The sequence below is a fragment of the Neopelma chrysocephalum genome, unplaced genomic scaffold (assembly GCF_003984885.1).
Source record: "Neopelma chrysocephalum unplaced genomic scaffold, ASM398488v2 Primary Assembly neopelma1_24, whole genome shotgun sequence".
Lineage (NCBI taxonomy): Eukaryota > Metazoa > Chordata > Aves > Passeriformes > Pipridae > Neopelma > Neopelma chrysocephalum.
The window spans coordinates 27,010,180-27,069,583 of NW_020897693.1; the positions used below are offsets into that span (position 1 = coordinate 27,010,180).

The 59,404-nt window shown below is 37.6% G+C and overlaps 1 protein-coding gene across 1 annotated transcript; it reads left to right on the forward strand.

Annotated features, from left to right (window-relative positions):
* The first annotated feature begins 4,155 nt into the window (after nucleotides 1–4,155).
* On the forward strand, nucleotides 4,156–58,647 carry AQR (aquarius intron-binding spliceosomal factor). Its single transcript, XM_027709151.1, has 35 exons — nucleotides 4,156–4,341; nucleotides 5,238–5,294; nucleotides 6,108–6,148; nucleotides 7,149–7,184; nucleotides 8,583–8,703; nucleotides 10,019–10,159; nucleotides 11,725–11,793; nucleotides 12,271–12,371; nucleotides 13,050–13,126; nucleotides 14,439–14,503; nucleotides 16,441–16,557; nucleotides 17,942–18,055; nucleotides 18,502–18,605; nucleotides 19,292–19,394; nucleotides 20,170–20,290; nucleotides 23,175–23,316; nucleotides 24,058–24,236; nucleotides 25,111–25,278; nucleotides 25,687–25,856; nucleotides 30,009–30,250; nucleotides 32,337–32,480; nucleotides 32,965–33,034; nucleotides 33,543–33,653; nucleotides 35,681–35,790; nucleotides 38,874–39,009; nucleotides 39,869–40,078; nucleotides 40,855–40,992; nucleotides 41,814–41,885; nucleotides 43,486–43,673; nucleotides 48,547–48,718; nucleotides 50,979–51,149; nucleotides 51,863–51,948; nucleotides 52,763–52,937; nucleotides 54,181–54,294; nucleotides 58,127–58,647. The coding sequence occupies exons 1-35, from the start codon at nucleotides 4,255–4,257 to the stop codon at nucleotides 58,370–58,372; spliced, it is 4,398 nt and encodes a 1,465-aa protein (XP_027564952.1). The 5' UTR covers nucleotides 4,156–4,254; the 3' UTR covers nucleotides 58,373–58,647.
* Nucleotides 58,648–59,404: the final 757 nt, after the last annotated feature.

The window sequence follows — 59,404 nt, forward strand, 5'->3', positions numbered from 1 at the left end:
CCCTGGCCACCAGGACAGGTGGCAGTAGAGTTGTGATAGCCACCCCATTGCTCCAGATCAAAGAGCCAGGAATAGCTGCTGTGCTGCAGTGACCAGGCTGAGGCACATGGGGAATCATCTGTCCCTAACACAATGCTTGCTTGGAGGAGAACAAGTCAGTTGTCCGTCAGACAAGATGGTGGTTCATAATTTTCAAGGAATCTGGTGACTGGAATGGGTAAGGTAATTCCATTTCGCACCCTGACTGCAGTGCTGGTATTTGTCACCTGCTTTGGAATAAAACTTTTACAGCAGAGTTTGCATAGGTGCAAGATGGTATCTGTACTGAGTCTGCATCTCAGTGCAGGGTTTCTTTATGTCTGAGAAGCTGAAGGGTAAACCTCTGTGTGAAAGAGAAAAGTAAAAAGTAAAATGGCATTTATATTAGAAGTATGGCCCTGCTGAATCTAGTTTCACTGGTTATGTCTCACTGACAACCCTAAAACAATAACAAAAAAAAAATCAATTATTATTGGAAATCTTTATTGATTAATTGTTTGGAGTTTTCATTGCTAGAAATTAATAATTTCTGTGACTCTAGGTAGAACCTAAAATAATCTAAAAGGTAGACAAGACAGAACATAGAATCAACTTCTGCTGATTATCACTAGGTACTTCCTGGCCTACTGAAACTGTGTTCAGGAGAGTATCATTGAGATAAAAGCAGTGGGCAGCTTACTGATGACCTTGGCTTACACAGTTTGCAAAGAGAGAGAGAAAAGCGTATTTTTCTTAGCTACAATAATATAGAAGGGCAAGCATCCAAAACAAGAAGAGCTAATTAAGCAAGAAAGCAGCATAGAATATAAATTGACCAGGACTAGGTATGCAGCCTACAAATGAATAATAGTCTTGAAAACTGTATCTACTCAAATGTGTGACTTTTAAATAATACATGTCTTCATGAATGAATTAACAGATTTTTTAAAGGAATATTTTATTTTCTTTACATGTTAAGTCACTGAGTACAGAAAGATGGAGAACTTCAGAGAAGACTGTGGGGATGACAGGGTACAGGGTATTATTTTTCCTCAAGTACAAAGGAGTTTGGGATGGAAAGTGTCAGATGTGCCTCCACTCTGGGGGAAACTGAACATAGGCATTCAAGAGACCAGTCTTAATGGACAGTTGTGAGCTGGGGTCAGAGTCACAGATGGGGACATAGGTGCAACACTGGGTGTCATTATACCTGGTCTAACCACAACTCTTTAAAGGTTGCCCTGCTCTTGAGGCTTGAAAGTGATGTATTTTTCCAAACCACTAATTTGGACTTTTGCTATTCATTTGTAGTCCTACTGTCCCAGCAGTCTCTAACTAAACAATACGCCTTACAGAGAAAAATTTAATGCATTATTTATAGGGAGGGGATCTTTATCACTTTATTTGACATTGTCACTTAGGGATGTAATCATATTATCTAACATTAGGCATCTGATATTAGTTTCTGAGATCAGAAGCTCCTTCAGCAAATGAGAGCACTTAAATTAGTTCTGATCTGTGCTCAGGAACGACCTCTGTTGCCACATTGACTGGATTGACTGTAGTGAAGTTTAAGAAAACTGATCTCATCACAGGGACACCCAAGTGCCAAAAGATAGGTAAACGTGGATTCGTTCTTGAGCTTTCATAGCTTTGATAAAATATGGAAATTTGCAGGTTTTGACACATGCCTGATTATCTATCATAAGCAAAGGCCAGAAGGTTTAGATTAGCCTTGCAAGGCTGTTATAGAAAATTTACCAAGTCCAAAATGCATTTGCCTCTCCTGATGGTCCATCTTAAACACAAGGCTCCTACCTGAAAGCCAGTTTCAGCAGCTTTCCTATTTTCAGCCCATATTTATAGGTAATGTTTATAGGACATTTCTTTGTCCTTCAATAGTTCCTTCCTTTCCTGTCATTTATCCCTCTAGTTTACTCATGGATAGCAAAGAGTAGTTTCTTTTCTTTTGTTTGCCAAACTGACAAATTTTTCTGATACATGCAAATATAAGCTATATACGTTGATTTCTGAGACAGGCAAATATACAGCAACCAAAGTGTGGAAGGCAACTTGGGAAGGACACTGTAGGCAGTATTATCAGCTAAGATGCAGCAACATGCTAATACAGCTCAACCAGCCAGCTCAGGTGAATTTTACTTGTATTTTCTACACCTCTCCATGGATGCAAGTGCTAGCAGTTGTACTAGGTGATAGAGAAAGGGCAGACACCAAAAGGTGTAGTTGTATTTGCATAGATTTTGATTAGCCTACGTCAATCACAAGCTACAATCTCTAAGCTGTTTAATTTAAGCTGAAGCATCTTAATGCACTGGTTTTTTAATATCAAAATTTAAGTATAAGGTGGGGTACATTGGTTCAATTGTATTTTCAGTGCTTTGCATTTACGTATTTTTCATCAAATACAGATCTCTGAAGGTTTCAGTGACTAGACAAGACCATGTTCAATCCTTGTTATTTACAGAATTTTTTACTGATACTTCTGTAACTTTTTCGTTTTACTAGTTTTCATGCAGAAAACGTAAATTTTCAGGGTCTTCTAAAGTAAAGGCAAGTGGTAGGCCTATTTATTTGAATGCAGCAATTGTCTGATCCTATTCAATGTACTGTCCTTACTTTTCCCATTCCCATTGTACATTCTAATTCAGCTTCAAAAAGAATATTTAGTTCAACTTCTGCTTGAAGAAATGAAATGGAGATCACTTTGATAGCAAAACAAAGGAGGTCATATTCAAACAGACTTCAATAGGATCTGCCTGGAAGTTTAAAGTACTCAAGTGGCAGGTGCTGGATAATGAGCCCAGAAACAAAGCACCATCACCTCCCTAGGGAGTCTGTTAATTTCCTCCTAATTAATCTGTTTACCAAATAGAATGAGTTACTGCAAGCCATTCTAAAGCATTACCAAACTTCTGACTTCCTTGACCGTGCAATTTTTCCCTTGTACCTTTGCCTTTCCTCCACAGAATTATGGGCACATGGATCGGACAGGGTGCACAGCCATGCTCAGGTCTTGGAGGCAATTGTTTGATGTTAGAGAGTGTGTTTTTCCCACGTTAGGATGGACAGAAACCAGTGCTTTAAGTCATACAAAGAACAGAAGGAGCCCCCCTAAGCGAATTTACTGAGCGTTGGAACGATGAGTGTGGCAGCAATCTGGCGTGTTGACTGCCTCCTTCTTAACAGTATAGGTTCAACAAGACCAGGTGGTGGGTCCTGCACTTTGGCCACAACAACCCCCTGCAGTGCTACAGTCTGGGGACAGAGTGGCTGGAGAGCAGCCAGGCAGAAAGGGACCTGGGAGTTTGGATTGACAGGAAGCTGCACATGAGCCAGCATTGTGCCCAGGTGGCCAAGAAGGCCAATGGCACCCTGGCCTGTATCAGGAACAGTGTGGCCAGCAGGACCAGGGAAGTGATTCTTCCCCTGTATTCAGCACTGGTGAGGCCACATCTGGAGTACTGTGTCCAGTTCTGGGACCCTTAGTTTAGGAAGGACACTGAGGTGCTGGAGAGTGTCCAAAGAAGGGCAACGAGGCTGGTGAAGAGACTGGATCACATGGCCTATGAGGAGCAGCTGAGGGAGCTGGGGCTGTTTAGCCTGGAGAGAAGGAGGCTCAGGGGAGACCTTATTGCTCTTTACAACTACCAGAGAGGAGGTTGTAGCCAGGTGGAGGTCGGTCTCTTCTCCCAGGCAACCAGCAAGAGGGCACAGCCTTTGCTGCACCAGGGGAGGTTTGGGTTAGACATTAGGAAGCAGTTCTTTACAGAGAGTGTGATTGGGCATTGGAATGGGCTGCCCAGGGAAGTGGTGGAGTCACTTTCCTTGGAGGTATTTAAGAAGAGACTGGATGTGGCACTTAGTGCCATGATCTGATTGACGAGGTGGGGTTAGGTCATAGTTTGGACTCGACGATCTCAGAGGTCTTTTCCAACCTGGTTGATTCTGTGATTCCGTCTTTTCCCACAGTCTTTCTGCATTTACAAGCTCCTGAACTCTCTCAGGCGCCACTGTTAGGGAAGGGGTAGCAGTGCCAGCGAAGGAGCAGCAGATGGCGCCGCCGCCGCCCGCCCGCCCCACGGCCGCTCCAGCGCTCGTGGCCCCGGAAGCGCTCCCGACTCCGCTGCTCCCGGCCGGAGATCCCTCCCTCGGCCGGGCCCGGGCTGGGAGTGCCGGGGACGGCAGCCTGTGTCGGGAGGCTCCAGCGGCGTCCCCATGGCGGCGACGGCGGCGTCCTCGGCCCCGCCGAAGAAGATCGTGGCACCCACGGTGTCGCAGATCAACGCGGAGTACGTGACACAGGTAGGGCCGCCGGGCCGCCCCTGCCACGGCGGGGGCCGGGCGCTGGAAGGGCCGTTCCCGCCGCGACGGCGCCGCGGTGTTTAAATAGCCTTCCTGGGCCGTGGGTGTTGGGAAAGGGTTTTGTTCTGTCTGATGAAACTGTGTTACGTACGAGAGGTTATTTCCCCCCAGCGCTTCCAGACTAGGGAGATTTACAAAGCAGCACTACAAAATGCGTCATGCACTACTAAAAGGCATGTTTTAACACGTGAAAAGTTGCTGAAAATTTCTTATTGCTGAACGTTTTAAGTAGTTTTCTACAAGTCTTTTATTATTATTATTATTATTATTATTATTATTATTATTATTATTATTATTATTTTCTTTCCCTCTGGAAATTTGCTTTCCTTCCTCTTCCAGAACATAAAGGAGGTTGAATAAAGTTGGATAGGAAGCTCTTGTTACCATAGCTCAGGAGTCTTGTTGAAGTGATGGCTACAGCAAACAGCATTAAAGTATTAGACTTTTATATATAGTCTCTAGTTACTTGTTAGGTTCCTCAATGGAAGCATAATCATTTGAAACCTGGGATTCACAGTCTCTGAAAGATCATGTTGTATTTTTGAGGGTTTTGTTAGAAGTAGCTTATGAGTAAAAGTTGTTTATTACATAGCAGTCTGTGCATCTGAAATTTTTCCAGAGAATTGCACCTCTCTTGGAAAAGGTTTAGGCATAAAATCTTAAATTGTTGAAAAACACTGCTGTTAGAAAATATAATTTTGTTACCTATGGTTACTGTAAGCTGAAATTAAGCAAGATATTAGTGAAATAAAGTTTTGGGATGGAATGTGTTGTAGAGATATTGTATCATTACAACTCAAAATGTATATATTTAACTTTTATTTTTTCTCATGCAGTTAGCAAATAAATACTGGGCTCCACATGTGAAGAAAACATTGTCTTTTGATTTAAAGGTAATTGGAACTTTGTTGAGGTGTAAAAGAATGAGGATCCACCCTTTTCTGATGTGCCAATGTCCAATGGTCTTTATTTTATATAAAAGTATAGGAGACTGTTTGGAAGGTCAACAGTTGCTTAAGACTCTCGTTTTTTATGTGTTTGCAGTTTATAAATGTAGACATTGTTAGAAAGGTGTGCTATAGCAGTGCAGTTCTTTTACATGCTATTTGTTCAGTTTATTTTGGCCAAGAACTTAGGGAGGCGACAGATTTTTGAGCATCTCCTTTGAAGTTAAAAGATACTTGAGAGGGTACTACTTGTAAAAATGAAAGAAGGATGAAAGATGCAGGTATTGCCAAGCTGCGTACTTTATAAAAGCTCTCTTTGGAAAGCTTTGATCAGACAACTTTAGTGCTGTTCTGGTGGATGTGTGCGCTTTGAATGTTTAAAATTTGGCACAATGTGTTTGGTTTTGTGTAGTGCAGAGTACCTAAATTGTTAGGTTTCTTTTCCTTGTGGATATTTGCCTAAATCTCCCTTTTCAGCCTCAGTTTACCAGTCTCTTTGTAGTATTTGTGATAAAATTTGTCTGTGATTGTTAGAACTAGGATGTACATAAGCAGCTGAACTGCTTCTCTGTGTCATGTGACATGGAAGTGTGCCTATTGCAACTGATAGTGCAGATTCTTTCATTCTTTTTGGAAAGCTTGTTTAAAGAATTTTAGTAGCTGTAAGCAGAGAGTAACTAATTCAGAGTAAGATGTCTTAATGCATTTTTAGTCACTTTATTCAGTATATAAAATTCTCTTAAATATTCTTTCCCGTAGGTCATTGAAGATGTATATACAAAAGAAATTGTCAGGTCAAAGTAAGTACACCAGTTGCTTTCTCTTATTGGCAACCATTCCAACATTATCTGTATTGAAGTGGTTTCTAATGTTTCATAGAATATTTTAAAACTCATCTACATGTTGAAAGGAGATGAAAATTACTCAAGGGCGTTTAAGTAACTTAATCATTATGGTATTTCAGAGTCTGAATGTGGTAAAAAGAAATTTCCTAAACTCATAATTCTTAAATGTGATGGTTGGACATCCTGTTATTCAGTTCCTTTACTGGTAGTCTGTTGTGTTTTATGTTGGTTTTGTTGTGATGGTTATAGAAGGTTGATCCATTCTTTTATCACTAAGGAATGTAAAGAAAAAAAAACAACATTGAGAAGTGTGCTGCCTCTAGCTTTCTACTCTTTTCCTGGTTGCTGTTACCAGGTTTATAAAGGGCAAGTCTAATTTCTAGTTGTACTGTTAGATGGGGGACACAAAGAATCCACAATAAACTACATTCTACAGCTGTGTGTACAGGAAAGAGTTGTAACTGTAGCTGGAGCTTTCAGGGGAAGTTTGAGCTCTGGAAATAGTTCTCTGTATTATTCCTTTCTGAAAGTAATCTAAGAATTGTCATATGCGATCAGACCAAGCTTCAATTTCTAGTCACTAAGAAGAAATACCATTATGAACTGATTAAATATATAAGTGTAGTTTTCCAGAAGACACTTTCAGCTTCTAGCAATTTGTATTTTCAATGCTATTGGAAGTGATGTCTTCATATTTAAAAGACCTGCATGAATTTTTTTAAATGTGAATTTAATTGCTTAATGAATCTGCATGAGCTTTAGCTTCCACAGCAGTTGCTTCTGCATTCAAGTGGTTGTTATTGCTTGGAAACAGCAGGGCAGAAGTAATTCCTGGATGTTTCTACAAGCTTCCTTATATAATGAAATAAGGAAAAATGTAGCCATTTTCCATGCAGCTAAGATGTGTGTGGGAGGCTTTATTTCCTGTGTTAATTGACTACTTTTTCCTTTTTAGGTTTGCGATTAGAAAAATAATGCTTCTTGAATTCAGGTAAGCTAATGGCAGTGAAACTTTTTTCATAGGAACCTGTAAAGATGAGAAGCAAATGCAGGGCAGTAAGTCAGTTTGAAGGTAGTATACTCACTTGTTCCTACTTCATAAGGCCTTGAATTGTATACTGAGGAAAATTAAGTGAGGACAGCTTAATTTAAAGGGGAAATAATTCATAAATTTAAGTAACATATCAGAGTATCTTGATTCATGATTCTCAATTTCTAGTGTAAGTGAAGCATTGAGGGAGAGAGTATGAGTGAAATAAGTAAAAAACTTGAGTCTGTAATTTGGAATGTGTCATTTAGCCTTAAATCAGAACTCACTGAAGTCAGAGGAAGTTTTTGGATTAAGTCTCGTACTATGAGGGTAAAAGTGAATTGTGCTGCAGCAGCATCACTAACATTTTCTTCACTTGAAAAGAAATGGAAATCTGTTTAAACAGTAGTTTACAACTACTTCAGACTTGCCTGGAAGAATTTATAGAGTATGTCTAAAATGATGTAAAATAAATGTTTACAATATGTACGTATTTAAAAACACAATTTTTAGTGTTCTGTTAGGCTCTTTTATCAAATGAGATGTTTTTTGGTTGAGGTAGATTCTTTATTTCAAAAGGCTGAAATATATAAGTAGAGTCACTAACTACCAAAGTAGGATAAACTTCCCTCTGTTTCCTGCTTCTTAATTAGAAAAGTCGCAGAAGAGAAAATGTAAATTGGGGCTTGACATAACAAATGGCCTGCAATGGCATGCTGGTAGCATGACTTCTGGAATTTGTATGTCAGCAGTAGCATGGAGTTAGAGGTTCTTATCCTTTCTGTGAATGTTCTTAATGTTATCAGCCCCTAACACAACTTTAGTACTTTCTGGTCTATAGCCCCATCTACTGCCATTTGTCCTGTCATGTTCTCTCTTTGCCCTCCCTGCCCCCTGTTTGTCTGTTAAGCTGTTCTGTCTTTACCCACGAGATTCTTTTTTTTATTTAGTAATACAAATACTGTTATACTGTAGTTGTTCTTTGCATCTTATGCTCAGAAATGCTGTATGTGACATTGTTTAGACAAGTGAAGTTTTTCGTTTTTATTCTTCTTTGGGAAAATAAACCCGAATTCATGTTATGACTTTGTATGGAGCTGTGGCTACTTATTACACTTGAAAACCATCTAATGAATGTGTCTTCCTGATAAAAAACTCATCTGTCTCTTGTGGCTTTTACTGAGTCTTAACAAGTTTTGCTTCAGTGACCTAGATGAGAGGTAACTTGAGGAACTACTCAACAAACTATGAAGATGTCTTTAAGGAGGAAAAAAACTGCTGTGGATAACTGCTCTTTTAAATGAGTGACAGATTATGTGGGTGACAGTAACTAATGAAATACTCTTTGTCTCTTCACAGTCAGTACCTTGAAAATTACCTGTGGATGAATTATTCTCCAGAGGTGTCCAGTAAGGCATATTTAATGTCCATCTGCTGTATGGTGAATGAGAAGTTCAGAGAGAATGTCCCTGCATGGGAGGTAACTGATTTCAATTACAGTTGGAATTGACTTTGATCTGCAAGTTGTGGCTTTTGCAATGTACTCACTTGTAATGACAGAAGGTGGCAGAGCTTGTAGTGTTAAAAGGAAATGGTGCCTCAGCTGGAGTATCTCATATGCTGTTTTAAACTGTAAGTTCTTTTTGGAGAAAGGACTGGACAGATGAAAAATTACTTGATCCCTCCCAGTGCACAAGTCCTTAATGTATGGCATTTCATAGCAGAATAATCACCAGCATTTGCTTTTTTGGCAGTTAATAAAAGTTGGGTATTTACAGAGAAATTCTTGCCCTGATATTGAAAGAAAAAAAAAAGGATTTTTTTAATCTGTGGATATAAGCAGGCACCACTGGAACATATTCTCCAATCATGTTGTGCTTAAAACCTGTGAATACGGTTTTCTAGCTTTTTTGCATTACACTAAAGTGATCTCTTATTCTGCTCTTGTGTAGACTCCTTGGTTGTTTTTTTGTTGGGTTTTGGTGTTTGTTTGTTTTTTCTTTGATTTTTTTTTAATAATAGGTTTAGAAATGTTTGTGTTTCTACAAACAGTCCATTTCTCACAAACCATCTCAACAACGTGAGCCTAGTTAGACATTCTATGCAAGCGTTATTTCAGAAGCACATTTACTTCAGTACTAGTGCCATTACTTCAGTGCTGGCAAAGCATGAAGGATTACTAACTGGCTCATATGATGTCTGTCTTTTTTTGTTCTGGCATATGTCCTAAATGCAAAGTGACAGGTGTGTGTTACCTTTCAAGCAGATTAGTTAAATTTTTATTTGGTACATGGCTGCCCTTGTAAAGAAATCATTTTGTCTTGATGATTATTTAGTTTACCTTTTTCTTCTGAGGTAGCTGAATGGAAGTTCCATTAAATAAATCTCTGGTGGTTTTTACCTGCTCACTTTTTGCAGATCACTTAGAACTGCCATAGTTTTAGCCAAAATCTACTGATTTTCTTCTAACCTGGGACATTTTACAATATTTCCATGCAGTCACCAATTGAACATTGCCACAACACAATCCACTCCACTTGTGCTTCTTGTTCAGTTTGTCCTGTGCATCACCTGTGTGAGACTATGCAGAAGGTGTAGTGTGAGGATCCCGTGTCAGGAGGATATCATTGGTCTGTTTTGCTTGTGCTGCCTGGTCAGAATAAATGAAAAGAGGAAAACGAATCCTTTCTTTTATAGATTTAAACGGATTTAGGGAACTTAAGCTATATTATGTGAAAAAATTGAAATGATTTGTATCAATCTGACTCAAAATCAACTTCCTCTTCTATTCCCAGACATTCAAAAAAAGGCCAGAACACTTTCCTTTCTTTTTCAAACGCATACTGGAAGCATCGCTGGTTGAAAATGAGAGTGAGTACTCTCTGCATGAACAGACAGTCCTGCTGCTTTTCCTTGATCACTGCTTCAATAGTTTGGTATGTTAAAAGTAACTGTAATACTTCCAGTGTGTTTATGCTGTTCTGTGTTAATAGCAGTTTGAGCAATTTCTTCTTACGAGGCAGATGAAACAAAATTCCCATTTAATGAAAAGACAGTACTGGGGGGCTTTTACCTGTTGTTTTGACTCTTACTTTATCTCTCTGATCATGTTTGCTTTTCTCTGACACAAGGTCATAGAAGAAACTTGAAATTGAAGCATTGGCACTTATACAATTTAGAGGCACAGTTGAATATAAATTTTTGTATTAAAAATGGTGCTTAAAAACATGATGTATTTATATTTGTAAAGTTACTTTACACTTAAAAGCAGGTGACTTACTATTTGCTCTTTCTTTTTTGCCTGGGAGATTGCACAAAATTTATTTCCATTAGCTATTGAGAAAGACTGCGTTTTTCACTTTTGAAACCAGACTTAGATAATATTTCTGTCTGCACTTCTCCCAAGTTAGTTTTAAGAAAGCATTGGACCAATTTGTGTTCTCAATCTGTAGTTAAAAAAGCGTTGAAGATCCTAAATAGCAAGCAGGGACAATAATTTACAATTATCTGTTATATGAAGCAGTGCTCTGTAACCTCTCTTGCTACTGGACTTTTTCTTTACTTACATTGCACATGGGATGTATTATTCAAAATACGCATCTGCACAAATAAGAACAAAATTCTTGCAGACAAAACAATTTAGAAAGTGAATTATTTGATTTTGGAATTAGGAATAGCTATGGGAGCCAGTAAGCATCTTGAACTTTATGTGTATAGTTCATTGAGGTAGTATTTTTCTGTAGTGTCCATGGTACAATGGATCTCCATTTTAAATGGTTTGATAGTGGCTATGGGATCCTTCTTGTAGAGCACGTTTCTCATATAACATGAAAGTGAAAAAGTGCTTGTAAAAGCACTCTGCTATTACAAGCTGCCCTCATTTGTGAAAGGCGGAACGGAATAATCACAGTAGTGTTTTAAGTGAAGAGCGGTGAAGTTTAAAGTTTCAGAATGCTGAGAATGGAGTATTTGTCCATGAAGATGTTAATGGAAGTTTTTCAGTAGTTTAGGAAAGAAGGAAAACTTTGTGGATGCAGATCACAGGCAGAGTTGAGGAGACCACATTTGAACTGACAGAGAAAATTATTTATTTCAGATAATGGGAAAAGTGTAGATGAAGTGAGAGAAACTTGTTAAATTAAGGGCTCTAGGGGAGAAAGTATAGAATAAAAACAAGTAGAGAAAGCACAGTAGGAAAACTGAGTTCAAGAATAAAAATTGACTGAAGAAGGAACATCAGTTCTCAGCAGCTTCTGTGCTAAAAATACATGCACAGATGGGGCCTCTGCTGAAGTATTGAGAACTGACAGACTCCATGGAAAGAGCCTAAAATATGAAGGTGTTACTGGGTAGTGCAGTTTCCTGTTAGGAAATTGTGAAGTCTAAGAGAACAACATACTTTTGTTAGATGGTAATGTACATTGATTTATTTTGTAAGACAGGCACATCAGAAAACATAAGAGTTTAAAAAAGCATTTTTTTGTCTGTAACTTTCTAACAGGAAGTGGACTTGATCAGAGGTCAGGTGCAGCAGCTCATTTCCTTACCAATGTGGATGGCTCTACAACCTGTAAGCATAACCTGTAAACTGACAGAGCAATCTTCTAGGCATTATCCAAGTCTTATAAAGTGAATTCTTATGGAATACTGTTAAGGAATTCTAATATTTACAGCATTGCTATGGAATTACATTTTTGTGTGCTTTGTAAAATTCTTTCTTGTTTGTTGCTAATTTCCACATAATAATAATTATTATGTAATTTTTATTAAAACTAAGCCTTTTTGCTTATAGCTTCTTTATAGTTTGTAGACAAGGCCATGAGGTCACAAGGACTAGACAATGGAGCTGACATCTAGCCATAACTAGACTCACTGTAGCAGTATTACATTCGTTTTACAATGATACTTATTGAGAATAGTCTGAGACAGCTGTTTATTTCAGTTTGGTATGTATTTTTTTCTTTTTTAAATGAAAAGACTGGATTGTATTTTTATCTCTCATGAAAATAAGGATTCTTGGTGACTGAATAACATTTTAACATTTCAGAAGCGACTGGAACATGAGCTGAAAAAGACACCAAAACTAAGAAAATTCTGGAATCTAATTAAGAAAAATGATGCAAAAATGGATGAGGAAGCAAGAATGCAGTATGTTACAGAAACATTTTTTCGTGTTAAATCCAAAGCCCTTATTGCTTTCATTGTGTTTTAGCTAAAATAAATTGTTTCAATAAAAAAAAGTTTTTTAAAAAACGTGTGAAGATGGCAAAGAAGGATTGATCATATCTGGTCTCTTGGAAGCTCTTTTGTTTTTTAGTAGTCTTTATGCAAAATATTGTTACAGAACTTTATATTTTATTTGATTAGTGAATTTATGATATCAAATCTTAGAGCTATTGGATGAAAGTATAAAAGAATATTCATGTAGTTACTAGTTTTTTTCCATGACCTTTAGCAAATGTTTCTCTTTTAAGCATATAACTTATGCAAATATTTGAATAAATCTGTGTGTATCTCACCAAAATTAAATGTTCCAATGGTTTTGTCTTGCAATGTGGTAAGGTGTAGATGGTGACAAACTTCTCTTTGACTCAGTAGGAAGCATGGGTTGTTAATCAGTTCTGTGCCTAAAAATGTAGACTGCTATTCTGTGTGCCTGAGTGCAGAGAGAAAAGTTACCATCTAAACAGTTTAGGTGTGTTTCAGAGCAACCCGCTACCGTTGTATAAATTTTGAAGCAGCTAATTTTGTATTAGTTAAAGCTACAATGTACTTTTAGTCTACATATAAGGAGTATTAATTCTTTCGTCATATGTCTGATTTTAGAGCATATCGGGAGAGAAGATTTCTTTCACAGCTCATTCAGAAATTCATTTCTGTGCTAAAGACGATACCTGTCTCAGGTAACTGTGGTTCTTATGTTACTTTGTTGTCTGGTAATCTGTGTAAAGTTCTTTTCTGTTGCTGAAGTCCTTAGGATATCAACCTGAGGTTGGAGACCTTATTCAGATGGAGTTTTAGTGAAATATATGCCTGCCTGCATGGATTTCATATAAAAATTAATATTCAAATTTGTGTATATTTTAAAAATGAAACAGCAGAAAGCTTCTTTCAACCTCCACCTGGTCAGTATGGTCCTAGTAAAAACAGTGTTTCTGGGGACTGATATTCCTTATTGTATGCTCAGAGCATTAAAGCATTTCATACATACTTAGATGCCTTTTTAAATAGGTGATATAAATGCATATTATAAGTCTCTGTCACATGCTGTGTCTCACCTAAAAAATCCATTGCGCAGGCTTGAAAGGTAAAAGACCTTTCCCAAAATCTTCGTTCGCGAAGACTGGCCATACTATAAGTCTCTGTTCTGTTAGTACTGTTGATTTACAGTAAGAACAAAAGCCTAAGTGAAATTCTGTAAGATTTGACTGCAGTTGATTTATAAGTAATTGTGACAAGCAAAATTATATGCTTACTTGATTTAGAAAGGAAAAGGTTTGTACAGGAAGATGTTAGCCTTTTAACAAAACAGGATTATTATGCTCTAAGCACAGCACAGTTTGGGTGAAATCACTTCCCAGAGTTCTGCTTTTGCTGTTAAACTCTTGGCAAACTTCAACTCTTACCTGAGCTGTAAGGGGAAATTTTGTGTATTGTGGCTTCCTCAGAAAGGATACTTATCTCCTCTGTTTTTCTAATTATGCAAGATCTGTTTTAGGAAGATTTACTTTAACAGTTCTTTGGAGGCTTTAGGAATTAGGTAGTCATTAGAGCAGACTAATGTATTTTGATATGATTCTGAAGGCCCCTTAGTAGTCACCACTGAGTACCTTTGAAGATGGTCAAGGCCTTTTGCACACACCTTGATTGCAGATTTTAAATGTGTATTTTTGAGTACTGGGCCGTAAAAGTTAATGGGCCATTGATATCCTGTGGAAAAATGCATTTTTGCATGTCACATATAAGGTTTTCTCAAAGTTGATAAAATCATTCCTGAAACTCTGGTTCTATTCCTCTCTTTCATTGCTAACCAGAAGAATTTTGGATATAAGAAAGGATTGTTTCAGAAAGAGAAGAATGTATTAGTTAGCTTTTAACAAGACTGAAAAGTTAATACAGTTGTATTTATAGCACTTATTACATTTTTGAGGAATAGTTCAAGTGTAAATATATTGTGGTGTGGATCAATTTTAAATTTTTTTTTCTTCTATCTAGGTCCTATTTCTATGGACAAAGTTCATTATTGTGAAAGGTTTATTGAACTCATGCTAGACCTTGAGGTGAGTTATTAAATTGTTTCAGCCTGTTTCCAGGTGTACTTTTCTAGGCCTTTAATGCATAAAGTCATTATTACAGCCTTATTCCCAATAGCAAGTGGTTATGTCACAGCTGTGCATGTGGTTCCTTAATAGTGGTTTTCCATCTGTAAATAGGAGGTTATAGTAGTGCATCTACATTGGGAACTGACCTGTAATGTTTATAAGCCAGATGAATTATTAGACAAAAGTAGGATGCTAAAGTGCTCAGTGAAGAGGACTTTGTTAATTGGAGTAGTGGTAATAATTCTGGCAGTTGATTAAAGTTTATGATTCTTTAATCTGCTAGGAATAACTCAGAATTGTTCTTCCCAATGCATAACAGGTCAGTTAAAGTATCTTTGTCTTATAGGATTAAATCCCAGAAAGCAGCAGTAGTTCTGAAATGCAAACTATTTCTATGTTGACTAGAATTCATGATTTAGAAGTAATCATGAGTCAGATCTGGTGACTGAGCTCTGTTACAGGGTAATATGGGGTGAAGCAAAGTTTTGTGGAATTTTTCAGCCGGTACTGAGTAAGTGAGAAAATTTTAAGCATCACAGAACCAGTATTAAAAACAAAAGGCATTCATTTACAGTTTCTCACATGAGTAGATACTTATTTAGAATAACTTCAACTTTAGAAGGCATTTTGAAATAAAAGAGACTTTTCTGAAAGAGTAATCACAGGGAACTTTAAAATGGTTTGATCTTGTCTAACTTTTGTCTAACTGTCCTCTGTTAAATCACTTAAGTAGTTTGTGCTTGTAGTTGCAATAGAATGAATAATTTAAATTAAAGCTTGTTGTTTTATGTATATAATATGTATATAATATAATATACTCTTACAGAGAAAATATGTATTTGAAGGTAAACTAAAGTCTGTCAGTTAGCCAGAATGTTTAAGAGGCAGTAAATTTAATGTTGATTCTTACTAGGTATTACAGAAAGGTTAGAATTCAGACAGGTTATGAAGTCTGTTTAATTGACTGGAACTAGCAAAAGTGAAATAAGCTGTAATTCCAAGTCTTTCTGCCTTTGTAACATGTACTGTGTTAATGGGCTCATTTACTTGCATTGAAGCCTTTTTTAGTATAGTACTGTTTCATAGTACGGTATATACACTGCCATCAAAACTTGGTGATTTGATAATTTGAAAGTAATGATTCCATGGAGAGTTCTTATGGTTTTCTGAGTTTGTTTTTTGTGATTATTGTGCGGAGTAATCAACATTTTCTACTACAGAGTCTTCTATTTTCTTCATCTTAGTTCTACATACCATTTTGATGCTTTTTGGCTTTCTGAATTCAGTCCGTAGAAAGTTGTGGTGTATTATTGTATGCTGATCAACAGTTGCTACATACAGCAGCTTAAGCTATTTACAGTGAGAAGAAATGATCACTATTTTTTTTTTGAGATTTGAACAATTGATAGTCTAACTTCAGTCTTACAAAGAATAGAAGATACCATATCATATTTAGAAGAAACAGTTTGCAGTTTTAGAAAGATAAGCTAAAAGTTAATGAAATTAGTATAGAAAACAAACACTTAAAACAATGTTGAAGCAGTTTGACATATCTTTTGTAGCACACAGTCATTATATGGACACTTAGTAGTAGAATAATTGCTGTATTTAATTTCTTTTTTTAGTGGCAGGATGAATTCTCACTAATAGCAAGTTTATGCCATGCTCACAGTCACATAAAAGGCTGTGTTCTTAGGTGCTTACATACATAAAACCAGTGTCTTGGCATACATAAATGCTGCTTTAAAAAGAGAACCTCTGTTAGGGTATTAGATATGCAACTAACTGCAACAATATATCTCAATATGCCTTCTTGAAATGGAAAATTTCTGAAAAGCCAGGATTTCTTACGTTTTGAAGAGTTGTTTGTATTAATGTGAGGTTGTTTACCACAGGCTTTGCTTCCCACCCGGCGCTGGTTCAATACAGTGTTGGATGACTCCCATCTTGTTGTTCACTGTTACCTGTCTAGTCTTGCTAAAAGAGAGAAAGAGGGTCACCTCTTCTGCCAGGTGAGATACAAAGTTGTTGAAAATGACTTTTTCATTCACTGTGTTTCTGAATGCCACAATTGTTTTGTTTTATGTTTATTTGTTGAAGATAGGCTTTTCTCCTGGATGCAAACTACATGTTTTTTTAAATCAGACAGTAGTTCTTTCTTACAGTTACCTAAGTGTGTGACTGCTGTTACATTTCATAGAACAATTTGGGTTGGAAGGACCCTTAAAGATGATTCACTTCCTACACCTCTGCCATGGTCAGGGACACTTTCCACTAGACCAGGTTACTCAGAGCCCTATCCAGCCTGGTCTTGAACATCTCCAGGGATGGGGCAACCACAGCCTCTGTGGGCAAGCTGTTCCAGTGCCTCACCACCCTCACAGTAAAAAATTTCTTCCTGGTATCTGATCTAAACCTACCCTCCTTTAGATTAACTCCATTCCCCCTTGTTCTATCACTACATGCCCTGTGAAAAGTCCCTCTCCAGCTGCCTTGTAGCCCCCTTTAGGTACTATAAAGGCTTGTATAAGGTCTCTCCAGAGCCTTCTCTTCTTCAGGCTGAACAGCCCCAACTCTCTCAGCCTGCTGTCGTAGGAGAGGTCCTCCAGCCCTGTAGCCAAGTCCTCCGGACTTGTTGCAACAGGTCCACATTTTTCTTGTGTTGGAGGCCCCAGCGTTGGATGCAGTACTCCGGCTGGGGTCTCACGAGAGCAGAGTAATATTTTTGGTTCTGTTCTTGAAAAGTTCTTAAAAGTACGATGTAAAAAGCAGTGGAGCTTCTGGCATACTTAACTGCACACATAGCAGAAGTTGTCACCAGTGCATTCCTGTGTTCTTGTTTTGACTTCAAACTGTTCTATGGTGGAGCTGTTTTTCACTACTGTCCTTCAGTTTACTCAGTGATAGCTAGTATATTTTTTTTAATGGCAGGATCTGAAGATCTCTTGCCTTTCCTTCATGGGAGCTGCTTTTCCTGCTGCTTGCTGTCCCCCATCTCTGGCAGTTGTTCATTTTCATTGAGGGTCAGTATTGATGAAACAAAAAGCCAGCAGCACATCTGAATAATTTTCTTCTTCCAAGTTAAATAATCTCATTGAGAGGTAGGATGAATTTCAGAGCTGCCATCAGAGGGGGCAGGAGGGAGCAAGACTTTTCCCATTTGGTAGCAGCAAGCCATAAGTTAGGTTCAGTGACTTAGTGAGCCTCTGGCAGATGATACCTAACCAAAATTATTTTGTGCATCAGCCAAGTATAAAATTTAGATACCACCCCTTAGTCCATTTCTTCTAGAACTTTGAGGAGCTTTTGTTTGTGCATTAGTCCTCTTAAATTGTGGTTTTGTTTGTAGTAGGGTGTCTCTTATTGTTAATCCACTAATTTATATTAATGTCTTAGCTTTTAGATATGCTTAAATTCTACACTGGCTTTGAAATCAATGATCAGACTGGAAATGCTTTGACAGAGAATGAGATGACAACAATTCACTATGACAGAATTACTTCTCTACAGGTAGGAAGTGCTTATGGGAGGGAAAGGATGTGGTTTTGTTTCTCTAGTCTAATTTGCATCTGGAATATGCACAAGGATATTTCCCAAATCAAACCCCTTATTTTCCCTATTGAGTTACAAGAATAGTTTTAGCTTGACTGCCTGTCATATTGAAGACAGGTAATGCTTCAGTGTGGTGGATGTGACAATGACTAAATAATATGCTGTAGCAAAACATCACCACTTTGGACTTGAAGTTACCAAGATGAAATGTGAATGCTGTAGGAACTTGCAATGGTGCAGTAGGTGGCAGCATTTCGTCAAGATCAGTGGGCATGTGGCAACAGCGGTCCCTTGCACAGAAGAGACAAAGTAAATTCACATATGCTTTTCAGAACATTTAAACTGTTACTAAATTGTTTCTTTAATATGCTTACATCCAATTTTTGTGCGTGGGTCTTTTGTAGAGAGCGGCATTTGCACATTTCCCGGAGTTATATGACTTTGCACTCTCAAATGTAGCTGCAGTAGATACTCGTGATGCACTGGTGAAGTTATTTGGACCCCTTAGGTAAGTTATCAAATTGAAATTGAAATTGTTTTCAGTATAATTTAATGTTACAGATTTCTAGTCTTTTTTCTTTGGGACTTCTCATGCATTCTCGCATGACTTATCAGTTCCTTCTGAGTTCTCATGGTGCCTTTACATCTCCTGAATTAGAGAGACAGGGAGAGTTTGAGTCCACTAGTAGTGAAAAATAACTTTTTTTTTCTTTTTTTAATTAATATGAGAAAGAACTAATATTCTGGAAAATAAGCTGGTTGCCTAAAGTAGTTGTAGTAGTAATTAACTTGCAGTAGTTAACCTCTAAGCTGTGTAGTTTATTTTTTTTCACTTTGTTCTGTACAAGAACTACAACAGAAATCATAAAATTATGCCACTGTATTAACTGTACTGTATTGTAAATGCTGTAAGTAAAATGTGAGCAAGTTGTATATTGTCAAAGGCAATGTGTGCTTTGTTTGATTCTGTTTCAGGTACCTGTCTTGAAACAATAGAAAGTATTCATACCTTGCTCTGTTTATTGTAGTTGAGAGGTTCAGCTTACACATTACACTCAAACTTCACTTAAAAGAATGATCCATAAATGTTGGTCTCTGATCGAAACAGATAGTTGGATTTTTTTAAGCTGTAGCAAGTGCTCTCTCTGGTTTCAGTTTAAGTGATAGAGGCTTTTCTTTCCTTTTGCTGTGCAGCTCCAACGTTCTACACCAGGTGGCGTCGTACCTGTGCCTCCTCCCGCCCCTGGCCGAAGGGGAAGACACGACCCACGAAAAGGAGTTTCTGCTGGAGTTGCTGGTAAAGGCATAGTTCATGCTGCTTGTGTTTTTCTTTTGAAAACTCATCTAAATCCAGCAACTACACTTCAGTAAAGTAGTCATTTAGGGCATTTTGCTGAAGCACCCATGAACCACAGCAGTGTTACAGTAGTAAATGGCATACTAAGATGGAGTTTAAAACCATATAAATTAAATATTTCAAAATGCCTATTTATGTATATGTAATTTCGATGAGAAACTAATATGTGTGTGTTTGGTGTAATTGTAAAGGTCAATCAGAAGAGTCTTAGTAGTAGTTTTGAGTTCTGGAAAAGTTATTGCTCCTTATTTAGCAACCTTCTTGCCCCACTTAAAAAAATCTGCTAAAGTAGATCTAAGTATTCAGTACCTATTTAAACCTCAAACCCATTTGAAATACTCTTTGAGCACATAATTTCTTTTGATACCTTGAATATTCAAGGTATACCAATATTACTGTAGGCTTCTGATCTGATATCAGTATTAAAATGGCATAGCTGGTTTTTAAAATCTGTTTAATAAGCTTGTTTTGGGGTTGTTGATTTCTTACAAAATTGTTCACATAGTTTTCTAAGACTTAGATGGTACTGATACGATACCTATCGATGCCATGGAGAGATACTTATTTAATTAAAAAAAAATTATATTTAATTTAAAAAATATTAAAAGAGAAAATGCAAGTGACCACCAGCAGTCTTATGGATTAATATGTATGTTTCAAAAGTGGCTTTATTGTTCCTTTTTGACTTAGATTTTGAAATGCATTCTGTCTTTAGGTTTCCCGTCATGAGCGACGAATATCTCAAATTCAGCAACTCAACCAAATGCCTCTTTATCCCACAGAGAAGATTATTTGGGATGAAAATATTGTACCAACCGAATATTATTCTGGAGAAGGTGAGATTAGTATTTCAGTAAATGCTGAACAGAATGGTGAATGCTGCATAAAAAAGGCAGTTCTGATGTCTTATGTTTATTCTGTTCTAGAAACTTCTACGCAGTACTTGGTGTCTTCCAGTATCTTGTAGTGAGGTCTGGGGTTTTTTTTCAGTTGTGAATCAGGAACTCTGAGATTAAATTGTTAGCAGTTATGTAGTGGATTTAAAGAAAAATAAATCTGTGTTTACACAAAGACGTTTATTTGCTTCTGGTTAGCAGGTGTGCTATACTACCAGCTGAGGAACAAGTAGTTACTGTAAGGTGAAACAGGTTGGAAACAGCAAAAGAAAAGCTGCTGTCTGTGCTTTGCTCTTAAGTATAAGGGGGGGAGAAGGGTGGTAATGAGAGGAAATTAACCCTAATTATCGTACTCATATTTCAAGGTAGAAGTGTACACATAGTCACTAAAGGGTAATGTATGCACTCTTAAATTCAGAACCTACTGTTCTTGCTTAATGTGCTTATGATAAAGGAAGCAAACTGCAGGTGTTGCAAACAAGGAATTATGTAATTTTAAGCTTTGCAATATACAGCACATGTATTTTTGTCTAGCTACTTTTAAAAACTTTTGTTTTAATGCACATCATGAGAAATTTCATTAGGAATGTGAAAAATTTAGTTTGGAGTTAAATTAATATTGAAATCTTGTATAGCAATGTATATCTTCAAAGAGATGTACATATATATATATATATATATATATATAATATGTAGTATAAAGCATCTTTCAGGTTTTAGCAGTGACTATTCCATACCCTTCTCCACGTAGTTTTGATTCAGAGGGTTTTTTGGGTAGGTGTAAGCTTTAAGTTCAACTGCTTAGCATAAATTAGTTTTTTTGGATGAATTCTCTGTGAAGCAAATATTAATGAGAAGAAAGAGATGACCCCTTTAGATAGGCAGAGTTACAGGCAACAAAGGACGTTTTTCCAAACAGATATGATACAAATGTCATCTAGAGACCTGTCCAAGAAGAGATAAACTACTTACATTTAGTATGACGAAGGTAGTTAAAACCTGATTTGGATTCTTCTGAAGTCTGGGTCTTCTAGGTCTGATGACGATGTTTAACGTTTAAAAAAAAGAAACAACACTCCTTTCAAAAAAAAAACTCGAAACCAAACAAAGTAGAAAAACCCTCCTAATCCCAGGAGACTGCTGTAATTTCTAAGAAATTAATATATAAACCAGCTTTTTTTTTTAATTTTATTTTTTATTTCAGTGAACGGCACATAGGTTATTCTAATGCTCTGAAACATTCAGGTACTTAAATAGAAATCAGAGTAGCTTTGCTGTCATTCAGACTGTGTTGGAAGGCTGACTTTTCATTTCAAGCACTGTGTGTTTGTTTTATTAGCCAAATATATTAATCGCAATATGTGTGTTAGAGTAGAGGAGGAAAGGGAGGGAGGAGGAGAAAGAGCAGCTCATCACACCTGATTCTGCACTGTGTTGTGACTTTTTAATAATGCATGAAATGTAATTTTGGCAAGTAACAGTGGTTGCATTCCCTCCTGTGGTGAACTCTTTTGCAATTATTGTATTGATGGCACTATTGTGAAGTATTTCTGTTGCTGTCAAACTGTTACAAATATTTTTCTATTTTGCTTCTCTTAGTTTAGTTTACACTTTCTCTTTTTAATCTAATTCTCCAATCCTGGTTTCAAACAAGACAGTTTTGCTTCTGTGGTCTTGAAAGTTTTTTTGTGTTCTTAAAACTAACTTGATTACTTTGGTCTAAAATTTAAGTAAGAGTAATTTAACCCAAGAAGGATAGGAGTTTTGGGGCTTTTTTCTCTTATGAAATGGGGGAAGAATATCTGTCTAATAAATACTGTGCAGCCTTAAAGAGGTGTTGCTTCACATCCTACCCTTTGTGCATATAACTAGCTTTACAGGACAGGGTTTGTTACTTGGTGTTGGGAAATGTGTTAAAGTATTTTATCACCATCAGGCTTTCCAGAATAGAAATTACTGTGTTCTGTCACCTCTTCACTGCTGTTGTATCTCAGTGCATGTGAAAGCCAATATGTAGTACCTATACCAGTAAAAGATTTCAACAGTAATATTGCAAGTTACAAAAGTATGATGCTTTCACAGGTCTAAAACGTAGATTTTCAAACTGAAATATTAGTCCAGTAATGAGTAACTTTCAAGAATTTTTATTGTGGAAAATTTGCATCTAAGTCTACCCTAAAAAGATGCAAGCTTCAGGACTTGTCTAGGAGGTCTAATACTCCTTGTGTAGTTAGATCTAATCTTCCTGTGTTTGTCGTTCTTGTGAAAAACCTAAAACATTAACAGAAACTTTTGAGAAGAGTTGTGTATTAAAATTTGAGTTCTTGACTTAAAACCTTTTTCTACATTAATGGGTTTTGTGGCTTCTAATAAACATAAAGCATGGGAATTGGGGAATTGTTGGATAATGCATGGGGTTTTGTAGTTAATGAGCTTTTTTCATCACCATTTAATGCTAGTCTAATTGTTGCATTCCCAAAGTACCATTACTTTGCCCTGCATTTGATTTTCATAAAATCAATTTTGTTGTAGTCTGAATACAGGGATGGATTTAATGTTTAAATATGTCACTGTATTACTGCTAGAAGGATGACAATTCCTTCAATCTTGTGCAGGTTAATTTAGAGAGAACCTGAAAAATAGGTACTTTTTAGAGGCATATATTGATAAAAGGGGTAGTTCTTAGAATCTCGTAGGATAACAACTATGGCAATTATGGAACAATGCATGCATATATGTATGAATTCATAGAAACATTGTATTAACTCATCTTCTTTGTGTTTATTCATCAAATACCTCTCCCCTTCCACCCTTAAACCCTTAGGCTGTCTTGCACTTCCCAAATTGAATCTACAGTTTCTGACTCTTCATGACTACCTGCTGAGGAACTTCAATCTTTTCCGCTTAGAGTCTACCTATGAAATCAGACAGGACATTGAAGATAGTGTCAGTAGGATGAAACCATGGTAATATTTATTAACTGCAAACCAGTCAGTTCAATTCTAATCAAAGTGCATTCGAGAATGAATAACCGATATTGTGTGTATACTAAATATATAGTACCTACTGTGCTTAAAATTATTACACAGATACTGTGTTTTATACTTTCTCCTTCTATAAGGTATTGCCATCCCAAGGGATGATATTTTGAGGATGTGTGGATATGTATCCCTGTAGGGGGGTTAAAGGCGGTGTGTTGGATGCCAACAACCAACCTTTGTTGTGTTAAGATGGAGGAGTTAGTTTTCCATGAGTACTAAGCCTTGGCTGACATTAGAAAAAGTGGAAACTTACCATCTCAACTCCTCTGGTTTGTGACAGGGGTTCCTGAGTATTCTTGAATTTACCATCTGCCACATTTTAATCCTCTTTAGATTTCAAGGATTCATTTGGTGTGCTTTTATACTCAGTAGTTGCATTTTGCTACATTCCCTTTTTCTTCTGTCTCTGTGAGTTGTTTTGTTGGTTGGTTGTTTTTTTTATAGTGCTAGCATAAGTTGCCTTTGTTTCCTGAAATATAAGTCAATTCGTGTTATGCATCAGTTCTAAAATGCAGGATTATGTGAATCTAATTCAGTAGCATGTGAAATTAAGAATTCTACTTTTGTCTTAGAACTTACTGTGAGGTAAATTGTTTCACACTTTAAAAAAAGAACTGAATATGTTATCAGATAATGACTAACAAAACTTTGGGGTTTATTTCTTAGGTTATCGGAATATGGAGGTGTGGTCTTTGGTGGATGGGCTAGGATGGCACAACCCATTGTGTCTTTCACAGTGGTGGAAGTGGCAAAGCCCAATATTGGTGAAAACTGGCCCATGCGAGTACGAGCAGATGTCACAATTAATTTGAATGTCCGAGATAACATCAAAGATGAATGGGAAGGTATTTATGTTCTTTGAAGAAAAGTGCTTAAAATAGGTGCTCATCAAAATACATTTTGATGTAATCATATTTGTAAGAAAAGGGGTTTTTAATTCAAGGTACAGTTTTGTCAATCCTAATACACTATTTAGAAGTCAGTTACTCAGATTCCAAACCTAAGTTTGTACTTTACTAAAGTGAAGATTAAAATTATTAAAGTACTCAGATGTCTGTTGGCAACCAAATGTAACTGATGTCATTCAATTACTAACTGTAGAATTCTGTCCTTTACAGGGAATGTGGAAAGTTAACATTTTGAATTAATACATATGCTAATAATGTAGCACTGAAAGTGTGGAAAATGTGGTATCTGTCTCATACACAAGTGGAGAGGACAGACTTTAATTTAATTCAAACCAGTGCATTTGAGTAGTTTTCAGTATATTTGAATGTTGTTATGAAGTGTTGACTGTACCAAATACTATTTCTTATAAGTATCCACAGATGACAGTTCTTTTGCTTGGGGATTTGAACTTTAGTTGACCGTGTTGGCAAGTGGCGTAGAGGCATGCACTTGTACTTGTATTATCAGTAAATGTCACTCCCTCTCTTTTGTTAGAGAAACCCGATAAATATGCTGGAGCTGCATGGTGTGATTACAGGTCATGTAGCACAAATACTAAAGCAGGAGTGTGTGATAAATAAGCAGATGCAAGTTTGGGAATGTAGATTTCTAATTAAGTAGAAAATCTAGGAGGTTAGCAGCAGAATTCACTGCACTGAAGTGGTGCACCTAGCTAGTGCACCTAGTGTATTCTATTTTTTATATATGTAAAGAAATGGATAAGAGAAATGCCATTCAATCAAATCACTGAATATTCCTTTTGGGAATCAGGTCTGCGTAAACATGATGTCTGCTTTTTGATTACGGTACGTCCCATGCAACCTTATGGCACCAAGTTTGACCGACGACAACCTTTTGTTGAGCAGACTGGTCTGGTGTATGTCAGAGGCTGTGAAATTCAGGGCATGTTGGATGAGAAAGGGCGTGTTATTGAAGAAGGTATGATATACCAAAGCTTTTTTTCTCTCTTTTTCATTTTTAACAACTTAGTTGTTAACTTTCTTCTCTGTTAAGGAATGCTCATTGAATTCATTACCTACTTGGAAAAAAACAAGCCAATTCCATAAGCAGCCTGGAAAAGGTTAACTAGTTTCCTCTGGTAAAATCTGATCTAGTTACATTAATTAAATAAATCCAGTATGTTTTTGGTTTAGGAATAAAATAGATTATATTCAAAAACTGTTAGAATAATGCGATGAAAATGTTTCTAATGCTGTGCAGAAATTAGTTGCATCATGTGAATTTGCCTAAATTTCTTTTGTGGAACAATTATGGATCACTTATTTGAATGGTAATCTGCTTTTAGCACTAATTCAAATTCTAATGTTACTGTTTCCTTATGGGCAGGACCTGAACCTAAACCAAGACTTAAAGGTGATTGCAGAACATACAGAGTATTTCTGGACCCAAACCAGTATCAACAAGACATGACCAATACAATCCAAAATGGAGCAGAAGATGTTTATGAGACATTTAATATAATAATGAGAAGAAAACCAAAAGAAAACAATTTCAAGGTAAGGTACTTGCTCTTTGAGTTTTAGGTAAGAGTTTGTCTGAATATGCCAGCAGTACTGAGACTTGTTTATTTTCGATGCATGTAGTTAAGCTTTTCAGGTAACATTGCATCCCTTTAGTAAACTACAGCATGTCAGCTGGTGATAACCTTCCCCTACAGATAACTATTGAACTAACTGAAAATCAGAACGCTACTTCTTCACCATAATGAAACATTAGTTTATAATTTCAGTCCTGTAACAGGAAGCCTACAGATTTGGCCTTTTGGGTTAAGGAGGTATGTGGTTTTTGTTACCTGAGGTAATAGTGAAAGGAATATTGAAAAATGTGAAAAAAGGGTAGGAAAAGGAGTAGCTACTCAAAAGGTGAAAGTCAGAAGAACCTGTTAGTTTTTGGGAGCATCACCGGATCAATTTCTTATTGGGTATTGGAATGTGTCAGATCGAGGGCAGCTCTGCAGGGAAGCACTTGGAGGTACTATGAATGAAAAACTCGACATGAGCAAACAGTGTGTACTCATAGCCCAGAAAGCTAACTGAATCTTGAGCTACATCAGAAGAAGCGTGGCCAGCAGGTCGAGGGGGGTGTGGACCTGTTGGAGTGACTCCAGAGGCAGGACATGAAGATGATCAGAGGGGTGGAGCACCTCTCCTTTGAAGAAAGCCTGAGAGAGTTTGGGTTGTTTAACCTGCAGAAGAGAAGGCTCCAGGGAGATCTTATTGCACCCTTTCAGTAAGGGGGTTTATAAGGATGGCAGACTTTTTAATAGCAGTAGTACAAGGGGTAGTGTCATAAGAAAGCAATATTTTACGATGAGGGTGGTGAAACACTGGAACATGTTGCCCAGAGAGGTGGTAGATGTCCCATCCCTGGAAATTTTGAAAGTCAGGTTGGACAGGGCTCTGAGCAACCCGATCTAGTTGAAGGTATCTCTGCTCATTGTGGGAGGGTTGGGCTAGATGAGCTTTAAGGATCCCTTCCTACAAATACCATTCCATGATTTAACCTCAACAGTACTGAGCAGAAAGGAAGGAGCCACCTCCCTTGACCTACTGGGCAACTTGGTAATGCACCACAAGATGCTGTTGGTCTTTTTCACTGTGAGGGTACATAATTTTGTACACCTAAAAATATTTCTTATTCACTTTTCTTTGCTCTTTAAACCTCTGAATCTTTAATGTTCCTTGAGTTTTCCATTACAAAAATGCAACATGAATGAAAAACTACCATTCTTTTGGTGCCTTAAAATCATGCATTACATAATTGAAGTGATTTTCATTTTAAAGGATTCTGAAGCAAATTCTGTGTAAATGGATAGAGGCAGGCAGGAAGACATGGACTTTTTTTTTCTCTAACTAGAAAGATGTCTCTGGTGTGAAACAGTAGTTTGCAGCCTGCTTAGACCATTCTGGTGCCATCCAGCTGTGGATTGGTATATTGAAAGTACTTCATAGAGAGTCCTTTATAAATACATTTAAAAAAACCTCACCAGAACCAGTTGCATATGTTAGGTTTCTGTGGCAAGTTCATTTTACATTATAAGTAAAACTGCTCTCTACCAAAGCCTTTTGGTGTACAAGCACTTATAGATGTGTGTTATCATTCACATACATACTTTGTTGTAGCAAGAGGGAAAGTGCTGCAGTGAATGGTTAAGTTTGTTCAGAATTGCTGTTAGATGTTGAGTGTAGCTTTCAAATTTGTACTATGTTCTTGCAGTTAATTTACAGGCAACTCCCAATGCAAACCATTCTCTACTGGTTTTTACTCAAGTCTCATGTATTTATTTTTCAAGATAAACTAAGGTATTTCCACATTTATCACATTGCTACCAGTTGAGGTGCATGCCTTCCATGTCATTTGCAAACCTTTTTAACTTCATCTGGATAAAAGAAAACAAGATAGTGCTGTGATTAGTTTGGACAATGTATTGAGCAGATAGAAGGCAGCTTGAAGGTTAAAGTTGAGCTTGTAGGAGAGAAGACAAGAGAACTCTTGTGCAGTCTTAGTAAATTAAGCAGGTGAGACAGCAGGGAAAGTGTAAATGCAGTGTGTTTGCTAGAGGTGACACCACCATGTTACTACAATTGGTCAGCAGTGTTAGTTCTTACAGGAACTAATATTACTATTTTTACATGCATAGAAGTTACTTTTGAAAAGCTGAAGCAAAGTTTTTGTGATGTAGAAGGAGCATATTAGCTGTTAGGGACATACTTCTCATGCTTTCCTCTGAGAAACTAATCATCTAGATTTAAAAATACTACCTGAAAAAGCCATGCTTTTCTTAGCACAAACGTATCGTGCTATACTTAATATACATTTAAGCCAGAAGTACTTGTTCTCTATTTGCAATAAAAATATAAATATTCTTAATTTATATAGGACTTGTCCCTCCATAAATCTTGAACCTTTGAAGTAATGGCAGGACCTTCAGGCTTCAGAAGAGCTAAGCTGCCTTCAATTTAGTAACTTTGCAGGGCTATCACAAAATTCACAGCATGCTTGAGATTGAAAGGAATAGATTAGGAGAATGGTTGAGGTTGGAGGGACCTTTGGAGATGATCTAGTCCAAACCCTACTTAAAGCAGAGATAGGTAGAGCAAGTTGCTCAAGATCTTGTGACTTTCTACAGTTGAAATTGGGTATGTCCATTGATGGAGACTACATAACCAGTCTAGACAACCTGTTCCAGTGTTCTATTACCCCTACAGTAAAAACATTTTGATGTATTTAAGTGGAATTTCCTGTATCTCCATTTATGTCCATTGCCCCTTGTCCTTTTACAGGGCACTACAGAGCGGACTCTAGTTCCACTGTCCTTACTTCCTCCCATTACCTTTTTTTTTTGTACGAAGGGATAAAATTCTCTGTCACCCCATGAGTCTTCTCTTCTTGGAGCTAAACAATCCCAGCTCTCTCATCTTCTCATACAACAGATTCTCCAATTCTCCTAATCATCTTAGTGGCTCTTTGCTGCACTCATTCCATTATGTCTGTGTCTGTTGTTCAGGGGAGCCTAGCATTGAACACAGCACTCCAGATGATGAGTAAAGGGAAGAAATCAGGACCCTTGACTAAGCAGGGATGATGATCACATTACTTAATTCCGTGAATGATAAACTCAAGCAAGAAAAGGGCAGAGAATCCTACCCTTTGGAGATGGATATGTTAAATGTAGACGATCAAAATAAAATTCCATACTTTGTTTTGACTGATTATTCTTTTACAAGATTGGCATTTGGAGGTTCTGTATTATATTCTGGTGTGGACTGCTGATGCACTGTGATTGCCATCCATTTGTGTCCATGTTTGCTGGCATGTTGTTGTGCTCCAGATTAAGCTATAAACTGCCCAGAGTGGTTACGTTTTTATTTAAGACTTTTTAAAAGCCTTTTGGTTCATTATAACCTCTAATTAGCGTCCAGAGAAAGAGTCACACACTCTTCTGTAAAAGAATTCTTTTTAATTTAGTGAGAAAAAGAAAGATATTTTGGCGAGAGGCTTTTACAGGAGTAAAATACAACCAAGAAAGAGCGTTTCACTAAAACATTCAGCACAAAGACCCATTCCACAAGAAACACCCACTAAAACAATCCATATACCAGCTTTAGTGAAACATAGTTCATTGGTTTTAAGTTACCCACAAGAGAAGGAAAAGAGTAAAAGAAGAAAACAGATTAAAAGGAATAAAGAAAGAGAGCAGGAGAAAGGAGAGAGAGAGTAGTTACCAATAAGATTCAATGATTCACATGGTGCCAGCTGGAAAGAGAGAAGAGAGGAGATCTCATGGAGTCTCGTGTATTTATAGAGTCCAGTTTTCCCTCCCAGGCAGGACATCCGGTCAGTGCCTTCCAGGCCAGAATGAGCTGTGCTGTAGCCAGTCACAGGCTCCAGGGGTGTGGTGTGGGCAGGCTGCCAGGTGGGTCTGCCTTGACTGACAGCCCAGCTACAGGGCTTACGTGTTTTGATCCTGGTGTTTTGATGCATATATACACTGTATATATGGACTCAATGTAACCAAACTAAAGAATGTTGATTAAAAAGTTACATTCTGTCATCTTAGAACAGATTTCATTGGTCTTCAGTATGATTTTTGCTTGGTAAAAAGTCAATCTCTGCAGTCCTATTTTTCTGTTTTTTCTAATTTACAGGCTCTTCTGGAGACTATTAGGAATCTGATGAACACAGATTGTGTGGTTCCTGACTGGCTGCATGACATCATTCTTGGATATGGAGACCCAAGTAGTGCACACTATTCCAAAATGCCAAATCAGATTGCAACTCTGGATTTTAATGACACTTTCCTGTCTATTGATCACTTAAAAGCTAGCTTTCCTGGATACAATGTTAAAGTCACTGTTAACAATCCAGTTCTGCATGTACCTCCCTTCAGGTGATCTCAATATTTCAAGTACTGGTCAGGTATTCTTGATGAAATGTGTTGTCAGGTGGAGTTATGTTCAGGGGCTGAGAGGAGATGCTCTTTCTTTTAAGATATGTTAAGACTTAGACAGTTATGTGACAGAGTTAACTGTACTACTGTTATGGTTTGGAGCTGGCTCCCTGCCAAGTCTCCAAACCTCACTCCAAGGAGTCCCCCCGCCACCCCAAACCAAGGGAGAAGAGGGGAAAAAACCGAAAGAACCGAAAACGAGAGAGAGACAAAGTAATGTATATAAATATATTTACACTTATATTTACAGTTATATACAGTTGAAATATATAAATATATATAATTTCACAGGGAAAGGGGAAGGGAAGAACAAAACCCAAAATAATATATATATATATTATATTATCCCGCTCAGTAGCCCAAGGTCTATCAACTAAAAGAATTAACAAAGAAGATCTTACTACTCTCCTTGGGACAACGCAGAATCACGCTGGGGTGACTGGTGGCTGCCGGCGGCCTCCGCCTCCCAAGGTCAACAAGGCCTTACCAGGCCTCACTCTCCAAGCCGGCAGACTCAACACAGGGAGATTTGCACCTCCAAAGCCGCCGGAAGGAAAGAGAGCGAAGGCCTCTCCTCCTCTCTTCTTGTAGTCTGGCTTACGTAAAAATCGTAGGGAATACTGGGTAAATCTGGACCCTTCCTTGGTTACAAACTGGTCACCAAGGAAGGCCTAGGCCAAACTACCACAACTACAGTTAGGCTCAAGACCAGCTTCTGTTCTATTCTGTACAAAAATGCATCAGGGCATTGCTTGTAGATCAGCCTATAGAATATATGGGAGAAGCAAAAGTAGGAGATAGAATCAAGACACATAGTATTCACTTCTGTAGTATTCACTTCTGCATTATGTTATCTAGCCTCCTCAAGGTCAGCCTAAAGAATTTTAATTACATATTTTCCTTATATGTCTCATTAAAGCAAGCTAAGAACAGGAATTTCAACATCAGTTAAAATTTGAGCTTTTGGAAACACCATTCACTCGAAACAAGGGGTTAAGTCTGAAATCCCATATTGCTTATTTTATTTTAGAAATGGTTTCTGAAATAAGATGCCTGCCTTTGTGACAGCTAAGTATCATCTACACGTTTTATTTCAGTGGTGCTCTTTGGAGACTTGACAGTTCTGTCTCTCCTGGTGCCCCTCCTTGAACTTTGGCAACTGAGTTTCACAATGCATAGTATTGGAGAACAGGTTCTTCAGCTAAAGAAACTGTATCTTTTTCTCACTTATACGTTAATGAGAAGTGAAATATGTTTCCTTTTGAAGGAATGTATTTGGAGTGGGAAAAGATGTCTTTCCCATGCACCAGTCCAGCTTTTATCATGGCTAAATTGAATCTTGAAAAGCATGGAGGTAATCTTCCATGCCTTTTTTGGAAACACTGCATGAAGAATTTGTATGGAGAAGGCACTAACACTATACAATGATATAAAAGTAGTCTGAAGTTATCAAGAAAAGATCTCACAATTTTCCTCAGTGATTTAGTGTTCATTTTCAGTTCATAGATCAAGACAGATATTGCTCTTTATGAAGAACTATTGCTCTTTGTACTGCTGCATTTGTCCTGTAAAGAAAGTAAGAGATTTGCTGTTACAGATATCTTCATTTTTGTCTGGAGATAGTTGAATAGGCATTGGGATTCCTTCACCTTTGTTTCTGAATTAGAGAAGCTTGCTAACGTATACAGATGACTATAAAAAATTGAAATAGGAGGATAAAAGGCTTCATGTTTTGGGGCAATTTAGAACATTGACACATCTTTTTCCAGCTGGCTCTCAGCATTGCTCCTGGCTTTTTGAAGCTATGAAAATAGTGCTTTTGACATACTTTTTGTCTAATCAGCTTCATCAATTTATTTGTAATTTTTCTTTATCCTCATTAGTACTTTGTCATTTGCAGCACTTGTTTCCTTATTGTGTGAAAATTTGTCTTAATGGTGATAAAGAAATATTTTTGTATAAACTTTTAAGACAGTCTGTGTTGTATTAAACACATTTAAGTGTAACCTTAAGTTATGTATTACAGGATAACTTTCCCAATAAAGGGAGGTAAAGGAACGAAAAGAAAAGAGGATGGAAATGAAGAAAACCCTGAAGAAGCTAAAACACTGATTGTAGAGCCTCATGTCATTCCAAACAGGGGACCATATCCATATAATCAACCAAAACGGTAATAAATGGATGAGAAGTTATTTTAAAATAATAACACATGCATAGCAGTTCATATTCAGAAATGAGACTGATTTGTTTTATATTTAAATGAAACTATTCTATTATCCCCTCTCTATTAAAAAATTGACTTGAAGAACAGAGAAATACTGTCTGTATTTCAGGATTTTGAATATTAGGAAAATCATACCTAAATAATTTTACAGCATTCTCTGCAAATAATAAATAAAGACAAACAGTCTTTTAGATGGGATAAATTTATTGTCACATGGACAACATGATTTATTATTTGGCTTAGAAATTGCAAGACTGTTGTGTCTATAAAGAAGATAGTTGCAATGTTGATTTAATTTATGCAAGAGTTTGCAAGTGTGTGGTTCTGGAGTGATTTAGCCAATAATTTAAATAAAACTTGTTGAAAATGTTTTTATCAAAGCTGTTGGCAAAGTCTATCAATTATCTGATCTTGTTTTGCTTTGTTACAGCAATACTATTCAATTTACCCATACTCAGATTGAAGCTATACGTGCGGGAATGCAGCCTGGACTAACTATGGTATTTTTAGGGATTCTATTATCTTATTTATTTAATTCTGGCTGTAGGTAAATTCAGTTGTAGATTTGGGAGTAAATAAAAGAAATGAGCTCTCTTTTTTTTTCCCCTGTTCTTTATGTCTGTCTTACGTGACTCTTTTTCAATTGCATGTGTCTTGGTGCTCTTTTTGCTGTTTCCCCCATGTTTAGCCAATTCTGAGGCTAAACTACCATTTTTCTCTGAGGAGGTCTGTTTTCATGGGTAGTGAAACCAATCAGTACTTCATATGCTGGATTACCATATTCCTTTTAGTCAGGAATCTCCCTAACTAGTCTGAACAACTCTTTTATGATACGTGATATATGGTCTTGAAGTTCAGCAAAGCCAGGAAGCAATGTATATTGTCAATATAGTTTGAGATTGTTCTGAGTTTTTTTCCAAGCTGACTAAATGGGTTTTATTGTGCAGTATTCTGATAATGTATTGATTTTTATTTGGCTTTAATTTTTTTAATTGTGTTTCATTTTAGGTAGTAGGTCCACCAGGTACTGGAAAAACCGATGTAGCAGTCCAGATAATATCCAATCTTTATCATAATTTCCCAGAACAACGAACTCTTATAGTTACCCACTCTAATCAGGTAAAGTGTCAATCATGTGTGAAATTTTCTTGTAATTACAATCTAGAAGAACAGAGGTATTGAAATCAGTAGTTTTGGGATTGCAGTTGTCTCTTACCAATGAAAGCTTGAGTTGGCTTGTAGTTTTGCCAGTTTCATAATGTGAAATTAAATTTTTGAATTTGAGGTATGTAGTTTTGAGCTATTTATCGGAAGTTTTTAATACAAATAACTGGTTGGAGGTAGAAATTAGAAACTATTTTGAGAAAGTCTCGGCTCAGTTCTTACAGCTGCACGTTCATTGTGTGCATGCCAGATTTTGCTAATTAACTTTCTCATACACTAGTTGCTCTGTGCTTCATGCTCCTAAGGGAAGGCCTCTTCAACTGATTGCTTCCCATTCATAAGAGATTGAGTCTAACTGCTATTTGTCAAGTATATATAAAATAAAAAAAATGTTAAAAGTCTTAAAGAGTCTTACTCTAAATTTCCCACTCTACTTTGCACTGGTGTCACCTCACCTTGAGTACTGTGTGCAGTTTTGGGCACCACAGTATAAAATAGACATTAAGCTATTAGGGAGCATCCAGAGGAGGACTACGATGATGGTGAAGGATCTGGAGGAGAAGCCGTATGAGAAGCAGCTGAGGGCACTTAATCTGTTCAGCCTGGAGAAGAGGAGACTGAGGGGACCTCATCACAGTCACAACTTCCTTGTGAAGGGATGAGAAGGGGCAGGCACTGATCTCTTCACTCTCATGACCTGTGACAGGACCTAGGGAAACAGCATGAAGTTGTGTCAGGGGAGGTTTAGGTTGGATATCAGGAAAAAGGTTTTTCACCCAGAGGGTGGCCAGACACTGGAACAGGCTCCCCAGGGAAGTGGTCAGAGCACCAAGCCTGTCTGAGTTCAAGAAGCATTTGGACAATGCTCTCAGGCACATGGTGTGATTCTTGGGCTGTCCTGTGCAGGGCCAGGAGTTGGACTCAGTGATCCTGATGGGTCCTTTCCAACTCAGCATATTCTGTATTCTGTGGGATCTGCATCTGGTTTGGAACCATTTGTTTGGAAACCAGGGTTGTCTGTTTCCTGCTCTCCCTAATTATCCTGTGTTGTCTAAGTTATGAGCTGTTTTAACTGAAATACCACTTGAAAAACATTTCATCTTTTCTCACCAAAACAGGATCAGGCACTTACACTGTTGATCAAAGAATGGTGTTGGGGGCTTTGCTTTGGTGAGGAATTATAGCCTGGAATAATAAAGGCCAGTCTGCAATGGGCTGCGGGAGAGTGACAGGTAGTGAAGTTTGGAGAAAGAATTGAGAGTGTGTTTGTTGAGAAGGGGAAGGAAATACTGGTACTTCTTACCAGACAAGACTTCTACGAGGACATGATCTTGAAATTGTACCTCGGGAAATAAACTGTATCTCAGCAGGGTTTGTTCCCTATGCTTTGATGCATGACTTCCAGCTGGAAGTGCAGCTCGCCTATGTTTATTCTTAGTTTCATAACTTGATGATGCAGCACTTACAAAGTTGCTCCTTTGAGATACTCTGAATTAGACAGTTGATATTAAGCAATTAGAGAATTGAAGAGTTTAAGGGAGAACACCTTGAAGTATAGTTAAGCAAAATTTATTTATCCAAATGGAATAGTCACAGCACCTGATAGTCAGTACCAGATCATACTCTTCTAATGCACAGTAAAAGTTAAATTGTTTAAAGTCATCTAACAACAATCAGTGTTTACAAAGTGTGCCTCTTGAGGCAGATTTATCAACTAAGTTAACTATGTGATAGAATTAAATTTTAAAATTGTAAAATCCAATTTAATTATTATATAAAGTATGGAAATACAAGAGTGTTAGTAGGCTAATTTCCCTGTTGTCAAGATTAAAAGTTTCAATATTAACTTTGTTTCAGCTTCCATTTATGCTAAAAGAGGCATAATTTCCTAGCTTGCTTACCAGTGATTCCTCAGTTTTCCTCTGCAAGAGCCTCTGAATCTTCTAAAAACTACCTTTTCTCCTGTTCTTGTCAATCTTTAGGCCTTGAACCAGCTGTTTGAAAAAATCATGGCTCTAGACATTGATGAGCGTCACCTTCTGCGTCTGGGTCATGGAGAAGAGGAATTAGAGACAGAGAAAGATTTCAGCAGGTGAGAAAGGAGGTGCTAATGATAAACTCACTTGCATAAACATTGTAGCAAGATGTGTGTGTTGAATCCACTCTACCTCCCATGGAAATGTGCAAGGAGCTGTGTTTGACAAGTTTTTACCTTTCTCATATTTTTGAATCTCAGTAACACAGGGTACACTAGTTTTCCATACAGGGTTCGGTAATTTTGGTTATTACCTGCTGCAGAAACTGTGCTCCCTTGAGAATCTAAAGACAGAATCAGGCAGTTGCCTCTTGACAAACTCAACTGCTTGAATAAAAGTAGTCCATTATAATTTTGGGGCTCATATACCTTTTATAGAGAGAAGTTAAAATAATAAAGGTAGGTTTTTGGAGCTGCAATTTTTTTCACAAATATGATATCACTTCTACTGTTACAGTGAATGTTACATTAATAAACAAAAAAATGAAATTAAACTTTCTGCTTTTAATTCTTCAGATAAGCAACTTTGAGGTTAAGCCATATTTCATTGATAACATATTGAAATATACATACATAAGGAAAGCTATCAACTGTATCAGTATAAAGACTTAAGAATCTTTTCTCCTAAATATTTTTATGTTTGTCATGCATTAGTCCAATTGACGTCAGTAGGATTAAACACATTCATAAGTGTAAGCACGGGTATAATGGTCGTGCACTGGAAATATTTGAACTGTCCAGTACTGGATTATCATAGCAATACTTTGACTTCAAAAGCTGTAGTAAAAATTACATGTAGTCACTAGAAGCTACCCATGTATACATGTATAGCAAAATAAATACCTTGTGATTTTTTCTTTTAATTTGAATGCTTTGACATAGTCAAATTATTCCAGAAATTTGATAGCCAAAATCTTAGTGATATGATGCCATAGCAAATATTTGTTTAGTAATATCCATAGTTTAGTATATTCCTTGAACAGTAGTGCTCATTATTAAAAGGAGTTTTGTTTGAGACACTCTACATTGCCTCTTTTCATACTTTTTCAAGGTAACTTTGGACCTATGGGATATTACTGCAAGTGCTACGAGTTCTGGCAGTTTGGGAGGGAGGGGTAAAGGTTGAGGAATATATTTGAAGGTGGGCTGCACTACCGTGAGAAGTTTATTTTTCATATGCCTTATGTTTGTTTTTAGGTTGCTTCTGAGTTCATGTTTTTTCTGCATCAGGTTGCTTTTGAGGGCACAATACTGCTTAAGGAATTTGTCCTGCTTGCAAGCTTGGTGTTCCTTTTTTGCACCCTCTGCAAGCACAGCAAAACACAGCAGGGGGTATAAGAACATGAGGTGGAGAGGAGCTGATTAAGCTGGTACTGTCACTGAAGCACAAAGCTAAAGAAAATTTTTGTAGGAATGAACGAATACATAAAAGAGGACATATGACTTAAATTGTGAGAAATAAGAGGTCACGGGAAGTGTGTGTGGAAAAAAAATCTCACAACTGGTTGCAGCCACTTGTAATTATGATGGATTAGAGTTGTGGACAAAGAAAAAACTGTTTAGTATTTCAAAGATCTTAATTGTCATAGTTCCTTTTCCAAAGTCTTGGTTTTTGCCAGTTGTCAGCAATATTGTATTCAGTTGTATGTTAGTAAATTCAAATCTCCAGCTTTAATACTCTTCTAAATAAGACAGTAGAACTCATTGTGACAGAGATAGTGCCAGGTATTTTCTGTGCAGAAAGCATATTTTATGAATAGTAAGTTTAATAAGAACTTGGAAGTTAGCCATTATTCACATTTGAGCTCTTAAGTATTTATGCATTTTCAAAAGAAAGTGTTCTGTTCCTCTCACTTCTTTAATTCCACCCATTTATAACACTTCTAAATTAGTCTTCTTTTATAGAAAATCTGATCCATTGATTTTTGTTCTTTTAATCATAGAATCATAGAATAGAATCATAGAATAGGTAGGGTTGGAAGAGACCTCCAAGATCATCAAGTCCAACCCCTGATCCAACTCCAATTACTATATCATGGCACTAAGGGCCACGTCCAATCTCTTTTTAAAAACCTCCAGGGATGGTGAATCCACCACCTCTCTGGGTAGGCCGTTCCAATGCCTGATAACCCTCTCTGTAAAGAATTTCTTCCTAACATCTAACCTAAACCTCCCCTGGCAGAGCTTGAGCCCATGTCCCCTTGTCCTATTGTTGGTTGCCCGGGAGAAGAGACCAACCCCCGCCTGGCTATAACCTCCCTTCAGGTAGTTGAAGAGAGTGATGAGGTCGCCTCTAAGCCTTCTCTTCTCCAGACTAAACAACCCCAGCTCCCTCAGCCTCTCCTCATAGGACTTGTGCTCAAGTCCCTTCACCAGTCTCGTTGCTCTTCTCTGGACCCGCTCCAGCACCTCAATGTCCTTCCTGAACTGAGGGGCCCAGAGCTGAACACAATACTCAAGGTGTGGCCTCACCAATGCAGAGTACAGGGGAAGGATCACTTCCCTGCTCCTGCTGGCCACACTGTTCCTGATGCAAATCATTCTGGGAGGAGAGGAGTTCATGCAATAAAGAATTTGATTCATAAAGGAAAAAAAATTTGGCTTGAATTGTGTAAGAGAAGGAAGAATGGAAGGAGTAGGTTACAGACTAATTATAAAAGTCATAGAAGCTATTCAGTGGGCATGTAGGAGTACAGGATCTCTTATGAGTGAGTGCAGACCTGCCTGTTATGGTGTGCTAATTATTGCATGACATTTTGTATATTGCCAAAGGAAGTAAGGCTTTTCCTGCTAAAACTCTGGGTATGGGTTTTGTTTATGATGGTCTATAGACTTGTGTGTAATGTACCCTAGTTTCTAAACAGTACATGGGAAGTAATGCTTTTCTGCTTCACAGGTACGTCATGAGAATGTATTATTAACACTTAGGGAACTTCAGTTGAAGTGTAGGATAAAAAGAGCTTTATCTAAAGCACTGATTCTTGCATGGCTTTGTGGATTGTTAGGGCTCAACTGATAAAAATATACAGCATGTGGCAAATTCTTGGGGTTTTTTATCTCTCATTGTGATACTTAGATAAAACAGTTTTGAATTAAATACACTTAAATAAAAATGATGTTATATTTAATCCATTTCTTAGGTATGGAAGAGTTAATTATGTGCTGGCTCGAAGACTTGAACTTCTACGAGAAGTTGGGCGACTACAAGAGAGTCTTGGAGTCCCAGGAGATGTTTCTTACACTTGTGAAACAGCTGGCCACTTTTTCTTATACCAAGTAAGGATTGAAATACTTCTACATAGACTGTATGACCTAAATATGTTATGAAACACTTTGTAAAAATTGCAGTGAATTTTTCAGTGTAAAAATAAAATGCATTTTCCTTGGTGGTTCACAATACAATAACAGCCAAAATTAAAATTGCAACATGACTTGCTTGTATTGCTGTTGTTTCAAATCCTGCCTGATGACTCACCAATTGAAAGGCTAGCATTGCTGCCCTTCATGACTGCTGGCAAGATTCTAATCTGAAGTTTCTCCTTCAGATAAGAAAATCTGTGGGCTGCTTTACATTTTTGACCAGCATTGGAGCAGGTGGATATGTCCTGAAGGAAGCTGCAGCCTGTTCAAATCCCATACTGGAACAGGGGAGAAGTCTAAGGAGGAAGAGGTGGCAGAGATGTGGTGTTACAAACTTTAATGACAGCACCATTCTTTCTGCACTGCTCAGGTTGGGGAAGAGGTAGAAAATTTGGGAACGAAGGAGTGAAATTGAACCTGGGAAGAAAGAGGGAGTGAGAAGAAAAGTAGGTTTGGCTTTGGCTTTGTTGCTCACCATCTTACTCTGTTTTTAATCAGCAATAAAAGAAGATCATTTTCCACAAGTCAAGTCTTTTTTGCCTGTGGTGCTACTTGCTAAATGATCTCCCTGTCTTTATCTCAGCTCATAAGCTTTTCCATCGTTTCTCCCCCTGTCCTGTTGAGGAGGGGGAGTCAGAGATGCTCACTGTTTGGGGCAGGAATCAGGCAGCCAGCCAAGCTCAACCCACCACAACTTCGAAAATGTCATCCTGACACATTCTCAAAAATTTGGTGATATAAAACCACGTCAGTATGACACTTGTCTTTGCCATAGGTAATGTCTCGTTGGGAAGAGTATATCAGCAAAGTGAAAGTTAAAGGTGGAAAGTTGCCAGAGGTCACAGACGTCTCCAGTTTCTTTCCTTTTCACCAGTATTTTGCAAATGCTCCTCAACCAGTTTTCAAAGGCAAATCCTATGAAGAAGATATGGAAATTGCTGAAGGGTGTTTTAGACATATTAAGAAAATATTCACTCAGCTTGAGGTAAGATGTAACTGTTAAAGGTAACTGGATCTGGCTAATCCTATAGAAAAACTTTCTCATTTGCCCAACATCCTAGAAGAAATATATAAAGCTCTAGGCAGCTTCATTAGCCTGCAAGGTGAGAATTTCCACCTTTGAGTGGTATAGGTATGTTTTGTGATAGAGATATGGGTCTAATCTCTTTTAATTTGATCTTGGGAAGCAGCCATTCTGCATGTTCCATTTTCACTGATTGGGTTACTAGGATTGGTACACCTATCTGTTCTCCTCTGATCCTTACAGGGTCTCTGTATTTACACTGAATTGCCTTTAATCAGATAATCTGTTTAAGTTACTTTTAGGTTATCTTCTATTTTTGCCAGAATTGCTTGAGAGGCTTTTCAAAGTTAGGGCAAAGGTGATTTTTTTGCATCATTTAGTCATATTAACTGTATATTAACTTTATAATACTGAATTTACTTCAGTAAAGTAGGAAACAAAATTTTGGAGGATTCTAAGAGGGTTCCTCAGAATTAATTGAATAATTGTCTGCAAATTTTTAAATGCACACATGTTTGCAGAATTCTTTGATAGGTTTTTAAAAGATTGGTTTTTGAAATATGTAAAACCTGGAAACCACAGTAAATTATTCAGATTAGATCGATATCAGTAGATACCTTCATAACTTCCTTGTTTAATTATATTAAGAAGGTGGCCAGATAGTTTGAGTGGATATATTTTATAAGTTATATTTTTTTGTATTTTGACTTTCAAGAATTTTCTTTTGTCCTACATAGGAATTCAGAGCATTTGAACTTCTCCGCAGTGGCCTGGATAGATCCAAATACCTGTTGGTGAAAGAAGCAAAAATCATTGCCATGACTTGTACTCATGCTGCTCTGAAACGACGTGACCTGGTTGAATTAGGCTTCAAAGTAATGATTATACTAGTGTTACTATACTACTTGATTTTGATGCTGGTCCCCCCCAGCCCTGTATAAACCTTTTTATCTGCCCTAAATCTAGGCAGCTAGATTATTTTGAGTTGCATTTTTTTACCAGTGTGTTTCCATTTGTAATTTTAACGAAGAAAAATATAACTTATGTGAGATGAAATAATTTTCAAGTTCTTGTATATATGAAAAATGCTTAACAGTGCATTCCAAAAAAAAAAGTTAGTTTTGCTATATTCAATGATAAGCAGCAGTGATAGGATTAATAAAATAGAGACAGAATTGGGATGAAAAGCATGGCCTTTAGAACTTTGGTTACCTAAAGAATTAACCATTTGAGGAAAAAGAACCATGATGCAATGCTGTTTTCACTCTGCAGTGGTAATCATAACTATTAATTCAGTGCAGACTTCTTTTCTGACAAAAGCCAGACACCAGTAATTCTTTTGCTGATAATGCAGTGTATTGGATCACAAAATGGCTCCTCTTCAGCTTCAGTGCAAAGATACCAAATTAGTTTGCTCCACAGCAGAAAGCTTTTCTCTTGCAGATGGGTTATGGCGTATAGGAAGCATGTAATGTAGTTCAGTCATGGATTCCTTCTAGATGTAAGCCCTGATTGGTACGGATGGATCTGCCATTGATGTGGTAGGATTGCATCCATTTGGTAATACTGATATTTTGTCTATTCCTGCTGTAACTGTTCCAGCCATCAAAAACAGAATGAATAATGGTAGGCTGAATAACTACATTAATTTGTATTTCTGTCTGTATGGACATCTCTTTACTTTTTTTTTTCTCAGTATGACAACATCTTAATGGAAGAGTCCGCTCAGATCCTGGAAATAGAAACCTTTATACCTCTCCTGTTGCAGGTTAGACTTGAAACATAAAACATATTTCAGAAAATGATAAACAAGAGTCTATGTTCTTGAACAACAGTGAATATTAAAATGGAAAATATCTTGTGCAGAAAGTAACTCAGAACTGATATTTGCTATTTGAGTAGGCAGTAAGAACTGTCACATTGATTATGAAATTATTTTATTTAGTGAAATAAGCATCTTACAGGTTTTTTTAAATGCTTGAATGAGCATTGAATAACCAGCTACATCAGGCCAGTGAGGGAAAATAAGTGTATATCAGAAATGCAGAAACTGAAGAGTTTGTGTAATTAAAGCAGACTGTTTCACCAGAGAGGCATATTCTGGGGGATTCCATTAGTATATTTACATGAGCCATCCAAATAGTCCTTGAAAATTGAGTGGTTTTTTTTTTTTAACAAAACCTAAAAATCTAGGCTTCCAGAGTAGCAGCACTTGATTTCTTCAGCTGCAATTCAGAGAGAAATTTTTAAAAACTGCTTTGTTTGGTGAGCTCTCTGTCCAAGATTAAAATTGCTGCTAAGAGCAGAATGACTATGTAGAATGCTCGATCTTCTCCAAAGCTGTAAGCTTTCAGGAGGGGGTGAAATGCCAATAAAAATAATTTTCATACTCTTTCTTACTAAGGCATTTTCAGGCTTGATGAGTTGGACAGTCCACAGTTCAGTTTTCATTCCTTGCTGTCTGATCAGAAACGTTTTCAGAGCTCTTCCACTTCAAGTGGCAAGAAAAAGAACTTTAGGTTCTGTCTTGAATAGTGCTCCCATGGGGAAAGGAAAATATCACAGGAGTGTGTAAGAAATGAGGGTCTGGCAGGTGAAAGTCTTCAGGATTCTAATTCTTGGATAAAGTTACCTGCACAATCTTTTCCTTTTATGTCCCTATATTTTTTCATGAAGTCTGTCAGTATGTAACATAGGTGCACAAAGGATGGTACAGAACTGGAAAGAGATATACGAAACATACTGAAGAGAATTCAGTCCAAGAGCCAAGATGAGAATTAGTTAGAGGCACATCCTGGTCATGGAAGAGGCCATGTAAGAATTACAGAGGTAATGAGGTGAAGCACATGAACTACAGAGACACTTGAAAGGCAGGTTAAGTTTGTGCCTCAGACATCTGAGCACTTAAACTGTTTCAGATGCATCAGTCATCATTCAGATGCTTCATATTCAGTACCTCAGAATCCTGAAAGTAAAGTTCAAAGGACAGTTCTAGGGTAATACTCCTATGGAGTAACCAGGTTTTTTTACTACTCTAGTGTCTATAATTGTAGTTCTTCCTTTTGTTCTCTGACAATGTGTTACTTTTGGCCTTTAAAGCAATGTAATATGATATTTATCCTGGTATTTCTCTACTAATTTTAGCAGATAAAGGTACCTATTGTTTTATAAGAAAAAAGACTTTATTTAGAATTCTACTCTCTGATTGGAAAGAAGCTAATAGTCTTTAAAATGACTACAGTTCAGTGTAACTTAAATGTTGGAATTTAGAGATTAGACAAAGGCAGCCAATTTAACTATTAATGTGTTTTAATTGAATGCCTGGATTATGTCATAATAGTTACAGTAGTGTAATTTTTTAATTCTAGAACCCCCAGGATGGATTCAGTCGTTTAAAGCGGTGGATTATGATTGGTGACCATCATCAGTTGCCACCAGTCATTAAGAACATGGCTTTTCAAAAATACTCCAACATGGAGCAGTCTCTTTTTACACGGTTTGTTCGTGTTGGAGTGCCAACTGTTGATTTGGATGCGCAAGGAAGAGCAAGAGCGAGGTGAGACAGCAGATTGCATGTCTAGCTTGTATGGAAATACCAGGTTAAAAATGAGAGGAGTGCACATATAATTTTGGAAACTTTATATTTTATTGTTAGGACAGAAGTTTGCAAAACTGGAATTTAGTTGTTTTGTTCCATTTGTTTCAGCTTAGACTAGGAAGGCAGATTTTACTTTGCTGAGAAGCAATCAGATTTCTTTCTTCATTGTTATTTTTATATAGTAGTACTCTGCTGTTGCATGAGTACTTCAATGAAAATTATATTTAAAGGAATTTAATAGTCTTAAGTGTTTGGGTTTCTTTTACAACTGAGACTTCCTTGCAGAAGCTTCCTTTTCTAAACTAACGTTTAATATATTCAAGGTGTAGTGGTTTGAACCAGGTTTTCCCCCTGAAACTAAGAAAGTGGTAACCACCAGGGGGTGGTGACCCTTGGGGCTTGACCAATCAGTGCTCCTGCAAAATATAAACATATCTCTGGAGACCGAAAAGGAAGCAGTGGTTCTTGTGCTGAGAAGAAGAAGTGGCCATGTTGTAGAGGCCACGAGGAGAAGGGGCTCCGGCCCCTTGGGGGCCTCTGCCCCCCCCAGCCCCCGGTTGGGGGGCTGCAGGGACTCAGAACTGGGCTGAGTGCCTGTGGCTAAGAGCTGGGAGAATTTCTCCCGGTAGGCAGCCTTGGGAGACGCTGGGAGCAGACGGAGCAGCAGTAGACACAGCAGCGTCCGAAGAGCAGTGGCAAAGAGCCAGCTGATAAGGACCAAAAGAAGCAGCAGAAGCCGGTATGCTGCATGGAAGACACAGAGATGTCTGAAGAGAAGGAAGAAGCAGCAGCAGGAGTAGAACCGAGCCAGCAGCAGGAACAGAGTTTTGGAGGGTAAGAACTGGACAAACCAAAACCCCCAAACTCGCTAGAGACCCCTCCGAGAAAGAGGAGGGGGTGGTGGACTGAGAGGAGTCCTAAAGTGCAGTATGCACTGCTGAGAGGAGCTAGGAAGCTCATGGCCTCCTGAGAGATAAGCCAGGACGGCTGAAGGAATGTGTGTGTGTGGGGGGTGACCTTGGCCCCCCTGCTCCAGCTTCAGAGAAGCTGGCAGCCATCTTTGAGGCAGAGCATGGGAGCTCTGCACAGGGGCTTGATTTCCCCTGAGGATACCAGACCATCACGAAGACCCCGGTGCTTCGTGATATGACCATGGTGTAGCGGCCGTGTCTGGGGTTACGCAGCCCATGGAAAGACCCCCTGCTCAAACCAAAACCCCCAAACTCACTAGAGACCCCTCCGAGAAAGAGGAGGGGGTGGTGGACTGAGAGGAGTCCTAAAGTGCAATATGCACTGCTGAGAGGAGCTAGGAAGCTCATGGCCTCCTGAGAGATAAGCCAGGACGGCCGAAGGAATGTGTGTGTGTGTGGGGTGACCTTGGCCCCCCCTGCTCCAGCTTCAGAGAAGCTGGCAGCCATCTTTGAGGCAGAGCATGGGAGCTCTGCACAGGGGCTTGATTTCCCCTGAGGATACCAGACCGTCACGGAGACCCCGGTGCTTCGTGATATGACCATGGTGTAGCGGCCGTGTCTGGGGTTACGCAGCCCATGGAAAGACCCCTTGTTTGGAGACGGGGGCCGAGAGAGACTTGGAAACCTCCCTCGTGTGTGCTGGCAGAGAGCCAGCAACTGTTTCTGGTGGAAGAAGAGAGCCTGCTGCCTAGAGAGGAAGACCTGCTGCTCACAGACTGGAAGGGGTCTTGTCTTCTTCTTCTCTCCTGGACTTTTATTTGGAGGGAGAAGAGATTTGGCCCATTGTAAATATTATTGTCATGGTAGAGATAGATATAGAGTTAAGATTGTTTGTAATGTATTATAGTATTTATTCACGTGTATAGTCTTTGTAATATATTCCTTCCCCCCATATTGAGTCTCGTGTTTTTGTCTGGAAAACCCATCTCACATGGGGTTGAGATGTGGGTGGGGGGCTAGGAATCAGAATTGGATTTTGGGCCTGCTGAAACCATGACAAAGGTTAAATAAAGATTTGATTTATTTAGTGTTGAGTATATATTTCCCTTGCTCAAATTACTGTGGTATTACTCTGCTCTCCATTGCTGGCAAAATCTTGGCAAGAATACTCCTGAACAGACTAATACCCGCTATAGCAGAAGAAATTCTACCTGAAAGTCAGTGTGGCTTCAGAGCCAACAGGAGCACCACAGACATGATATTTGTTCTCAGACAACTGCAAGAGAAGTGTAGGGAACAGAACAAAGGTCTCTATGTAACCTTTGTCGACCTCACCAAGGCTTTCGATACTGTGAGCAGAAAAGGTCTTTGGCAGATTTTGGAACGTTTAAGTTGTCCCCTCAAGTTCCTTAAAATGATCATCTCACTTCATGAGGATCAGCACGGCCAAGTCAGATATGGCAACACACTTTCTGAGCCCTTTCTAATAAAGAATGGTGTGAAACAAGGCTGCGTTCTCGCTCCTACGCTATTCACAGTCTTTTTCAGCATGATGCTCCAAAGGCCACGGCAGACCTCGATGATCAGGACGGTATCTACATTCGATATTGTACTGATGGAAGCCTATTCAACCTAAGGCGACTGAAGGCCCACACTAAGACCCTAAACCATCTTGCCTGGGAGCTGCTTTACGCTGATGATGCTGCCCTTGTTGCTCACACAGAAGCAGCCCTGCAGCGTTTAACATCCTGCTTTGCAGATGCTGCTGAGCTCTTTGGGCTGGAAGTCAGCTTAAAGAAGACTGAAGTTCTCCATCAACCTGCACCTCAGGAAGTCCTCTATCCACATCACCATCGGCCAATCAGAACTCAAATCAGTCCAACAGTTTAATTACTTAGGCAGCCTCATCTCCTCGGATGGTAAGATTGACGGGGAGATAGACAACAGGTTAGCGAAGGCATATAGTGCTTTTGGAAAACTCCATAAAAGAGTATGGCGTAATAAACACTTGAAGAAAAGTACCAAGATCAGTGTTTACAGAGCCATAGTGCTGTCTACTCTTTTCTATGGTTCCGAAACATGGGTCATCTACCGCCATCACCTGCGTCTCCTAGAACGCTTCCATCAACGCTGCCTCCGTACAATCCTGAACATCCACTGGTCAGATTATGTGACCAATACATCTGTTCTTGAACAGGCAGCACTCACAAGTATTGAGGCCATGTTACTGAGAACGCAACTGCGATGGGCAGGGCACGTCTCCAGGATGAAGGACCACCGCCTCCCTAAGATCCTGCTTTATGGTGAACTTGCCACCGGCTGCCGCAAGAGAGGAGCCCCAAAGAAAAGATACAAGGACTCCTTGAAGCAACAACTCAGCCTCGGGCATATTGATCACCATAACTGGTCTACTCTGGCCTGTAATTGGGAGGCCTGGAGACAGACCATTTATAACGCTGCTGATGCTTTTGAGAAAGCATGCAGGATCACTCTTGAGGAGAAAAGACAATGCAGAAAGAATCGTGCCTTGCAGAATATACCATCTAAGGAGTCTTTCTGCTGTGTCTTTTGCAACCGGACGTGCCTTTCTCGTATTGGCCTTTTTAGCCACCAACGCGCTTGCAAGAAAAGTGGGTAGAGCCCTTCCCAAATCTTCGTTCGCGAAGCCTAGCCATGATGATGATATATTTCCCTTAATTCTGTAAAAGGGTACTTTTCTTGTAGTATTTCGGTAGAGCTGCATCTTTCATTGGGGCCATCTAGATTGTCCACACAAGACCATAAAGCCTTTTTTTATATTAAAGGAGATACTGCATCTCTGTAGTAAAATAACTTTTCTTTTTTATCAAAGTATTTGTCATTTCACTGTGGTAATTTAAATATCAGATTTATTTATTGTGTAAATTGCATAGTTGTGGTGTTATATTAAGAAGGAAAAATAAAACCAAATAAGAGAAAATTACTCTATATAAAATCTTGCTACTTTTAGTTGTAAATCTTTATTTTAGGCATGAAATGTAGTTAACAATATGAAGGAGAACTTCATTTTTTTCAAGTAGGAAATGTTGAGAGGGTAGAATATTATTTTCTAGTCTTATGAATGACAGTTTAAAATGCAAATTCTATCTGAGTATAATGGTAAATGACATTTATTTTGCCATCTACTATTTCACAACATCTCAGTGAATTTTTTAGTGATAAGATAGCACAAGAATTCCTTCATTTTGCAACTAATTTCTTGATCAAGGCTTTTTTTCCATACCTTCCTATGCTTTGTCCTTTTTGATCAGAGGTAGCTTACCCATGAATTATCTACTACTTTATCTGGTCTGGATATTGTTATGCATTTCTGAGTGAGGCATTTTGGTTGTATTACTGTCCTATAAACACCAGAGATGATTCAGAATTAGGTAGATTTTGGTTCTTTCCCTTCATGTCTTATATTAATACATGGCAATACACAAAATAAGTAACAAAATAAATTTCTTTTTACAGTAAGAAGTTCTATAACTGTTAATGCAGAAAATGCTTTTTTTTCCTTACTCCTGTTTTGTAAAGAAGAATTAATATTCCTTAAGTTCTGTTACTCATGAAAATTTCCACTAGAATTCTTTGCAAAATTTTTACGCTGATCAAGTAGAACAGACTTCAGGCTGTGTGTGCCACACTGCAGTGAAATCTGAAGTTTTCTGTGAGACAGAACCAAACAGAATCACAACTTAAAAGTAACATTGCTGGATAGCTTGTTTAAATAAATTCATTTATATATGTACAGCTGCCCTGCAAAGTTATTCTTTTCATTGAAAGCCTACAGAAGCACTAATCTTGAAAGCAAGGGGTTGTGTGCATGTGAACTATTTTGAATGAGTTCAAGAACCCAAAACTAACTCTTTGGGGTTTGTCTCTGTGGTTTTGAACAGTTTGTGTAACCTCTACAACTGGCGTTACAAGAATCTGGGTAACTTGCCTCACGTGCAGCTTCTGCCGGAGTTCAGAACAGCCAATGCTGGGTTTTTGTACGACTTCCAGCTTATAAATGTAGAAGACTTCAATGGCGTAGGAGAGTCTGAACCCAATCCATATTTCTATCAGGTAAGAGAAATATTACATGTATAATTCTTTTATTCTGAATATGGCTTAGTAGATCTGCAGTGAAGACAGACTATCAAAATACAGTAAACTGATGTTTAGTTCATGTTCTCAGATCAGAGTCATGTGTATGTGTGATTTTTTCCTCCTGTTAATAAGTTTTGAATGTTGAAAATGATAACATAATATGTGGTATTTTTTGCTCAGTGAAGGACTTTTATATCTGTTTTCTCATTTTTATGGGAGAGATGAGATTTAGTGTGTAATTCATTACAAAATGTCATTTTGACCTAAGGGAAATTAAAGTCATTGCAATTCGGCTGTATGATAGTGAAATAAAAAGTAGCATTTAACCTGAACATGAAGAATCAAAGTTTGCTTGGTGGCACATATTTGAGTTTATGAGTCGCTGTATTGATTTGATTTATATGTAGGAATGCAAAAGGGTCCATTCATAGAAGAATAAAACAGTAGTGCAAGAAATATACATGAGGCAGAGAAGCATTGAGGCTTAAGTACATTGCAAAAAAACCCTTGATCTTGGAGTTTCTCAGCTAAATTTTCAAATCAAACCATCAACAACAGTCTCCATCTATTTCCCTTAAACTGGGAAAACATTTTACACTTGTAATAAGATGCTTATATTTTCATTCCTTTTATTTTTCTTGTTTTAAAAGCAGTGATGAAACAGACTCTGGTGCCTAGAATACCAAGCTTGAGTTTTGGAAAAGTTAGAAGCTGGAGCTGTGTGCAGGTTAAGGAGTATAATTCAAACATGGAGTTAACACCTTATATTTTGCTTAATGTTATGGAAAGCAAACAATAGACTTTTAAATAATAATATTAATATTCATTTTTTCCCTGTGAAGATCACTGAGACTTATGTTAATCTGTTTTTAAAAAAGGTGTGAAATATATTCGTAGGTTTTGCTTTGGTTCCTCTCAATGTATTTTAATACAAATTATTTTGCTGTCAGTGAAGAAAGCAATGGTGAATCATAATGCACTTTATCCCACTTCTAGATTGAGGACAAAATTGTTCGGAGAGTTTCTTTTGATTTTGTTTTTTAAACTGTAATGCAGAAGTAGTAAAAAGTTGTCCAGCGGAAGATGAACAGCTGAAAGGAGTGCCTGATAACTGAGAGTATGAGCACTGCTTAGACCACTCTTTAGCTAAAGAAGATTAAGAACACTGATATGAGGACACAGAACACATTTGTCATTACAACAGTGCTTTCGTGTGCAAACTTCTCTATTTCTTCCTACTATTACTTTTTTTTTTCCAGGATCTTAAGCATTGCAAGATATTTGGTGGAGTATATTGGTGCCATTGCATGGTTTTTCATGAGATAAGAGATTGCCAGCATGTATTATTTCTCTTTGTGAATTTGGGCTTTTCTTTCCAGACTTAGACGGGATTAAAATTTGTAGAATAGCTTTACACCCACAGGTGTTCGATATGCCTGGCAACTGCATTTTCCAAGTAATGCAGAGCCCACTTAGTAAGAAAAAATAAATGAAGCTGGTATGTCCAGCCTATTCAAACATGCGCCAAGTGGGGATAAAATTCCCAGTATAAATAGATCAGGAGTAAATGTCAGCATTTGAGAACAACTTCTTAACCTGAAAGATAATTTTTGTTGACAGAAAATGGATTTAAACAGGCTATGAATAACTTCAGTCTGGAAATAGAACAAAACTTCCTATAGCCAGAAGGGTGGTGCTTTGGGACAGACTTATAAAGTAAGGGCACCGAAAGTAAGTTACAATGTACAAATAACAGCTGGTCATTTGAAATTGAATAGGTATGGCCTGAAGTAGAAATAACTGGATTTCATAATCCAGATGTCTGTCTCCTAATGAATACATGAAAGGACTTTATTGTAGTTCAACTAGTTCTTACTTTCAGTTTACTGGAGAGTGACTCATTGCAGCTTTTTGGGGTGACTGTTTGGAACTCTTGATTAAATATTGCAAAGTTTCAGTTGGTGCCTAACAATAGTACTGATGTAGATATTTTTAGTAGTTCTCTGAAGAGGAATTAGAACAAAGTTATTAAACCTACTTATGGTTCTTTTATTCTTTCAAAATGTTGTATGAAGTGAGGAAAGAATTATCAGATCTAGAGACGTTTCAGCACTAAGATATTTGTCTAAATATGTGACAGTGTCACAGGTGTTATTCTTTTTAACCTTACAGGCTGGGTAACCCTTTTTTTGTCTTCTATTTTTTTCTTTTCTTTTTCTCTCATTTTAAACTTTAGAACCTTGGTGAAGCAGAGTATGTTGTGGCAGTTTTCATGTATATGTGCCTACTTGGTTATCCTGCAGACAAGATAAGTATCCTGACAACATACAATGGACAGAAACACCTGATCCGTGATGTCATTAATCAGCGGTGTGGAAATAATCCACTGATTGGACGGCCAAACAAGGTGACTTTGAAAATACATTAGTCATTGGAGTGGTTCTGCTTTCTGTGTTTTTAAATTGTCATACTGTCAATAAGACTAATTTAATAGATTCACAGCTACCTGTGCAAGTATTCTATGGTTTACTACACATTTATTAATCTATGTTCTATGGAATTTCGTAATTAGTGCCTTTGTTTCTGCCTGTTGGTAATTTGACAGAGTGAAATCGGTGAAGGTGAAAAGACTACAGGCTACATGGGACAGAATAACTCTGCTTTGTCATTTATTTTGTCCTCAATAGAAACAGCAATCCCCAAAACTACACCTTTAGAAAGATCCATTCAGCGTGGAAATTATTTGATAAAACATATGACGAGTCTGACGAAAAAAATAAAGAATATAGTTATTAAAGTCTGGTGCTAATTCTGCAGGTTAAAACTGTATTATAAAGCCAATGACCTTCTGTAATCTTTTGGTATTAGCACCCCACTGCTAGCTGTCTGAATTTAAAAAAAAAAAAATAGTATATAGTCAGACAACTCCTCTAACATCTTGCAAAAAAACTCCAGGCTTTTTGGTTAGAGACCAACTAAAACAGTTAAAGCATTTTCTTTTCTATTCTTGTTTACTGCAATCTCAGTCCAAAGTTGATGTTAAAATTTTAGTGTCATGTTTTAAGTGAAATTGCAAAGATTAACCTATGGAGGTTTTTTTCTTGGTTTTTGATTCTCTAGGTAACAACTGTGGACAGATTTCAGGGTCAACAAAATGATTATATTCTCCTTTCACTAGTGCGTACCAAAGCTGTAGGCCACCTTAGGTAAGTAAGAACACCTTTTGTAGTGTCATTGAAGTACGTGTTCTCTGTGTCAGATACAGAAATGTTTATAGTACCTTATACAGAAGTGTTAGATTATTTGGGTATGTAGTAGAAATGAAGTTTAATGCTATATATATAATGAAGTTGAGACATACGTCCTTTTGTAAATGTCTGGTACCCTCTTCATGATCACTTAATCCTTTAGTAATGGCTCTTATACTATAATTAGTTTGTATTACTACAGATAGGCTGAACTTGGTTTCAAGTAGAATGTTAAGACTGTGATGTTTGTTGAGCAAATGCAGGCTTAAATTTAAATAAATCCTTTCCTGTAAGTGAGACTTATTTATTTCACATCAGAAGTGTTTGATCATTGCATGAGTTGCATTATTATGTGTGGTTTTAAATGTTTGTGCTTTTGTTTTGGGATGGGATGGAGGAAGACTTGTCTAATCAGCAATAGTTAGATGAGTTATCAAATTCATCTTTACTCATTCGGTGATAAAAAAATGGTGTTGGGATTTGTTCTCAATGCTTACTCTCAACTTTACTTGTGAGGTGTAGGAAGATAGTAAAGGGTGTTTTTTCATATCTTTATTGATTCAATGGACCTAAATATATATATGGTTCTATATAGTGGTACTAGGGTTTGGTAGCTGTTGAAACAGTATGTAGGGAAAAAACTAAAGACAGAATAGTATTTTAGCAGATGATTTTATATTTCCTTTAATTGAGACTTTAGTGTACTTTTAGTTATTTTTATTGCAACTGTTTTATCAGTGAAAAAGAACATGATTGATTTTGTTTTCTGAAGGGATGTCCGACGATTGGTTGTTGCCATGTCAAGAGCCAGACTTGGACTTTATATCTTTGCAAGGGTATCACTATTTCAGAACTGTTTTGAACTAACTCCAGCTTTCAGCCAACTCACAGCTCGACCGCTTCACCTCCATATTGTTCCCACAGAATGTTTTCCAACAGCAAGACAGGTAGGAACAGCTGCACTGAATTTTGGTATCTGTAATGGGTGTTTGTGTTTGCTTACTTTTTTTGAATGGGCTATGGAAGATGGAACTGTTTTCTCTGCTAAACCAGTGCCTCTGCCTCTTGGGGGCGGACCAGTCTGCCCAGGGAAGTGATGGAATCACCATCCTTGAAAAGCTGTGTGGATGTGACACTTGAGGTTATGGTTTAGCAGTGAACTTGGCAATGCCACTTGATTATTGGATTTGTTGATCTTAGAGGTCTTTTCCAACCTCAATGATTCTATGAGTCTATGAATTATGTCCTTTGAGTTAATTTTTATCATGATACATGCTAGCTGGTTTTAATTGATGTTTCCATAAAACTTAATTATCAGTGTAACTGTTCTGCCTGTGTAACGGATTCAGTATTTTTCTTTTGTGATCAATAAGTAAGCTTTTAGTGCTTACACATTTTTGGTCTAGCTATGAAACAAAGTTATTTCTCAAAAAAGCCACATAAAGCTAATCACTTCTCTGTATACAAAGACGTAAAGTTACATTTAACTGAATAATTCAGGATAACCAATTTAACCAATTAATTGCAAGAGTTTGGCTGCTGTGCTAGGTTCATAAGCACAAAAACCTAATTTGTAATATCTTTAGGGAAAAGTTTGTATTCAGCATCTAAGCACAGGGCACACAGAGCAGGCTGCTAAATGAAGAAACAGAGGAGCATATCTGCTTTGCATCCTGAAGCTTTGAGAAGGGGTGCCTGCATGTACCCCAAATTCATTTACAGATGTTTCCCCAGTCTTTAATGCTGTTGACAAGTTTGGGAAGGAGCCCTTCAGCTGAAACTTTCAGATCATTTGTGCAACAAGAGTGCAATGTGCATGGTCAGTGAGTGTGAGCAAGAAAGAGCTGGACTGCAGAGGGCAAGTAGGCCAAGTCCTAATCTGATCATGAACTATTTGTACCTTTAGTATGTTAAATTACTCAATTCCAAAATGTACTTTATGAACTAAGAATTAGAATCCAGCCTTTCCTTTTGAAATTTCTTCTTTGGTATGCAATATCATTATTAATCCAGTTCCCCAAAGTGTAATACCTATACTTGCTAACTTTCCAAAGAATTCAGCAATTTTTTTTCTTTGAAAAAGAGTATTTAACTTCTTGGGGCTTATGTTTTCTAATATAGTTAAATAACCTTTGAATAATGGTTGCTTTGCTTTGTTTGCTGAATGTCAACCTTTTTCCCCTTCCTTAGAATGGAGAAAGACCATCTCACCAAATACATGTTATTAAGAACATGCCTCAAATGGCTAACTTTGTGTACAATATGTATATGCATATGATTCAGAGTACTCGCCACCATCAACAGGTAAGGCCCTTCTAACTCTTGGCAAATGTACACTTAAAATAAAATTGTTTTTTGATAAGTGGCATGAGAAGCTGTTGAGGTTTGAGACTGTTCCTGTTATATTTCAAATTCAAGAAGTGTTTGTGACTGGGAGTGAGAATATTGAGTTCTTTCAAAATCTTGCAGTAGCAAAAGCTGTATCTTCTAGAAATTTGAGCCCTAGTTTAAGGTCACTAGTAGTAATTGATGCCAGGTGGTAGACATGGCTCTGTCTGGGCCAAAAATACTATCCATTAATACTAAAGAACTAGCTTGTTCAGTATTTACTTGAAATTAAACTTGTGTGTTATATTTCAGGTAAGTGCAGCTAGTGGGATTATAACACCACTGCATGTTGCAATAATGTTTTGAAAGACCAGATCATGTCTTGAAACCATTTTAACTATGTTAAATCACTGTATTTTCCAGGCTGGTTCTCAGCTGTAGCATTTTTTGTTCTGGAGCAGTTTTTTTTCAGCACTAGTTCAGCACCAAGCAAAATTTCATGGGGTTGGAAGCAGTTGTGGATGCTTTTTGTACCTAGTTTTGTCAGTGTTTAATCTCTGAACCCAACAGAAACCCGTTGTTATCATATGTAAGTATAGTGAGCAGAAAGCTGCCTTTACTCAGCATACTTGGATCTGTAAAGCCTACAGATAGTTGACAGTAACCAGAAGGGAGAGTGGTCTTAAATGCTACCCCTAGACTGCATCAGCTTTTACCCAATGTCTGGCGTGCATCCTGTTGGTGTTACTTGTAATTTATTCTTTCACGGTAGTCTGAAGTTCCCTTATTGATTTTTGCTCTTCTGAAAGATTTCCAAAAGTAGACAAAATTGATGTGAAAGGATACTACTCACTCTATATTAGCTGGCTGTGGGAAGAGAGTGTGAATGTAACTGTATACTTGAACAGATAGTCCAGGGCTCTTGTTTGTGAGATACAGGTTTTGTTCTGTAATGCAAAGATGTCTCTGTGCTACATCCTCTTCCTTTCTTCCACTGTTTCATCAAATATGGAACAGTGTAATCAGTAGAGATCAGAACCCAAAACTTCTCCTTCTACTGATTTTCAGACTTTCAGATAGAAAATTTATTTTTCTCTACAATTCTTATCCAGTGATTCTTGGATTTTATTTTATTTTTTCTTCTGTGAGACAGCTTCAGCCAAATTTTCAGCATTCTGCTACCTAGAAAAAGCCTTTGCCAGGTTGTCCTGCCAGACAGGATACTTTCTCACTATTTTGGGGAAATACTCTAATTATCTGTGTGCTGTAAAGAAAAGAGGATAGAGAAAGAGAAGTGACACTACTGAAATCTCTTCTTCTTCAAACTATTTTTTATAGTAGTGAAGGAAACTCACACTGTTTTGTTAGAAACCCAGTCCTATAAGCACAATAAGACTTGTTTAGGAGCCAGTTTGTCTAATATAGTTGGAGATCTTTCAACAGTGCAAAATGCTATGTGATGAAGACTTACTAGACGCTGTAGTTGGTCACATTCAGGTGTAAATGAATAGCCCTGTCAAAACAGGGAAGTGTGTATACATGTCTTGAAAAGCAGATGGTAGCATCTAAATATTACCAGAAAATGGATTTGCTTGACATGTTAGACAAATATGCACCTGATCCTTCTGCTAATGCTGGTTATTCCTTTTGGCATCCTAATCTTATCCATTGCTAGCTAAAATTAGTTACAAACCTGCTGTTTTCCTACTGTGTCAGTGAATCACATTCTCCTTGAAGGGGAAGCCAAGAAGTGAACTACAGAAAAAAAGCAAAGCAAGCATTAAATTTCTTTTGTCCTATTTAGTACAATATAATATTTTTCCTTTTCTTTTACACTAGTCTTTATAGTAGTAGTCACAAAGCACAACATTCATCTAACTAAATCACAGAAGACCGAATTTGTCTCATACATCAAGACTGCATTTTTTTTAATTAAAGGATCTCTGGTTTGGAAATATGTTTTCTATGTACAGGTGGATTATAGAGACCACTGTGATAACTTCCAAGTCTGTAAAAAATGCTTTTCATATCTCTGCTAGTGGTTATAATTGCTTTAAAGATTTGTCTATGCTTAGTGATGTTAGTGCCTTCTAATTGAAGGTAAGACTTCACTGTAATTAAACACTTAATTTGTTATGTGAAGCCAAGTTGCCTTTTGAGGAAAACAAAACTGAACAATCATCAATGGGAAGTTTATCAAGCTTGCATTTAATTAAAACAATCCACAAGTATCCCAAGGAAATATCCATCATGTCATTAAATAATGTCAGGCTGCAAGAAGTATGAGTGTTTCTGGACAGCCTGGAGTTGTATAGCATCCATACTTACATTTCCGCTCTCTGTGTTCTTGGTGTTTTTTTCCGAAGTGGGGAATGCTTATAATGTTTTGCAAACTACTCTTTGAACATCTAAACATTGTTTTTACTGTTAGTTCTACATTTACAGCTCTGTGTGAAACTTGCATAAGTACAGATTACAGTCACATAGCATTTTATAAGGTGTTGCAGGGGGAAATTATGGAAATAAGTTGTTGAAGACAAGCCTGTTAAAGGCCTCAAAAACAAGTTAAACATATCTAGGAGTTTGAAATAGTAATAGATGAGATTATAGTAGTGTCACGTGTGGAGTGGGAGCTTCAGACAAAGTTGATTAGAGAGTTGATTGATCACTCCCATTGAGTGATGAGGTGGACCCCCTTGCTTTCTAAACTCCTCCTCAGAGAGGAGCCAAGGTGCAGCTGGATCCAGTCTTAGCCCCAGATGTTGTCAATGGATTAAGTCTAAGAAATTACAGAGATGTGATTGAACCTTTGTACAACTTTGTCTCACGGGATTAAGGATGGCAAATCAGATATATTTATATAAAAATGAATTATTTATTATGATAAATGTTTAGACAAAAATATCTTAATCAGAATTATTTACTACACAGTATAGAAGCTAAAACTACTAGTATAGTATAGTATATAGTATATAGCAAAGCAATTATATTAAAGCAATTATAATAAAGCTAGCAAAAGAAAGAAAGAATTATTAGGTAGAGATTGATGTTACCCATACCAATGATCGTGGGCAAATCTCTTGCACTCAGCCTCAAGGGGTAACCTTGAGGGACATCCTCCCACCAAGGGAGGAATCTCCACACATGCTCCAAAAGGGGTATGTTAGAAGAACCCACCATTGGAAAGTGGGTTTAGACTTCTGTAGTATAAAGGGATTGACTGTCAGTCATATGTCTCCAGGTCAGCTGTGTCAGCTTAGCATTTTTAGATAGGGATACTTTACCATATCTGCCACACCTTTTCCTCACTATCAGGATGTTTAACTTTGGAGTTAGAGGGGATATTATGCTGCTTTTAGTGTTGAATTGTGCTAAAATCAGTCTGACTCACTAAGTCCACCACTGATAGCTTTGCAAAATAGGGCACCGTTCAAGTTGTTTTGCTGCATGCCAGGCAGAGCATCCTACTACAGGTAGGAATACACATGTTGCTCCAAGTAGGGATTTACCATAACTTGTCTGACTGCTTGGGGTAATGGAACATGTTTGCTATCCTTGAATTGGAAGGCCTGAGTTGCTAATACCCTTCTTTCAGGAAAAAAAATATGTCTGAGGTGACCGTTTTGTGAGCTAAGATTATTCTAATTTTTTTTATATAGTAGTAAAGTGCTTACAAATCATTAAGGCTTTTAAATCTTAAGTCTTTGTTGTTAACTTGGTATGCAAACTAATGCAAAATCCTAACTATAAGGTGAACACTTCAAGCTAAAATGTAAAAACTTAAAATCCTTCCTTTTTAATCATTCAGCATTTACTGCCCCCACCTGCCATGATTGAAGAACCAGAAATGACTCAAACTGAAGAGTCTGAAGTAGAAGGTGAAGGGCAAGACATGCAGGAAGATGCAGAAGAAGAAAATACGGTACTGGAAGAAATGATGAAGGAAGGAGAATTGAATGTGGTAGAAGTGGATGAACATCGAAAAATGCCCGAACACCCTGGAAGAGACAGTGACAGTGGAGACAGTGAACCTGAGAATGAGACTGAAAAGTGATTGAAGGAATGCTTGTCATTTAGGCATTTTGAAAAATGGATGGGGAAGAGCAGTTAGAAAATTTGCTATTTTTATACTGACTTTTTTTAAAGGGTTGCTTGTGTAATGTGACCTGTTTGGTATATTTGTCACCAAATGCTTTGTGGACTGGCAAGATGTTTGGCAAACATTCTACTGAGTTCTTGTCAGTATCGGTAATGTAATTTGTTTAATGGCCTCAAATGATATGCATTTTCTTTTTCATAAGTTGTTCAGTAAAGATGCTTTTTATACCAGTTTTGAGTATTTGACCTTTAATTCAGTCACTATGTTACTCATTAAACCTCACCGATGAAGTATATTCAGTATTAGTCAGACACTCTTTACAGTTTCCTTAGTGTTTTGCCCTGGAGAACTCCTTATGCAGAACTGTGCTTATGTACACTGAGATGGTATTTTAGGCAAAGGCTCAAGTTCATGAAGATACTTAGTTGTATGTCTGAGAAATGTGAATTATCATGCGACTTTGAAGCGTTTAAAAGCTCTATTGAATTGCGACCTTTGCAGGTTCTCGGAGTTTCATGAGTCCCAGGTATTTGTAGCAATTTCTCATTGTTGACTTCTGATGCCGTTTTTAATTTATTATTATTCTTTACAGAAGAAGTAAGGGTGCAGCTTTTCAACAGCACTGATTTTTAAATTGGCGTTTTGAAATAAATTTCTTTTCCTTTAAAAGGAGACAGTAATTGCCCAGGCTACAGCCACACAAGGAAGAAAAATGAAAATAGTTCCCTGAATGCAGGGTATGCAAAACATACAATATTGATATTAATGACATAATGGTTGAGTGTTGTTTTTTTTAGGGTAACTTCTGAGTGTACACATTTCATAAAGTGATCAGAGAAAGGGTTTTTCCTGATTCGTTAAGAATGCTTTTCATCTTGACAAATTATTCCGTGGTTTAATGAGACTTATGAATTTCCAAGTAGATTTTCAAATAGGAATAGCCATAAGATCGCCTTCTGTTGCTGGCAAATGGAAAATTCTTGGTTT

Excerpts from the sequence above, each read along its gene's own strand:
- AQR (XM_027709151.1), top strand. The coding sequence starts at position 4,255 with ATGGCGGCGACGGCGGCGTCCTCGGCCCCGCCGAAGAAGATCGTGGCA. Across the intron at positions 13,127-14,438 it reads AAAGACGATACCTGTCTCAG|GTCCTATTTCTATGGACAAA; the intron begins GTAACTGTGGTT and ends TCTTCTATCTAG. Across the intron at positions 41,886-43,485 it reads TTATACCTCTCCTGTTGCAG|AACCCCCAGGATGGATTCAG; the intron begins GTTAGACTTGAA and ends TTTTAATTCTAG.